Source organism: Adiantum capillus-veneris, chromosome 1 (genome assembly GCF_014529385.1).
Source record: "Adiantum capillus-veneris isolate H3 chromosome 1, ASM1452938v2, whole genome shotgun sequence".
In the NCBI taxonomy this organism is placed as follows: Eukaryota; Viridiplantae; Streptophyta; class Polypodiopsida; order Polypodiales; family Pteridaceae; genus Adiantum; species Adiantum capillus-veneris.
Window position 1 is genome coordinate 130,450,325 of NC_140931.1, and position 72,089 is coordinate 130,522,413.

Consider the following 72,089-nt stretch of genomic DNA (forward strand, 5'->3'; position numbering starts at 1 on the left):
CATAGTGTCACAAAGGGAGAGAGAGGCTCCTTGGGAGCTCGTGGCCATGGCGTCGGCGCATGGCGCTGTTGTGGTGGCAGTTTGCGGCGGTTTTGGGCGGCTCCGCCCGCGCGAGGAGGGTGATGACATGGCATCCCGCCCATGGGGGGGCCGTTTCCCACAGACTAAATTCGGTCCAAACCTTTTTTGAAGGCAATGTGAACCCCTAGGGGCAACGACGGCGCCGTCGTTGCTCCCTAGAGGGGCTTGTGTGTAAAGTGTCAAGCCTCGGGATGAGCACCAAGTTAGTCAAATTCAAGCTGAGACTCCCAAGGGGAGTGCCACATGTCGGCCTACCATGAAAAATGCCTAAAAACTCAAAAAACGAGCCCAATAAGGGGGCAAAACTTTTTGTAACTGGGGGCTTGTGAGTTTTTTGCACTGTACATGTAAGGAGGAGAGAGAGAGAAGCTCAGGGAAACATTGTAATGGGGTTTTGAAGCTGTTAATGAACAACCCTCTTGGTCAATTGTGCCGTGTTGCATCCCCCTTCCCCTTTTCTCTTCGTCGTCTCGTCTGTTGCCAGTCGCGGTGCCGGTGAAGCGTGTGTACGCCCGGATCGTTGGTGCTTTGCAAAGAGAGAGAGAGAGAGAGAGAGAGAGAGAGAGAGAGAGAGAGAGAGAGAGAGAGAGAGAGAGAGAGAGAGAGAGAGAGAGAGAGAGAGAGAGAGAGAGAGAGAGAGAGTAAGTGTATGTGCGGAGGGAGGTAGAGCAGGTGCAATGAGGTGTGGACTCATTTTGCAATCTTGGAAAGCGCATGTGCGCTTGGGAACTGTTCAAGTGAAGCGGATTATGTGCAAATTGTCGTTTTTGAAGGTGTTTTCAAGTGGATTGGGGTGTTGTGTTGACCTTGGGCTATAGAGAGGCGCTTCTGGTCGTGCCGAGTGTCGTCCCCCATTCCCCCTCTCCAGCGTCTTTAAAAGGCCAAAATGACCTATGAGACCAAACTGTTACAAAATTTAGAATCTGATACCATGTCTGAGTGCTAAAAGACTAGAACAAAAAATACTACTACTACTAGAATCCATCCTCATCTTCACTCTAGATATCGAGAGTATGACTCGAATCCTCTTCTGTACTCTTTGTCGATTCTATGTAGCGTCACTCCTCAATTGTGGGTGTCTGGACCTCCGTAGCTCCTGTGCTAGAGAGAGAGAGAGAGAGAGAGAGAGAGAGAGAGAGAGAGAGAGAGAGAGAGCGCAAAAAAAGACCAAAAAGTAAATGACAATTGACCTCATCTTAGGTAAATTATGTTAATGAAACAAAATGAAATGTTATATTAGCGTCTTTAAAAGGCCAAAATGACCTATGAGACCAAACTGTTACAAAATTGAGAATCTGATACCATGTCTGGTTGCTAAAAGACTAGATACTACTACTACTACTACTAGAATCCATCCTCATTTGCACTCTAGATATCGAGAGTATGACTCGAATCCTCTTTTGTACTCTTTGTCGATGCCATGTAGCTTCACTCCTCAATTGTGGGCATCTGGACCTTCGTAGCTCCTCTGTGTGTGTGTGTGTGTGTGTGTGTGTGTGTGTGTGAGAGAGAGAGAGAGAGAGAGAGAGAGAGAGAAGACCAAAAAGTAAATGACAATTGACCTAATCTTAGGTAAATTAGGTTAATGAAATGAAATGAAATGTTATATTAGCGTCTTTAAAAGGCCAAAATGACCTATGCGACCAAACTGTTACGAAATTGTGAATCTGATACCATGATTGGGTGCTAAAAGACTAGAACAAAAAATACTACTACTACTAGAATCCATCCTCATTTGCACTCTAGATATCAAGAGTATGACTCGAATCCTCTTTTGTACTCTCTGTCGATGCTATGTAGCCATGATACTGAACTAAGATGGGATATCTATCTTCACCCTAATAAGGCAGAGGTTTTTAGGGTCCTGTCTATGGAAGTATTGAAAGATCTATATAATGATAGGGCTCCAAATCTAGCTATGCTATTCTAGTGATAATTAACATAATCCTGTTTGTTACTGGAAGATCCCAAGGATGTAAGTGCCATGACATGTGCATTTATCTACTATTATTCATAAAGAACTTTGACGAGTTTTGAAATGTAGGCATGAAATTCAAGAGGGCATTTGAATAATCAACATCTTATTCTTAACAATAAGATAAAACACCTGATTGTTCTATACATCATGCCGTGCTTGATAATTGTGGGAGGAGATGGCAGTGGAACATGTCCCCTAAGAGACAAGGATTGGTCTGTTTTTCATATGATGCAAAGTTAGGGCATCTGTCCTGATTCAATTACATATGCATTACACTTCAAAATAAACCATAGTTTGATCACCAAAAGGTGACCACATGGATAGTCGAGCACATAAAACCAAGATAGATTTCAAAAAGGGTTAGATAGAGAGAATAACACATGTGATTGAAAGATCTAGTGCTGCTTTCGAACCCTATAAATTTTAGATACATAGTGAAAGTGAGTGAGAGAGAGAGAGAGAGAGAGAGAGAGAGAGAGAGAGAGAGAGAGAGAGAGAGAGAGAGAGAGAGAGAGATAGAGATAGAGAGAGAGAGAGGGATGGGAAACAGAGTCAGAAAACTATACTGCTTCGAGCACTTATCTAAAAAGATATACTGTAAAGGCAAGTTTTGTGGATGAAGTCCGAGAGCAACTACACTTACAGTGTCTCATACTTTTTTCTTAGGAACTTTATGGCACCTAGGGTATCTGCTGAATGTTTTGGTCATGGATTGGAAGCGATGGAGATAGTATTAGATCATATAATGATCCACTACTCTCCGGAAGACAAATCTGACTTCTTTCAAAACATTGTTCGAGGTTTCTTTCCGGGTGTTACTATAGAAGAAGCTTGGAGAACCTACGATCGCACTTCCATGACTTGAGATGGGGTACCCTTTCACCAAGGGTTTGTCAGAATCCAGAATGATCTCAGTCAATGGTTTTGCAACCTGCGTCTTTTGCAAATTTGAGTAAAGTTGGGATACTCAGATGCCCTCTACCTTCATTCTGAGTTAGGTTGTTGTTCTATATCTGAAGTTTATAGCAAAATTAATGCTTTGAAGAGCATTGTAGGACTTGATAAGATAGAGAATCATAAGGAGCCTATTTTCAAGCGTCCGAGGGCTAAACGCTCTTTTTCCATTTTCAAATGTAAATGGGGTTGATCATGTATTGAGTAAAACTTTTATCTACTGACAAAAGTGGTTTATGAGCATTTTGTTTGTTTTCACTTCTCATGCAATCCTTTGTTGTTTTTCACATCAAGATAGAGATGATGTATTTTGTTGATTCTAAAATAGCAAGCACTTAAAAAGTGAATATTCTGGGAGGGTTATTTTTTTAATTTACAAGCATTCAAACCTTTCTCTTTGGTTTCTCTTTGCAACCACTGTAGTTTTTTGTGTACAATAAAATGGAGATTAGTCGTGCCATTCCACTCGCTATTGCAACCAATGGCTTCATATCTTTTGGAATAGCTGTAAGTCCATTAGTGGGTGAAGAGGAGACACAGTAATCTCTTCTTATTTGCAATGTGTGTGAAGCAAAGAGAGTGGCTCGAAATGATGGGAGGAATAGCTCATCAGCTAATGAACGGGAGATACTTTCATCTCTTCGTACTCGCAATGTGCGTGCGACAAAGAGAGAAGCTCAAAATGTCGAGGAATTCTAAAAAGCAAATTATTGAAACCTTGCTAGAGATCAAAGCCTCCTCCAATAGAATCGAGACAATCCAAACGAATGTCTCCGATGTGGTTGAAAATTTAAGCTCTCCTTTGGAGATTGAAAGTGGGATACTATGGAAATTGCGAGAAGCGACAAAAGCATCAAACTTGCAGAGATTGGGGAGTGATGCATACATGAGAGAGAAACTTTCCAAAGTTGAGGATTCTCAAAAGATGATATTATCATCTATTGAGAATCTTCGAAAAGAGGCTTCAAGGAGTCAACGCGAATCAAAAGGACGAATTCAAGACAATACTCTACGACAAATCATGCCAGGATTGAGAAGTATCGTCAACAAGCTGGGTGCTTTGACAAAGTTTCAAGGTTCAAGACTTTCAGATATCCGAGCTACCTCAAATAAATTAAGTGCTTTGGCTAGATTAGTTCGACCAAAGCAGCGTCAAGTTTCTCAACGACCTAATCCTACTAATGGAAGAAATGTGTAATGCTATGCTGTATCTTTATCGAACTGTACTTTTTAGTTGAGTTACTGTCACCATGTCAAATGTCCCAGTTTATACTGATTTTTATTATGCATAAGAATGTCCTTTTAGTGACCGATCAAAATTATAGCAAGTATATTATATTTATATGAGATCTTTTTACACCTGATTTCATAGATGGTATCTGGACCATGTATATTATCACTTGGTCATGCATGACGTAGCCGACTGTGTGATGATTCCCGAAAGGCGAGACACCAAATAGCACGAGAGAGAACAAGGCATTCACTACAAAGTACTATTAGAACTTTGTCAGAGTGCAATGAAAGGTAGAGCATGCATGATGTACATGAAGGAAACTCTGAAGCCATTGATGTTGGGACAACAATGAACACATGTAATCAAGAGACTATAGAGCCTATTATTATCTTTGGAGAGGGAAACTATTCTAAAGTAGAAAATCATTGTTTGTCCATCCACTTTGTATATTCAACTTCTCTCCTTTTACATCACAAGTCTATGGCACCAATTCTATCCAAAAAGTATGTGTTGCACAACTTAGGAAGCTTAGATTTTGTTTGCTCCAAATGTGGGGCAAAGGCCTGGATGGAAGGACGAAGGAAAGACTATCCAAACATTTGTGGGTAAATATTGTTGCTCTAATGGAAGAGTTCGATTACTTCCTTTGAATGAGCCACCAAATGAATTGAAAGATTTGATGAGCTCAACCACAACAAGAAGTAGACAGTTCTTACAAAACATTAGGGGATATAATAATGCATTGGCATTTGTGACTCTTGGTGCCCATATCGATGAGACTATTAATTATGGTGAAAGAGGTGTATACACTTTAAGGTTCATGGCTCTGTTTATCATAGCATTGGTTCTTTAGCGCCATCCGAAGGACAAAATGAAGTTCCACGCTTTGCACAGTTATATTTTTTTGATACCGAACATGAGTTGAGAAACGGATTGCATCATGTTTCAAATTTAGATCGTAGTATTCTAGAGTGTTTACAAGTGATGATGCATAGAGTAAATCCCTATGCAAATTCTCTATGATCTGTTGCTTCTTTGTTTGAAGATGTTTTTGTACCCAATATGAGGATGGTTATTGCGGAGCATCATTGTGATGGTTGGCAATATCTTGCTCCAAGGGGTTCTGAAGTTGCTGCAATTATGCCAGGACAAGGGGATGATAGAAATATTGGCTATCGCGACATTGTACTGAATTTTTGACACGGGGGTTTGAAAAGAATCTCCAGCATGCATCGAGCTTACATGCTTATTGTATGTTTTATTATTTCCAAGTGGAGAGGATGGGTGGCATCTTTATTTATAGACTACCAATGGAAAAAAATTGAGTCAAAAGCTATATTATGTCTTTCGCTTACAAATAAGAGATGATACATTGGAGTGTCTTCTTCGAGGAGGTAGGCTATTACAACAGTATGTCGTGGATGCTTATAGTACTCTAGAGGAGTCAGAGTCTTTTGTGGATGAGAAATAACCAAAAAACACTTCTTGGTGAAGTGTACCAAGGATTGGTTGACATGGTTGAGGCTAGAGATGGCTTAGAGAGGGTTGAAGGTCAAAATGTTGGCCGTAGAATTGTTTTGCCTTCGTCTTTTGTTGGAGGTCCAAGATATATGTGCCAACTATTTCAAGATGCAATGGCAATTGTTCGTAGTAGGGGTAAACCAGATCTCTTCATCACATTCACATGTAATCCACGATGGAAGGAAATAGATGATGCATTATATACCTGGACAAAGTGTTGTTGATCATCCTGATGTGACTATACGAGTGTTTTATCAGAAGTTCCAAGATATGATGCATTTACTTATCAAGCAGGCCATATTTGGGGAGGTGATTGGACATGTTTCAATGATTGAGTTTCAGAAGAGAGTTCTTCCTCATGCACATATATTGTTGATACTTGCATCCGAATATAAACCCATAGATACATTACACTATGAAAAGTTGGTTTGTGCAGAGCTCCTTGACAAGAATGTGTTTCCAGAATTATTTGATGTAGTGAGTTGTTGTAATGTTCATGGGCCATGTGGTTCTTTGAACCCACGTTATCCATGTATGGTTGATGGTAAGTGTAGATTCAAGTTTCCACGAACATTTTCTACGTGTACAAATGTAAATGAAAGTGGATATCCTGTGTATATGAGATGAGATGATGAAAGGTTTTTTCCGTCTAAAAGTTACAATTTAGATAATCGGTGGGTTGTTCCTTACAGCCCTGTCTTATCACTAAGATACCAAGCCTATATTAATCTAGATCTGCTCAACTGTCACTGCCGTGAAATATCTTTATAAGTATGTCTACAAGGGACATGATCGAGCCACTATTGTCCTTCAAGATGGTGAAGGAGCTACTGATGAGATCAAGAGTTATCTCAATGCATGTTATGTTTCTGCATCTGAGGCTATGTGGAGAATATTTGGCTTTGACATGCATAGTCAAAGGCCCGCTATTCAACGATTGCAAGTACACCTTCCATTGCAGAATATGGTTACATTTCAAGATGGTGATGATGTATCACAGTTGATAGATAATGAGAAAAATAGAAAAACTACATTGACATAATGGTTTGTTGCAAATCAAAACTATCCTAAAGCAAATAGCTTCACATATACTGACTTTCCAAAGGGTTGGGTATGGAATAAAAGTCGAAAGGCATGGTCTCCACGACAATAGGGTGTTTCTATTGGAAGAAATGTATAATATTGTCCCTACTGCTGGTGAGGTTTATTACCTATGAATGCTCCTCAATATTTGCAAGGGATGTAAGTGTTTTGAAGACTTGCGTATGTATGATGGTCACATTTATGATACATACAAGGATGCATCTATAGCTAGAGGATTATTGCAAGATGATGAAGAATGGTCAATTTGTCTCCAAGAGGCATCTTTTTTTCAAAATGGAATGCAGTTAAGACAATTGTTTGCAATCATGTTAGTCTTTTGTGAGCCACTTCATCTGGCTGCTCTTTGGGACAGGTTTTGTACTGAATTTTGTGAGGACTATGTTTATGCCCTAAGGATGCGTATTTCACATGCAAGTGTGCAGTTTGATGCGGCAAAAAATCAAGCTTTGCTTCATATAGAATGCTTTTTGCAACAACATGGCAAGAGGCTTTGCGATTATATGTTGCCTGCAATAGACTCAACATTGGTATCCTTAAGTGAAAATGGTGCTATTAATAAGAAACAATGTTCAATGTTGATGAATAGTGTAGTATAACAGATTGTATGGAGACTCCCTTAAATGAGGATTAGCGAGATGCTTATCACCAAGTGCTACAAGTTGTTGACACACATTCAAGGAAGGTATTTTTCCTAGATGGTCCTGGTGGCTCAGGAAAAACTTACTTATATAATGCACTTCTTTCACGAGTGCGAGGAAGTTGTAGAGTTGCTCTTGCATGTGCATCCTCGGGTATTGCAGCTTTGCTTTTGAGTAATGGAAGAACTGCTCATTCTAGGTTTAAGATACCTTTGGAGCTTCACTCTGAAGCAACTTGCAATATAAAGGTAAATAGTCAACTTGCAGAACTTCTAAGGAATGCAGCTTTACTTATATGGGATGAAGCTCCCATGACACATTGTTATGCATTTGAAGCAGTGGACAGAACCATAAGAGATATTATGCAACGAGATACTTTGTTTGGTGGAAAAGTCATTTTGCTTGGAGGTGACTTTCAACAAATACTACCTGTTGTACCAAAAGGTAGTCATACTGACATTGTGAATGCTTCATTGTGTCATTCTCACATATGGAAATATACAAAGATATTGAGGCTTACCAGAAATATGCGTATACTTGATTGCGGTTCAAATTCAGTTCAACAAAATTTTTTGCGTTGGGTGCTTGATATTGGCAATGGGGATATGGTTGATGGAGGAGACTTAGACAAAGTCAAAATACCTCCACACATGATGCTTCTAGGAAATAGTTTGGTAGATCTTCTAAGCTTTATATATGGAGATTTGTGTCATGTGCAAGACCATGCAAGTTTTTTTAGAGATCGAGCAATACTTGCTCCACGAAATAAAGAGGTGGATTTAATCAATGACTATGCATTGCAAAGAATGCATGGAGTTTGCAAAGAGTATCTGAGTGCAGAGTATCTGATTGCTCCACGGAATAAAGAGGTGGATTTAATCAATGACTATGCATTGCAAAGAATGCATGGAGTTTGCAAAGAGTATCTGAGTGCAGATTCAATTTGTATATCATAGGAAAACACACATCTGTACACAATTGAATATCTGAATAGCCTTACTTTTGGTGGTGGTTTTCCACCTCATGCTTTAGTCTTGAAAGAAAATTCTCCTATCATGTTGTTGCGGAATTTGGATCCAAGACGTGGATTATGCAACGGAACCACATTGATATGCAAGAAATTTCATCATAAGGTAATTGCGGTAGAGATAGTTACAAGATCAAATATTGGAGAGAGAGTTTTTCTTCCAAGGATTGACTTTATTACTGGAAACAATCAGGGGCTTTCATTTCAAATGAAGCGTCGTCAGTTTCCAATTAGGCTTGCTTTTGGGATGACTATCAACAAAGCACAAGGGCAAACACTGGGAATTCTTGGTCTATATTTTGCATCATCGATCTTCTCTCACGGACAACTGTATGTTGCAATGTCACGTGTGCGAAGTATAGCTTCTATGAGGATTGTTGTCAATACTGAAAACTCTCAAGCGGAGTGTTAGTACACTCCAAACATTGTATTCGAGGAAGTATTACAACTAGCGAACTCATAACAATAAGTTCAAATTGACATTGTGGCTCTCACTTAAAGTCAGACACACTTGATGTTAAATTTTATTCATATCTCTTAGATCAAAGTATTGGCCACAAATGGATCCTCGGTGCAGTGCATCATATGTAGTGGCTCACATCACTGAATTCATTCGAGGTAATTATCTTCTTTTTTAAATTAGTGTATTAACTTGACCTATTATTTTCTTGAGAATATTGGCTTATACATTGACTTACTTTGTTGAAGATCCACCCCAATGGAGGGAAAGAGTTCCTGCTATGTTTTTGGTGATCTTATTTCATGCAACTCATATAATATTGTAAGATTTTTTATACGGTACATTGGTAGTTTTAAGCTTTTATTGCTCGATATAATTCATGGATACCTTTGTAGAGATCACTCCCCACAAGGATTTATCATCGTAGGTGTTTATGAAATGCTATACTTAGGTAGAGATATGTCTATGGAAGTTCTTGGATACTACCATGTTGCCTTTTCTTCGGCCTTTTCTTCGGACCACGAGCATCGCCAAATTCAAGTTAATATTTGGTTTGTGAGTGACGAAAGGCCAGTCAATGCTCAACATGTGGGTGTTGCTAGAGATCGCACTACACCATATCGATTGAGGATATTTACTCAAGTTGAAACACCACCCCATATATTGCAAAATGTATACAACATAGGCCCTTGGACTTATAGAATCCCTAATGTGGTCTCTCGAATGCTACACTTTGAATAACTGTTTTGTATTGTCTCTGCTACATTCAAAATAGTCAAATAATCTTTGTGAAGTGTGAAATTTCAAAGTGTGAATTGCTTTCATTCCTCTCTCTCTCTCTCTCTCTCTCTCTCTCTCTCTCTCTCTCTCTCTCTCTCTCTCTCTCTCGCTTACATCCTTCACTTAAACAAAAGAAAGAAGGAGATGATTCTCTATGGCTTGATCGTCAAAGTCTTCTTTATTCTATTTCATCTCTCTTCCTCTTAAACTTCTAAACTCCGTTGTTAGAGCAGATAAAGAATGGCACGATACATCATGGTTTCATAGACCTTCAATGATGTACCTACTTATATTAGAGGTATGTAAAATCTTATCTTTGATACATACTTTTACCGTGAATGAGAACTTTGTGGCCTTTATTTTGTATATTTACACGTGTTACATTTTTTCTAGATCCTCCATTGTGGAGGGGTCCTGCACATGCTGAGGATATTATTCGTATTATCGAGGATTTTGAGATCATTTGGTGCGTATAGCTTGAACTTGAATCCATATGACGCTAAATGTGTTGTTACTTTTTATGTCTAAATGGTTGGTTGTTATCGTCATTGCAGGCTTCAATATTATTGCAGACATTCTGTCTTGGCATTATATGAAGCACGATATTTTAGAAGTGTTGTAGGTTATTATCACGTAGAGTTTAATATAGATGATATGCGAATCACTGTACGAGAGTTAGGTATGAAACGGCCTCTCAATTGCAACTTTTCATACGGTCCCTATGGAGTGAATGAATGGATGTTTAGAATCTATTCTTTGGGTGACTCACTTCGACGCCTCGATCGCAGTGTTCGACCTTGGATCTTGAGAGTTCCAAGTAGAGTATGTCGTAGTCTCAACTTCTCTAGATGATCGAACACTTTGATCCGTTGTCTATGCATTCTAATTAGTACCATATTTTTTTAGTTATTGTTGGCTTATTGAAGTGGGTTTTTATCTACTACATAGGTTAATGAGAGAGAGAGAGAGAGAGAGAGAGAAAGAGAGAGAACTTTGCTAATTGCTAATGTAGGTTAACATGGGTGATGTATTGGCTATTCTCCCAATACATATAAAAATGAATATATATTTGAAAGTTAAGGAAGAGTACATTTGCCAAGGATATGGTACATGGTGTTGGTGGCATCATTGGGTGTATTCATATGTTGATGGGTGGTATGGAAATTGTGGACGCTTAAGCATTTCACTATGCAAAGTGTCACAAATATTGAGCGAAATAAAATTGATGAGAGTCCTACAAGAACTACATATGGTTGATATTTATTATGTCAATGTTTGTGGTTGTGATATTCAGTTGCGAAAGATATATCACAATCATAAATCTTATATTTCACATGAAGAGTTTGAAGTTTTGAAATTAATTGTGAAGTTTATCAATGGGGTATATTGGAGTGATCCTCATCTGTCCAATTATAGAGTAGAATATGAGTCGTTGTAAACAAAAATATTGAGGTTGTTGTACAGACTTTGACCTAATGAATCTCTTTACACTTTTTGGCATGACAATTAGTAATTCAAGTGTTCGTATTGCGTGTATACTTTTGCAAGGTGTTTAAGTGGCCATGTTGATCATCTCTCTCTCTCTCTCTCTCTCTCTCTCTCTCTCTAATTTTAAGCTTTGAGTACTAATGTTGCCTTCTTTTCTTGCAGCCAATTAAATGGCCCACGAAATTGTGAATATTTTTTCAAGTGTAAAAAATCTTATTGTTGATGTCTTTGAAGAAAATTTGTTACCTGCTAAATGGGGATGACAATGGGCATGGGAAGTGATCGAGAAAAATTACACTGTTTGGGGGTCATATGTAGATGAAGAGTTGGACACGATTTACATTAGGTTGCTTGATCCCTATTTCTTTCCCAACATTAGGCTCATGCTCTTAAAGCAAGAGCTTGGGTTGATTCATCATTACAAAATTTACTTGAACTGGGTTCAAAAAATAGATTTAAGAGAAGTTTGTAGAGCTCCAGCTCAATATCTTGATCCTATTGAAATAGCACGACTAAGAGTGCTATGCAGATATGTTCCTGAGCCTTTTTGGCAGTAATGTAAATTGTTTTTTTTGTTTGAAATATGTCTCTTTAGTCATGTGCTCTGTGTATGTGTGTGTGTGTGTGTGTGTGTGTGTGTGTGGGGGTTAAATGTACCAGGAGTAGTCTAAAGGGGCCAAAGACAGAAAGTGTTGATCGTGTGTGTGTGTGTGTCATGGAGAGATGTATAAAGATGCACACAAACACAAACACATACAGAGTGAGGTGGTAAGAGCGAGCGAGGCCCGCCGGTAGGCGGGTCGCGCGAGCTAGTATGTGCATATGGGTCTATGAAAACGAGAGAGAGAGAGAGAGAGAGAGAGAGAGAGAGAGAGAGAGAGAGAGAGAGAGAGAGAGAGAGAGAGAGAGAGAGAAGGTTTGTTTTGGATCACAAAATTCAAATTTTGAATTCAAAATTTGAACTATAAGGTAGGGGTTATTCACACACTTTGTTTGCTATATCTAAATTTTCTAGAGATTGAGGCAGTTTCTCACGATGGGAGATAACTTATAGGCTTAGAAATTGCAAAATTGTTTTAGGAAAAAAAACAAGTGGTTTTTCAAAATCATTGGCGCAAGATTTTGTCGTGTTCATATCTGAATACACTACGAGTTGAACGATACCTATGAAGTCAATTCAAGACCCGCGACCAAAACTTACATAGTAAAATGAAACACTAAAATTGTGCAATTTTTTTGCCAGTATGAATCAAGAGGCTTGAAAACCCATTATAGCAAAGTTTAGGGCAAACCTGAAAATTTTCAAAATTACATTTGCTCGTCAATTGGGTATTCAATTCTAATTATGTAGCAATCATACACATTTAAATGTGTGGCATGGACATGTACTCAAACGTGCAACATGTGTATATTTATTCAAGAAAAATATATATCTCTTCAAAAAAATTATGAACATGCACGCACATTCAATAATAATGGTGCATATATGTTCTTTAAATATGTGTACTCTTTAATTATGACACTTTGACACAGTTGCACATGTATATTTAAGCATGTGACTGTCACGTATCTCTACACGCGCCTACAGACACTTACTTGCACCTGCTACAACTTTTTAAAAATATTTTACAAATTAATTTGCAATCCAAGCATACAATGATACGTATGTTACAAACATACAATTATGGGTAATAAAAGTACACACATTTGTGCATGTTACATGAGCACATTGTCATAGGGTCATATAGTCTATACATCATTTAGGTTGTAATCGTAACTAGTATGTGACCCGCACGTTGCCGCGCGTTGCTGCGGGTTCCTTGGCCGCGCGTTGCTGCGGCCAAGGAAACAATGCCTCTATTCTCATAGGGCTATCTTCTCTTCCAAGTGGAACACTATCAATACTCTCTTCCTACACGTATAGTCTATCGCATTTATAAAAGTGATGCATGACACGACCTCTTAATAGATGCTGCAAAACATTCTTTGATACCAAGATTGGAAGCTTCTCATAACATTATTTTTCATGAGGCGTTAGCCCTTGTTCAAGAAACTTAGGAGTGCTCTAATTCTATTGGGTGGGGTGTGTGGGTATCAATGTAATAATAAAAACTTTTTTTATAAATGGGGTGAGTTCTAGAATTGGTTTCAATGATAGAACGAATGATTCAATATTTCTTCTCCACTCTCTTACTTGCTTCTATCCTTGTACGTAGTATGGATGTATGTATAACATATATATATCTATATGTACACAGATACACACACACCGCACACACACACACACACACATATATTATATATTATATATATATATATATATATATATATAATATATATATATATAAATAATTATATATATATATATATATATATATGACACACACACACACATATGATATATATAATATACTTGAAGGAAGATTTGTCACATCTGTCTTGAATTTATCACATTTGTCACAGAGAGGCATCTTGCTATTGTTCCAATACAGTAACTATGACATTCAAAGTTTCTATGCTCCCCTCATCCCCCCCCCCCCCAAACCCTCTAGTTGAAGTGATTATCCGAGGTGGACATTTAAAAAGAAGAAGCGAACTCCTTTTTCTCATATTTTTGAAAAGAAAAATATACATGGCTATGATTGCTCTCTCTCTCTCTCTCTCTCTCTCTCTCTCTCTCTCTCTCTCTCTACCATCGGATAGATATTTGAGATCTCATTGGATGTTCCTACAACATTTCAAATTCTCATTTTATCAAGATGTGTGTGTGTGTGTGTGTGTGTGTGTGTGTGTGTGTGAGTGAGTGAGTGAGAGAGAGAGAGAGAGAGAGAGAGAGAGAGAAGATGAAACAACCATGTTGTGAGATATATCTTTTGGGATTGTTCCGATGGTTTTAAAATTTTCTTCTTTTTTATCTTCTCTCTCTCTCTCTCTCTCTCTCTCTCTCTCTCTCTCTCTCCTCCTCGTCCTCCCCATAGATATTCACTTTTGTTGAAATCTTGTCTTGTAACTTTTAAAGTCACTTTAAATTGTTGCTACACGCAAGCATTTTTTTATGTCTTCCTCTCTCCTCTTGCGTCATTTGTTGGACTTTGCATTTCAACACAGTAAATACGGCACTTAACAATTGTCCTCTTCCCCCCCCCCCCCTCTCTCTCTCTCTCTCTCTCTCTCTCTCTCTCTCTCTCTCTCTCTCTTTGATTTTAGATTGGCACCCTTGCCTGCCAAAATTTAAGGAATTTATAGATTTTTAAGCATGGCCCACATGTTAACTCTTTATAATAAAAAATATTTTAAAAATCCAAGAAGTGGTAAAAGATCCATCAATGGGGAAATCTCTCTACCCATTTGGGGTGTTCCCTCTCGTTGATTTTAGATTGACACCCTTGCCTGCCAAAATTTAAGAAATTTATAGATTTTTAAGCATGGCCCACATGTTAACTCTTAAAAATAAAAAGAACAAAATATCCAAGAATTGGTAAAAGGTCCATCAATTGAAAATCTCTCTACCCATTTGAGGTGTTAATGTGAGGGTTGGTCTTTGTCGGGCATTTAATCCATTTTCTATGGGTGAAAAACTTTAGCTATCCTTTTAAAAATACACTAATGCCAAAAAATAATATCTTGAAATTTTAAAAAATGGGTGAGCTCAACAATAAAATCTTTCTTTCTCTCTCCCCCTCATAAATGTACATGTGTATGCACACATGCAATGTGATGGTCTCTCTCTCTCTCTCTCTCTCTTCTCTCTCTCTCTCTCTCTCTTTGTCAATAATATGGATAGTAATCCCTGCATTTGCATGTCATGAATGTCCTCAAAGCAAAACAACCCCAAGTAGACGTTAAATGAGCTTTTTTCTTTTTCTCAAGCTCTTTATAGATATACATACTTCCAAAATTTTATAAAACATATCAATATTGGTCTTGAAAAAAGGCCCTTGAAAAGATATATCTTCAAAAATTACATTTCCATTAAACCAAAAAAAAATCATTAAAATTTTTCTTTTTTTTATATCTTCAAAAAGTAAATTCGCATTAAGTAACAAAACCTCCACTAAAGTTATCCCCTTTTTGTTATGTGCAATCAAACTTCAGCATTTATTTTACTAGTATGGCCAGCTGCCTTTGGCGGCCTCTCTCTCTCCCCCTCTCTCCCTCTTTATTGCGTGCAAAAGGGTTTTTTTTAGTTTTGGACTTTAGCCTTCAGGTTGCAGATTGCGACATGTGTAAAGGGCTCCCCCTTCCGCCATATTATGTTAGTAGATGTGGAATAAAAAGTCTCTTGATTTTACATTTGAAAAGGCTATCACTTCTTACATTTGAAAAAGAAAAGGCTGTCATTTCTTACAATCTTACCCTTTACTTTTGTATTTTAGATGTTTTGTAAGATATTTTTTGAAATGAATCAGGGAGTGACACGTGGATTTCCTCTCCTTCCTTGAAAATTTTAAGTTGCATTATAAAGAGTATAGATGTATTCAAAGCATTGCAAATGAGTCTTCCCCTTAAAGGTAAGGCCTACAGCTAGTGGATGACGTATAAACCATACAACATTCCGAAGACATAAACGATCTTTTAAAAAGTCTTCTAAAAAGGGTTTTTTTCCAACCGATGAGAAGGATTGGAATTGGCCATATTAAGACTGGTGTTTTAAGTGATAAGGTCATTCATTGAACCGATACAATTCTCATTAGTGGGATGTCATACCAAAACTAGATAGGTTGCATGATTTTCAACAAGTTCGTGGTTTTATTAGAAAAAATAAATCTTCCATGTCAATGTAAGAAACATTAGGAAAATATCTTATAAGAATTAATGAAGATTGTTATAAGCATTTTAGCAGGAGAAAACTGAAAATTTTTCCATAAGAAACACTACAATGTCGTTTGTTTCACTCATACACGCTTGTCACTTTTTTGCCTAGGTCGAGTCTCACAAATCATTGCGTGCAACAACAAGTAGGCCCTACCAATTTTCGGTTTGGGGCTTATTAAGGTGAATCCATGGAGATCCCCGTGGGTTTCAAGGGAAAAGTACATTCAAATAGCAAGTTTTCATGTATTTGCAAAACATAATAATATTTTGTTAAGAGTGCATTGCTAATGTACAAAAAGCCTTATGCAAAAATGCAAGTAGGTTTAGACGAAACCTTTGTCCTTGGACTTGCCGTTTTCCAAACAAGTCCATATTGTTTTTCCCCCACATATATGAATGCGACACGTTGTAGGTGTTTTAGTAGATAAGTCTCAAAAATTTCCAAAAAAGACACTAAAAAAAGTCTCTATTTCACTCGCGTGCGAGAGGAGGAATGGGGGAAAACACACAACATAAGTCTTTCTATAGCTCAAGACATTTGCAGCACCTCTATCCTCTTAAAAAACACTTTCACAACTTCACTCTTCCACTTGTAGATCATCATTCGCATACACACCAACGCACATACACACTCACCATAAGCAAATCATCACTCGGTTGCACACCACACCTCACTTGCCGAGACCAGCTATCCACACGCATTTAATAGCTCATTATAGATCACACTGCTCCCGCACACAACACCTCTCTCACACTTCCATTCCGCAAACAAAATGGCCCGAGAGGCACACCCACTCACACATGCCAGTACCACGACACAAAAGCAAAAGTAAGAGAGGAGGACATGGGGAAATGACACTCGAGAACGGCTATGGAAGCTTGATCACACTCCAAAAAACTCCATACATAAGCCCACTTACAACAAACGGCGCACGCACTTGGTGGTCAAGCAAAAGCACACTCAAACTCACAGTCCTCCTCTGCACAAAGAAGCCCCACCAAAAACACACTCGCTCACCTTGGCTCCCCTACAAACGGCAGGCAACAAGCATTCAAAAATGTACAAAAATGTCTTTTATAAGGTGCCCTGTTCATCTTTGTAATGGGCCCTTTGATTGGTCCATTTGGCATCTTATTTTCGCAACCCTTGGGAGGGCGGTGCCCTCTCGCTTGATTTTTCTTCAACCACTTTCTTTTACCTTGAGAGGGGGAGCACTAACGATGTTGCTAGTGCCCCTTGGCACCTTGCAATGTTCATTTCATTCCTCTCTCTCTCTCTCTCTCTCTCTCTCTCTCTCTCTCTCTCTCTCTCTCTCTCTCTCTCTCTCCTCCTTGGGATTGACCCCTTTGACCGGCTTTAATTTTTCTTCGAATTCCCCTCTTGTAGCTCCTTGCATCGGCCCGCGCGCAGTGCTCGACAGGGCACGCCGTAGCCAAGCTTGGGAGCTCTCTCTCTCTCTCTCTCTCTCTCTCTCTCTCTCTCTCTCTCTCAACTTACACACTACCAAGGGGCCACCCCCAGCTTTGATATCCCATCCGGCTCCAACTCACACTCACATGTGGGTTTATGTTGCCACATGGCACTGCCATGATGCATTGCTCCCAAAGCCCTCATAAAATCCCAAGTGACACAAAAAAAGCCTTCTTGTCCCCACACTTCAAAGCCCTGCAATTTACTGCTCCAAGACCCATTGATCAAGCCGCCAAATCATGGTGGAAGGCCTTTATGTTGACTCTGAACTCCTCGGCTCCCTCCGCATTCCAACTTTCCTTAGCACCTCCACCTTGTCGACTTCACCTGCCTGCTCTCAAGCCCATCGCTTCATCCTCAAACAAAGAAGAGAGAATCTCGCTCCATACCGCACTATCCACATTTTCCTCCTCCATAGTCAAGGTTGATCTATTCCTTCCAACAAAGCTTCGTACCTGTTGCACTGTTGTAGCACACTCCACCGCAATCTTAATGAGTAAACCATCAGCATGCCACCTCATACCATTTTCACATGCATCTCTTCACTTGTAGGCCTGGAATTCTCCACTTGGCTGTTACCAAGCATATTGACATGCACTTCTCCTTGCTCCTTATACACATTTACCAAATCTCTATACACATGAAAGAGATCAAATTCGTCATGCCTTGACTGGGATGAATCAGTCTCCCAAGTCATATCTGCATCCATAGAGCTGTTATCACTCGTTTCTACCTCCTCTTCCATCTCGAGATCTAAAACCTTCGACCTCAATTGCCAACTTCACCTTGTGATCTCTAGCACACATCAATGAAGCTTGACCAACCATACCTAGACTTAGTCGTGCATCCTTTGCATGATTTGGAACCACCAACACTTCCTCCACAATTGGAACCTCGCTAAGTGGCATCTTGGGCATAGAAACCGTTCTATCTCTTTGCAACCACATAACCATCGGTTCCTCGTACCAACTTCGGCTTTATCTCCACTACATCAACCTGCTTTAGCACTACCTGACTCGAAAAACCCCGCCTAACTTGGTGCTTCTTCAAAATCTTCTTCATCCATCCTCTTGTTAAAGTCACCGCTTCTTCATACGACACAGACCCATCTATCTCCACGTTATCTCAAACCTCCTCATGCACACAATCCATGGATTTGCTCAACTTCAAAAAACCGACATTCTCTGCAATAGTTACCTTGATTATCCGTCCCGAAAGGGCTTCGAACTCCCATTCGAATGCTTGAAAATCACCTTCCAAGCTTTGCTTCAACTCGTCTAGCTTTCTCTTCACCTCATCCAGCTGCACATCTGCCACAAATCTGCTCCGAAAGGTCGCTTCCAAGGCCTCCCAATTTGTATTCTCTTCATCACGCAGACCATGGTACCATCTCTTCGCTTTACCACGAACTAGGAGCGGGAAAACTTGCACCGCACCTTCATCTCTTGACAAACTACTCCCCGGTAGAAACAAACCATAATCTTGGAGCCAGGTTTCCACATCTTCAACCCCAGTGAAAATTGAAAAACCAAACACATCCTCTTTAACAACACCTGCTTTTCAAAAACTGCACCTTCGGCATCGCCAAGACCATCACTTTAACTTCAAAAAGGAGCAATCAGCGTGCTTCTCCGTGGGCGCACCAAAAGATGGGGATAGGGGGAATGAGGAAACACACCCAACACATAACACAGGGCCTCTCTATAGCTCAAGGCATTCACAGGACCTCTATCTTCTCACAAAACACCTTCTCAACTTCACTCTTCCCAAGGTGGTACCATACGTAATGTACGGTCCTTATCTGTATGTATTGAACGTCGTTCCGTATGGATAATTTTTTTATGTGCGTAATACCGTCCAAGGGCACCGCCATCGGCCCACGCACAACGCTCGACAGGGCACGCCGTAGCCAAGCTTGGGAGCTCTCTCTCTCTCTCTCTCTCTCTCTCTCTCTCTCTCTCTCTCTCTCTCTCTCTCTCAACTTGCACACTACCAAGGGGCCATGCCCTAGCTTAAATACCCCATCCGGCTTCGGCTCGCACCCACATGTGGGTTTATGTGCGCCACATGGCATTGTCACGATGCATTGCTCCTAAAGCCCTCATAAAATCCCAAGTGACACATAAAAAAAACCTTCTCGTCTCCATAGCTTCAAAGCCCTGCCATTTACTGCTCCAAGACCCACTGATCGAGCCACAAAATCAAGGTGAAAGGCCTCTGCGTCGACTTAGAACTCCCTACTCCCTCTGCATTCCAACTTTCCCAAGTCCGCCAACCGAGGCCGCCAAAACAGGTAAAAATCACCTATCCACATCCAACCGCCAACTACATCCGACTTCGACTGGCATATCTCGGCCACCGCGACTTCGATTGACGAGCCGTCAAATCTTGGTGATTCCACATAGTACACACACCCTTCTAGAACATTGGCACGGCCAAAAAGACTCCAAAATGCACGTCCATTGAGGCGATCAACTTGGCACACAACTTGCCCCCGACAAATCTTCAACTGGCCATAACTTGCCCGTCCGAACTCCGATTGACAATCCATAAAGATCAGCATGCTCACCAACTCGAGCACTTCACACTTATCCGCTCACACCAGCTCTGACCATAAATTTGCACCTGCCCTGTCCATCAAGGTTCTGCAAACCATTCCATCTTTGAGACGCCATAACTTCCACACTGTAGCTCCATTTGAGGAGTCGTCTAGACCGAATCTTAGAGCATCTCAAACATCACATCCCAAGGCACAATCTCAGCACTTCAGACACCTTTCCTTGCCAACTTAATTGGCCCATTTTGGAACCTTTTTGGCCAGAGAAATCACAACGAGCATATATCTCCGCAATCATTTGCCTGCCCAGGGTCTTCATACCTGCTTTAGCCCTCTGTCATGCACATGTAGGCACCCGCACCCATAGCATTGCTTTGTCCACTTCCTAACGCATACCAACTTTGGCTACACCAACATGTTTATCTTTCGCCTCGGTCAAATGGATCTTGTTTGTCAAAAACCGTGCATGCCACACCATCCGCATTAAAAAAGTAGTGCATTTGCAAGACAACAATTCATGAGTCCATTGCTAATGTACAAAGAGCTATGTATACAAACACAAATGGATGTCAATTAAACCTTTGTCAATGATATTCTTCATAGGAAACTATGTATTTGACATATCACAGTGTCGAGTGACGATGCTTCTTGAATATTAGACTTCTAAAAATAATCTTAAAAGAACATTGTAGTGTCGATTTTCGTTACCCAACTAGTGTTAACAAAAATTTAAAGGGTAACAATAGATCGCAACTAAAACAAATGTCATCGAGTAAACCTAACCATTGCAAGTGACCTTTCTTACTCAATTTCTAATATATTCCAATGTACTCTCTCTCTATCTATCTATCTATCTAGAGTACACCTAACCATTGCAAGTGACCTTTCTTACTCAATTTCTTTCATAATGTCATTGGAATATATATATACATACATACATACATATATATATATATATATATATATATATATATATATAATATATATATAATATATATTATAGAGAGAGAGAGAGAGAGAGAGAGAGAGAAGAGTTTTTCAAGCATTTTTGTAATCATTTAAGACATTGAAAACTTGCTATAAACCATTACACCGTTTTTCCAAACACTAGCACAAGTGCATGTGCATATTTCTAATATTGTAATACACATAGAAGAATAACATTCCTGAAGATGTTTCAATTGAAACCTTCATTCACAATTGTTGAAATATTGCCGACTCCTTTGCATGCGAGCTCCAATTTGTTCCTTGAGACTATCCAAATGTTTATGTGATGAGCCTCCTTTTTGATAAGCTTTTAGAGCTAAACTCCTCAAAATTTTAGCCTTTTGTCTCATCTCTTTCCCTTCCCCACCTTGCATAATAATCCTCACCTTTTGCTCCACTTCTAACCTCCTTACTAATCCACTATCTCCTTCATCAATTTGAAAGCCAAGTCCAACACCCCATTGCTCTATTACCAATCTCCGGTTCAAATATTGATCAGCAAAAAGAGGCCATGTTAGCATTGGAATGCCCATGGTGATGCCTTCAATGGTAGAATTCCAACCACAATGTGTGAGGAAGCCACCAATTGAAGGGTGTGCAAGCACATCTCGTTGGGATGCCCATTGCACCAATAAACCTTGGTTTTTAAGCCGTTGTGAGAGCGAATGGAAGGCGTATTTCTTTGAATAGACACAAAAGTTAGCACGAAACACCCATAGGAAGGGTTGGCCACTCGCTTCTAAACCTATCACAAGCTCTTCAAGTTGTGTCTCTGACATATCCGCCACTGTTCCAAAAGCAATGTACAACACTGAATCCTTTGGATGATTTTGAAGCCATTCGACATGGTTGTCCAAGCCTGTTATTGCAATCCCTTTTGAAATGGTGAAGGTCGGGGCATTTACCAAAGGGCCCAATGCAAGAGGACGAAATCCTAAGATTTCTTCCAAAGTATCCAATGTTGTGGGCTCTAATTCTTCAAAAGTGTTGATTACAATGCATGTCAATTCATGAACACGCCTAAATGGGTACCTTCCATACTCCTCACTTGGAAATGGTGGTGGTAGATTCTCTATAATAAGACTGGTTAGCTCCGTTCGTTTGAGAGGAGGAACACCTCGAGCACATGTGAAAAGCGTTGAATCATCTGTAATTTCATAAAAATTTGCCAACATGCAAAATGTAAGCTACATTAGGTTTACAAATGACACAAACCATGTTCAATGAAGTTTTAAAGATTCATATGATCCATTAAAGTGATTGTTGTCTATAGTGTAACATAAACAAGACTTGCCAAATTGTATAGCTACGTTGGGCTCTTTTATGTTTTATTGACACATGACACTGATAAAATGGAAAAGTAGACCTTGTTCAAATTTTAGATATAGGCCATAGAAGCACCTTGCTTCTTTGATATAGTCACAAACAACCATGTACAAATCTCTATTTCGAGTAATGGTTAGATTAAACATCCGTTTCTCTTCGATGTAAATTTCTTTCACACATTGTTACAAATAACAAGTGCCTGTGACCCATCCTTCCCAGAGAGAGAGAGAGAGAGAGAGAGAGAGAGATGGCAATCGGTGAGCCCTCACCCAAAAAATGACAGCTCAACCTCGTTTAGTACTAAAGGAAAAATGGCGAGCCCAAAGCCAAAAAAATTGCGATTGTGCCAGTGTACTTGCCCCGTCCTTCAGACATAGAAAGGAGGGGGGGATAGGTGGCGATCGGTGAGCCCTCACCCAAAATATAGTTGGATAGGAACAACTCTACTTTTGTGTTTTCCTTCTTTGCATAGTGTCCATTAATATGTTCCTGGTTTGTCAAGGTCCAGGATCCATGGTAGTTATCTACACCGCCCATCTTCTCAACATTACTTTATGTAATCTACTCTTGTGATTGTTGGATCTCTGCCAAGTCAGCACAAGAAATTAATATTGTCAGTGGACATAGTCAAACACGCAATCATTGCTTTCGAGGGTGCAGTCTGAGTGTGGTCAAGGAACACTCATTGGCCCCCTTGCTTCGCCATGGCTTTAGGCTCCCCGCAGGTCGCCATGCGGCCACAGTTTTTACGAGGAAAGATCAGTAAAAGACCTTTCCCTACACCATACGTAAGGCCAATGTGCGACTCCTTCCAAGTTCCTTTGCCTTCGAAGAGCCGATTGATGCATCCATTTGCGGTTAAATTTCGAGCACTAGTGCCCTACGTGGCACTAGCAGGCGCCGTTGATCTTAAAAATGCAGAACTTTTTAATGGCAATGGCTGCAACCACATAGGCAGCATCGCTCGCAATTTATCATCGCCCGATGCATCCCACTGGCTACGTAATGTGTCACAGTTTTTACGGGGAAAGATCAATAAAAGACCTTTCCCTACACCATACGTAAGGCCAATGTGCGACTCCTTCCAAGTTCCTTTGCCTTCGAAGAGCCAATTGATGCATCCATTTGCGGTTAAATTTCGAGCGCTAGAGCCCTACGTGGCACTAGCAGGCGCCGTTGATCTTAAAAATGCAGAGCTTTTTAATGGCAATGGCTGCAACCACATAGGTAGCATCGCTCGAAATTTATCATCGCCCGATGCATCCCACTGGCTACGTAATGTGCAATAGTTCTGACCATGGTACAAGGAAGGAGTGGCACTCAAAGCGATAACCCCCAAGTCACAAAACCATGATGCAAACGAGTTCGGCATAGAAGCATATAACACAAGAACTTTTGGACAAATTCTCACAATATTTCCCATTGTGACTTACCTCAACATCATGAGCAAACCCAAAAGCAATGTCGCAAGCGCTCATCAATTTGTAAGGCGAGTTAAATCATGGCCCAAGTGCCAACAGGGAGACCCCCATGTGCCCAGCATCCACATGAATGATGAAATACGATGGCTGCAGAGTGAGATCCGGAAGGAAGCTCTGAACCTGATATCTCAGGCTGTATTGTCTTGAGGCCGCGAAAAGCTGAACAGTGAAAACCATGGAACCACGCCGCACTACAATAACATGAGTTTTATGGACTATCAAGATGTCCCCACCAGCCATCATGGATCTTCATATCCCTCTGTGAATCAAAGCATGCCAGGGGCATGCCACTCATCAAGGATCGCTACCTCAATCGTATCCATACAAATAGCAATTCTTTTGTGGACTCCAAACTCCTGACCGACAAACTCAAGGTCTATCCAAAGAAACAAGGAACAATCCCTGATGATCTCGTGGGCCTGGCCAATAATCCAACCATTTACTGACCTTGTTGCAGTATCTGAAAAGCCATCAGCGGTGATTTGAAGTCAGGAACAGCTGCAATGACATGAGCTGAATTTCGGACAATGCCCCCCAATTAGTGGTACCATATGACAGCGCTAGGGGGAAAACAGATGGGAGTGAGTAATCGATAATGAAGATGATACAGAAGAAACAACTAACATCACCAAGCAATTACAAGAGGGGACCACAAGATGACAAGCAGAGCACTGCACAAGGAGCTGTCAACTAGGATAGAGACCAATCCGATTGACGAAGGTGGCTCCTGAAATCCATAACTAGGTAGGGAACTCTAAGAAGGTAGTGAAGAAGGCTCTCGTAACAGCCAAGTGATATCCTGCTGTAGGAACCTCATAGAGAGAGCAGAGCAGCAACGCAGAAACCAAGACCAAACCAAACAGAAAACAAAAAACAACAAAGACGCAAACAACAAAGCAAAAGAAAATCAAACCAAAAAGACTGACCTTTACCTTCCTACACACACACACACACATACACACACTCAGAAGCCACTCCATGAGAACAAAAATAAAGCATACTAATCCACCCACCCAAACATACATGCACACACCAAGCAAGAAAGCATGCAAAAACAACCAACCAGACAACAAACAAGATAAATCAACAAAGCAAATACCCACAAAGCTAAAAGATATCCCAGTAGATGATTCAAACAACCAAATCATAGAGCAGCTCTTCCGATCCGTTTCAGCATCATGAGGACCAACAGAGACACCTCGGTGTAGGGCTCCTACACTTGCAAGGATCACTGCAGGCGGGAACTAGGGAGGCCTTCAAGTGGTCAAGTGGCTTCCAAGTGATCTCAACCCAAGAGGGCAAAGGGGCAGCTTGGCCGGGCTATGTGGGCAGGAAGGACATGACAGTAGCGAAACAGACTGAGAAGGAGAAAAGCGGCAGCCTAGAGGGCAGGCTGGGCAGCGCGCAAAACTCCTCCTGTAGGGCAGCCTTTGGAAACCAAGAGCAGCGACGGCTGGTGGCAGATCCTAATCCAACTTAGGCAGAGGCAGTCCTTGCCATATCCACAACCTCTAAAGCAGTGCTTCCTCTCTAGTGAAAGTACTTAGTACAGTCAATACAAGAGCACCTCTCTAAAGAGCTCACCACTCAAAAAGGCTTCATGATGATCAGTCTATGCAATGCCAAATACCACAATCCCTTGCTGCACAACAATCGGATTGCCCACCAACCCTGATGAGAAGGTAAAAAAGTCATATCTCCCAAATGTAGCCATGCCAGTTAGCAAGTTAGCAGGAATAGCCTCATCAATCTCTTTAATACAGACAGTAATCCCTTTTGCAGATCCTATAGGTAGCACCAATGACCTCTACACCAACCAAGGAAGCATAAGACATAAAGATGTTGCTGGCGGACCACCATCCCATCTAGCCCAACCATGTGTCTCATCTCGCGTAGTTGACGGATCTTTAAATCTGTCACATATGCATTCCAAAGAAGTGGCTGCCTCTCTACCTCCTCCACACAAGCAGATGGGTGCCGAATCAAAGCAAGGCACAAATTTATTCAAGTCCTCAACAAGCAGCAGATCTCCATCTCTTTGAATAGACCTACATATCTACATTGAGATCTCTCTCTCTCTCTCTCTCTCTCTCTCTCTCTCTCTCTCTCTCCATCTAGCTCTCTATTATTTCTGAGAAGATGACCATCAATAATGCAAAGTCACATTCACTAATATATGTTACAATCAGGATTTTGAATCTGTGCTTGCTTGATTCACTCTAGTCTCTCAATTCCACTACATCTGACAAGGTGCTCGATGGGTGTTCTTACACTTTGGTGGCCATCATATTGCTTGTAGACTAACTATGTTTTCAGCCTCACCGCTTGTTAGGGTAAGCCCAACTTGTGGCACCATATGGGAAAGCCCTCTGCCCACCTAGGAAGAGATAAATGATGATAGCAAGAAAATTCAACCTCTCTAGTTAATGATTGTAAAGCACTAAGCCTACTTAAGAGGCTATTTTCTGATTAATCATTGCACTTCGAGTTTTATTCATTGTGGTATGTCGTTTCTCTTTATGCTCTTGCCCTTGGCATAGCCTAACCCTAATCTCCATCTCTCTAACCCTAACCCTAACACCATGGTTAAGCTAAAGCTCCATCCTCCATAGCCTAATGCTAAGCCATTGGTGATCACGCTTCCACACTTCCCAACAAGTGGTATCAAAGCTCACGGTTTTGTACCTGGGCCTATCGCTCAACTAATCTCTATTTGCATCAGCTTTCTTAATAATCACAATGGAGATTAGAATTCTCTTCTTCGCAAAAAGTCGCTGCGGTGGTAATCTCCCTAGAGTCGAATCAGTCTTAGGTATAGCGACTGTTGTAAATTATGTTCGTGCAACAACACCCGAGTAATGGGGTTCAATGACACTTCCAAAACAAAAGGTCCTTCAATAGGCGCAATGAGGACCTACACACAGTGAGTGTTCAGTGAATATTGAAGTACATGAATTGGCAAAGGGTATCCATGGCTGAGATTAGGCGTTGGCGGTCTTCGTTGTCCAGGCCGTCAATGATACGTGAATCAGGACCATGATGCTTGATTACAGCCAGGGAGATCCCCAATCCCCCATGCCAAGTAGAGACATGGAATATGTGCTATGTCCGTGATGCTTGATTACAGCCAGGGAGATCCCCCCCCCCACCCCCCCCATGCCAAGTAGAGACCTGGAATATGTGCTGCGTTCGAGTAGAGCTCATCTTGCAGCAAACATAGCTAGAGTGGCTACAAGTCTTGCTGAGAACAACTACCACAATTGCCAACAGCAAGCTCATCCACAAGTAACATGTATATTTTAATTCTGCACTATGCTGCCAACAGGGACTACATGCCCCCTCCACTATGTCACATGGCAGCAACCTGCTGACTCATCTGCAACCTGGTAGTGTTTTACCCAGCTCCTCCCCCACCCCCTACCCCCCCTTCCTCCTCCTCCTTTAAAGACAGGAGTGTAGTAAAATACGAACAAAAACAGATCCAATAGAAGAGGCAGAAGGCCAACAATACCTTCAGGGAGCTGGAGTAAATTCTGCGAATAAAGGGTGTTGCAGGCGAAATGGGCTGCATTCTGTGTCCAGAGACCGACGGAGGGGATGCCGCTAGCAATGGCCAGGTCCAACACATACATGAGTCGAAAATCGAACACAAGCAATGACACAGGGGGCTCCTCCTCCTTTAACCGAGCCAGCAGACGTGCCACTGTAGCTCGCATTGGTGGCTTGAACATCTCCGTCAGAGTCGCAAGAGGATTCTCACGCTCAATCGGGAACTCTTCTTCCAAGGAGACGAAACGCAGAAGATCAGGTCCTGCTTCGGAGGCTGCCTTTGTAGTTGTACCGTTCTCGGTCATCCGCTGGTGATTTGTGCAAGTGTTGGCGAAGGTCACCATGAAACCTGCAGAGACCAGCTTGAGGGAGAGATCCAAGAGGGGTTGTATGTGGCCTTGGAAAGGCAAGGGCACTGCAAGTGCATGTGGCTTGCAATGCTGTGGGGCAGCCATTGAGAGAGTGCTGGTAATGGAAGCTGAGAGGATGAAGCACAGGTCCTCTCCACTGAGTCCACTCAATCAACGTTCTCAGCCTTCAGATCAGCTCTAGGATAGAACTTCCACAGTGGAATTTCAATGGAGACCTTTCCCTTGAAGTTTGAAGGATAGAACTTCCACAGTGGAATCTTGAATGGAGACCTTCCCTTGAAGTTTGAAGGATAGAACTTCCACACTGGAATCTTCAATGGAAACCTTTCCCTTGAAGCAAAACCCACATAGATATGTTCATTGTTTCCCTTGAACAACAGCGCATAATTTTTTCCGGACTCCTTGGATAAAGCTTGCGGGCTAATGCCACATGGTAAGCGGTGATCACACGAGGCTTATTTTTCAGTTATTTTCCTTGGAAACTAAGCTTGTGCTATGGTCACACGCATATAACTAAGCCGGCATAGTTCTACTACGCCTCCAATCCCCAACTATGCCAAAAAAGGCATAGTAGAAAAAGTTTACCGGGGTTGTCTTTAATGCTCTTCTTTCATGTGCTCGCGTGGCTTGTTCAAAACCACGAGCCGGGAGTCACATACTCACAGCTTTGCAAAGGGAGAATAACGGCTGTATTTTTTTCAGCGTCGCGCTATGACTCTGTGTGTGTGTGTATGTGTGTGTATGTGTGTGTGTGGCTGACTCTTGGTGATAGTTTTTTTGTCTGGCTCTCGATAACAAAAATCACACTGGCTATGAGCAATAGATTTTGCACTACCTGCATGTACAAAATTGTGCGCATGGTGAGCAGGTTTGAGCATGAGGGTTCTCTTGCCTCCTCTTGCGCCATGCTATGGCTACTGCTTCCACCATGCCTCCAATATGCAGTCATTTAACATTCTAATGCTCTCTCTCTCTCTCTCTCTCTCCTCTCTCTCTCTCTCTCTCTCATACGTACAGGAGCAGCTCTCCACCCTCCAATTATCCCTAACCATCATGGAGCATGCCTCATTTGACCTCAATAGCCTCTTGTCTGATGTGGAGGACAGCCATCAAGGGGAGGGCTTCTCATGGTCGCAACTCTCCCAAGTAATTGTGTCGCATCCATCTCTCCCGATCGCATCGTAGCCTTCTCTCCCGACTGCATCGCAACTTCCCCCCCCCCCCCCCCCGATCGCGACAACCTGCACTGCTCATTTGTCGTCACCCTTGGAGCGCTTCCTTCCATCCACTCACGAAGTCATGCGGATTGGAGCTTCACTTTTTGGCCCTCCGCTACGCTTTGCCCAATCCACCACCTTTGCCTCCTCTTGCGCCATGCTATGGCTACTGCTTCCACCATGCCTCCAATATGCAGTCATTTAACATTCTAATGCTCTCTCTCTCTCTCTCTCTCTCTCTCTCTCTCTCTCTCTCTCTCATACGTACAGGAGTAGCTCTCCACCCTCCAATTATCCCTAACCATCATGGAGCATGCCTCATTTGACCTCAATAGCCTCTTGTCTGATGTGGAGGACAGCCATCAAGGGGAGGGCTTCTCATGGTCGCAACTCTCCCAAGTAATTGTGTCGCATCCATCTCTCCCGATCGCATCGTAGCCTTCTCTCCCGACTGCATCGCAACTTCCCCCCCCCCCCCCCCCCGATCGCGACAACCTGCACTGCTCATTTGTCGTCACCCTTGGAGCGCTTCCTTCCATCCACTCACGAAGTCATGCGGATTGGAGCTTCACTTTTTGGCCCTCCGCTACGCTTGCCCAATCCACCACCTTTGCCAACTCCACCCGCTCCATTGGCAACTAACAACGTCATGCGACACCTTCAACTGACAAGGACGTTATCGTGAAGACACCATCTACCAAGCAGGACTCTGAGCCATCTCGTGGTGAGCCTGGTAAGAAAAATTCAAAGAATGCAACACGAAAGGCTCGTCGTAATAAGCTCTCTGCAAGTCACTCAACCGCCAAACTAGAGTTTGGAAGAGGTTTGACGTGTCTTGGCGTATGCAAAACTCCGTCTCCATGAATTCTTGGGCGATGCACATGTAGAGAGCGGGTCTTGTCCTTGGATGACCGGTGGCGCAAGGTAGTCGACACAAACGCTCTTGCAATGCATGGAAAAATGGGATAACATTTTCCCAAAGTTTAAAAAAATACGAGATTGGGACAGGGTTGTGCCTTTTGGAATGATTCTTGGGGCCAAATGGACCTCGAAGAGCGGGTAGCCAACAACTCCCCAAGGTATCAAAGATTCTCAAAGGACTCATTAGTTGATCCAAGTGATAACCCTATTGACAGCTCAAAGGAAAACTTTGGTAAGCTTCTCTATAAATGCAATGCCAAATGTTTTGTTTGTTTCCTATGTCTTAGTGTTATTTGTGTATAACTGAATGCATACCTATTTCCTGTTTTCTTAAGAGAATTGCAATCCACCACCCTCCCAAGGTGAGAACTCATCATCTATCCAAGGCGATGATCCTAGTTCGAGTGGCAAGAAATGAGGGCAAAAGCAAGGGAGGGTTGTTGGGGTGAAGCGCGAATTTCAGGAGATCCAAAAACTCGGTAGAGAGCATGGAGAAGACGGCTCAACATTGCTCACTAGAAAGAAAGCAACAAATTGAGGAGCTATTAGCTTTGCAAGAGCGCCAAACCAAGTCTGTAGAAGAGCGAACGGTTGTGCATCAAAACTCTATGTCCATACTCACCAATATGGTGGGTGCCTTTTTAGCTAAGCAAATCTAAATTGGTGGCAACCGAGTTTGAACTGTACTTTGGTTTATTTAGGCATGTGAGAAATCGTTGTTGTAATTTTACATTTGGACGTTCGAGGTGATTACTTTTGCACTAACTCCTTCTAAAATGTATTGTGAATTTAATGTGCTTAACTCCTCTCTCTCTCTCTCTCTCTCTCTCTCTCTCTCTATATATATATATATATATATATATATATATATATATATATATATATATGAATATGATTCCTACATTGTATCAAAGCATGGTTGAAGGTTAAGGTCTCTTAAGATTTGTTAATCCTGTATTCATAAAGATCATCATAAAATCTAGACTTCTTTACTAGCTATGGTTAGGTTTAAGTCTTCTATTTAGTATTAGCACTTAACCATAATCCTCACTAGTGACAACAAGTGGTTAATAAATGGATCACTACGAAGAGCTCTCATAATATACGATCATCAAGAGAATCACACATGCGCCTACAATAGTGGCCACTTTCAACCTATTAATAGCTAGCTAGAATATATATAGTGCCACTTACGCTTGCTCACAAGCAGTCTTTTGCATTGTTTAGCAAGGCAGCATCAACAAATGGAAATGTTGGCCATGCTGACACCTACAAATAGAGTGCTAAAACGTCCTGAAAATATGACCATGAGCGTTTTGGCTCTCATTAGTTTGGCATCCTACAAAGCTTTCAATACATGGGTCTTATACTTCCACCTTTTGATTAGGTGATACACTTAAGAAACATCTAGATACTCTAAGAAATTTGTCTTAATAACTTGCTACTCTTAAGGCTCCTCTACATGATGATGACAAAACGGTTCACTACAACACGTCGTGCAAAAATCGACGCAGATACCGATGAAATAAAGTTAGTTTTAGGATTAAAAAGTGCTGACATAAGCCTCGGGAGAGACGTTGGTTTCGCGACGTCGATATAAGTACCAGTATATCTTGCGTCGGAATAAACTATGAAATGACCGTCGAAATACACTATGAAATAACCTGTAATGGAATTAGCCTTTTAACTTGAGTTGGAGCGGAAAGTGAATAACATATTGAGCATTTCCTTGAGCATTTCTTTGTGTGTAGATGTAGATTGAGAAAGAAAGTGCTTGAATGGAGAGAGCAACACTAACACATTACTTCATTAAATGGCATGATCAATACTTGTAAAAGAGAGTGAGAGTTTAGATAAATTGACACCAATAGAGGACCGGATTAGTTGGAGCCGATCCCCCCTCCAATAGGCATTTGTATTATAGATTCTTCCATGACGGAAGACTTGTTTACAATACAACTGATTGTGTTCCTTGAGATCTTCTTGATGAGGTGAAGATGGCAAGCTTCACTCACCAAGTATTAGCATAACAACAATAAACATGATTAGCATGAACTTGGAAAATGCCTAGCCTCAATCCCAAGACCTCAAACACCATGAAAGGTGAGGAGAGCTGGCAGGGAGTGAGGAAGAAGAGAGAAGTAGAAGTAGCTCTACGAGAAAGCAATAACCCCTTGCACATATTCACTCATAGATCTTGTAGCATATCTTAGCATAGTGATAATGGAGATTAGAGAGATTGATAAGCAAGCATAGGCATTCTCTTGTGTGCATTTGCATCCATAGCCAAGAGCTTGTGGTAGTAGGGACTCAACTTCTCAAGCTTGGAGAAGGAGATGGAGTTCTTGCTTCACAAGAGTCTGCGAAGGGAAGAATGAGAGTGAGAGAGCTCGTGCGATGCTCAAATGAGAGAGAGAGAGAGAGAGAGAGAGAGAGAGAGAGAGAGAGAGAGAGAGAGAGAGAGAGAGGTTGACCCCCTTTCTTAGGCTTCCCTTGAAGCTCATTGGGCCATGTAGCCCTCTAGCCAATGAGAGCTTGGCTCCCTTTGGGGCAAGATGTGTAGTCTCTTGACAAGTGTCCTTCTTTCCCTCTTGTAAGTTTAAGCTAGCACCCCCCTTGCTTAAGCACAGCCCTTGCTTAAGCACAACCCTTGCCTGCTTGAGCAATTTGTCTCTACACTTAACATGTGGCCCCTTTCCTTTCATAAGAGTATGGGTCCTTGGTGAGGTGCATACTACTACACACATCCCTCCTTTGTAGGGCTCGCCCCCCTCTTTGTAGCAAGATATTTGATCTTGGTAAGCAGGCAGGCCCCCTGCTTAGGCACATCCCTTGCTTATGGACTTTACTTGACTAAAGTTTAAAATTTAAGAACTATATCTTAAGGCTTTCAACACTTACCTTTGGTGGCTTTAATGAAGCCAACCCTAAGGTCTTTTGCTCCATTGGTTAACCTTGCTCTTTGATAGACCATCTCTCATTTGGGCCCCTTTACCATTGGCCCCGTGTTGAAATAGCTCTATAAGAATATCTGTATCTTAACCCTTGTGCCCATTTATTCTCCCACATTAAGTGATCAGTTTAATATGAGAAAATCATTTGGGTTGGTTAGCTATTAGATTTTATGACATAACCGCCGAAAATTGTAAAGCATATTCCGACGCTTGTTCCGAGGTATATACCGGAACCTATTCCGTACTCTGTACCGACGACCAGACCTGCAAAGTTTTTTTGGACAGAGAGGGCTGGGAACTGATGCTGCATGTACTGCAGCAAAGAAAACAGCCCTCTCTGCCCAAAGGAAGAGTGCACAAGCAACCGCACTCCACCTACAAGCTGACGCTAAAGAGTGAGTGTATGGCAATTAGCAAAATTGTAAGAATAAAATAACCACAAAATTAAAAGCTTAATTATGGCATAACAGCATAAAGATTTTATAACCATAATTAAAACATGAGTCGAAAACTGCAAAACCATAAATATAACCCGTTTGCCATACCATAACCATTATCATAACTTGCTTGTCATACCATAACCATAACAGTCATACCATCATTGCACAACCATAACCATAACCATAACAGTCATACCATCATTGCACAACCATAACCATAACCATCACATGATTGCCATACCATCATAGTAAAACCATAACCTTAACTTGACTGCCAAACCTTAACCATAACATCTATGCCATACCATAAACATAACCATAAACCTTAAACGTAAGCACTACAAAACTGTACATATGCAAAAAATCACTGAGTGAAACTGTGTCAAGAAGACCATAACTACAAAAAAGACTGTACCAAGAAGACTATATAAAGATGACTGGGTAAAACTATATCAAGAAGACCCTCATGGTAATGCCTTCTAGTCGACGTCCTCTCCCTCCTCTTGCAGCTGGGTCAAAAGGGCCACAAGTCCATGCTTGTACCCGTACTTCTCCTCTCGGCGTGTCGGAGGGCGCTTCATGGTAACTTCCGGAAAAAGTATGGTTTAATCATTAGATAAATCTTCAAATAACATATATATTTTTAATAATTTAAAGCATACATATAATACTTACAAACTCATGTCGAAGCGTATCGTAGCCTCCACTCCCAAGATGTGACGCTCCAGTAGACGAGCCAAACATGCTCTGGCTGCATCTCTCTGCTGCTGAAATCTCTCAGGATTGTCTTGTGTCTCTCATGCAATCCTCGCCCACTCCTCTGCGTCCAACTATGCCGGCTTTGGACTATTGGCATTGTACCTGTCTCTCGCCTCTGACTAATGATGTGACATTGTGGACTTCACCACGCTCAAAATCTAGGGGTTTGAGACAGGATCATACCCCTTTGCCGCCCTGTACTCTCTGTGAATGGACTCGATGATTTAATGCTTTCTTTCAAGATTGAGATTATCCCAAATCTCCATAATAGAGTGACCAAACTGAATCGTATAGAGCTGCCGAATCCTCTGTCACATGGCCTTTTTGACCCTATTCGCCACAACAGCTGCATCCCTGCTCTTGTACACCTTGCTAGTATCATGCTCGTGTGATCCCCAAGGTGTACGTGGTGTGCCAATCAATGAACTATCTATTGAAGAGAGTGTTGGACGCTCTCTCGGTGGTGTGGACGCATCGATAGAACCGCTACCACAGCAACCACCGCCTCTAGAACGATGCCTACTTCGTCTTGAGGATGAACCACCCGTCAATGTAGGGGACACATGAGTCTTAGGTGTAGGGGGCATAATCGACTGAGGTGTGGGGCCGCTCGGTGTTGGGATCACACTAGTCTCGGGTGTAGGGTTGACCGTAGTAGGTCTAGAGGAACCTGCTACCCAAAGGTGTTGTGCCATCGCGATCTGCTCTGGTGTGAATTGAGACAAAAACGAGCCCATCTGCTCGGGTGACATGCTGGCTGGAGTGACAAGAAAACTAAAACTAGGAGAGTATGGATCATCATCATCGGCCATGGCTAATCATACACAAATAACACCCCAAAATACATTAGTTTACAGAAGAAACGCTTAATCAATACAAAATAACAAATCAACGAAGCTGCAACACACATGAATGAATCTAAAGTGTATTGTAGACAGGTGAGATTCTTTACTCCCGCATCTCCCTGCCTCTGCACATCTGCTCGCGACCCCGCAAGGCTCTTTCTCACACGTCTACATTAATTCTCTCTCTCTCTCTCTCTCTCTCTCTCTCTCTCTCTCTCTCTCTCTCTCTCTCTCTCTCTCTCTCTCTCTCTCTCTCTCTCTCTCTCTCTCTCTCTCTCTCTCTCTCTTTATCTACATTAAAATAGGTTTGGATTTTCTTGCAAACTGTGAAAAAACCGACGAGGTAAGGTTCTTTACTTCCGCATCTCACTCTCCTCTATGTATCTATTGGCAGTCCCAAAAAGCTCTTTCTCCCACGTCTACATTAACTCTCTCTCTCTCTCTCTCTCTCTCTCTCTCTCTCTCTCTCTCTCTCTCTCTCTCTCTCTCTCTCTCTGTCTTTGATTGCAGGTGAAGATCTATTATAGCAGTGGTTTTCAGATTTGAATTTTGAATTTCAAATTTGAAAGGCTTATCCAGGTGCACCTCTCTCTCTCTCTCATGTGTGTGTGTGAGATATCTTTTTCTAATCTTTTTGTGTAATTACCCTCAACTCCTCTTAATCACTCCCTGATCTCTTCTAATCTTTCTGTGTAATCTCTCTTGCCTCCTCTTAATCACTCCCTCCCTTCCTCTTAATCTCTCCTAAACCTGCACTAATCAAAAATTCATTCTACTAACCATTGTAACTTGTCTTCTGAGATTACATTCACAAGTTCTAAACTTCTACTCTCCTCTAGAATAATGTTTGAGATATTGTTCTCAGATACTATCCTTTTCCTCTCCTCTAATCTATTGTGCTTTTTCGATTTTGAATGCATCTCAAAATTCACTCTTCAATCGCATTCTATTAGTTTCTAATCTCTATTTAATCCTCTCCATTAATGACTATATACACTCATAATTATTTGCTACCGCCTCCTTGATACACCTTTAAACTCTTTCACTAAGTTAATCAAACTACAGCTACGTCTAAAATCACGCTCTATAAATTGAAAGTAAGTGACTCTTCTCTAGTTAGAGTACTTAATCAATAAGTACTCTAGTTAACTTTTTTTAAAGCTCTAATTAAGTACTTAATCAATAACCACTTAAAGAAAAAGATAGATAACAACACTTACTTGGTTGGGTACTGAGTGTGACATTGCCACTTGACGTAGAGTCTTTGCTTTTGATATTTAGCTCGTTTTTGGTGCCTTGTTTCCTTGTTGAGAAACTAGAACAATGAATTGATGTAGCTTAAACCTCACCTTCTAATGCTATCAAAGCACTAGCATATTCCACTCTACTATGGCCTCATGAGCTTATTGAGCATGATAGCGTTGCCTCATGCAAGTGCTTGAGACTTAACCAAGGCCAGAGAATAATAGCTCTAGGATCGAACTTAAGTTTGATCCTCAACTGCATGTGCCAGTGTGGCACGAGGGTTCTAAGGTAGCCTCATCCTTGGCTACCAATGGCAAGAGGCTCAAACTTAAGTTTGAGCCATTCATGTCTATGCTAGTGTAGCGCTATTGTGCAATGCTACCCGCATGACATCGTTGAGACTACTACCAAGGGCATGGAATAACACATTTAAGTTCGAGCCTTAGCTTTATATGATAGTATAGCAAAGCACTATTGTACAAGCCTATCCTCCTGACGTCCTTGTAGCTACCATGGTAAGAGCCTTGCTTGCAATGTAGCCCTACTATGCAAGGGCACAGCCTCATGACATCCTTGTGGCTATCAAGGACAAGGAGAAATATCTTTAGGCTCAAACTGAAGTTTGAGTATTTGGTACTATATCACTAGGGTGAAAGATAGCCTTGTGAAATCCTTGTAGCTACCAAGGGCATAGAATAAAATCCTTGTGGAAAAAAATGGGAAGAGGCTTGAACAGACCTTGCCTACATATGTCAGTATAGCACTACGATGCAAGTCTAGCTTTATGAAATCCTTGTGGATACTAAAGGAAAAGAAAAACACTTTGAGGCTTGAACTTAAGTTTGAGCTTCAACTGTATAAGATATTGTAGCACTAGGGATTAAGTCTAGCCTCATCCTTTAGAGATACTAGTTCCAAGAGGCTCGAACTTAAGTTCGATCTTCACTTGCATAGGCTAGTGTAGCACTAGAATGCAAGGCTAGCCTGATGACATCCTTGTGGCTACCATGGGTATTAAATAGAACCTTAGGCTTGAGCCTAAGTTCAAGCCTCATTTTCATATGCTAGTGTAGCACTGGGATGCAAGGCTTGCCTCATGACATCCTTGTGTCTACTAAGAGCAAGAGGCTTGAACTTAAGTCTGAGCATTGCCTACATATGCTAGTATAGCACTAGCATGAAATTCTAGCTTCATGACATCCTTGTGGATACCAAGGGAATAGAACAACACCTTTAGGTTCAAACTAAAGTTTGAGCCTCAATTGCATATGATATTTTAGCACTAGTGTGTAAGGCTAGCCAAGCGACATCCTTGTGGCTACTTAGGCCCAAAGAGGCTCGAACTTAAGTTTGAACCTCGCCTACATAGTATAGTATAGTAAGTCTAGCTTAATGGCATCCTTGTGGCTACTTAGGGAAAGAGGCTCAAATTTAAGTTCAAACCTCGCCTACATATGCTATTGTCAAAAGTCTAGCTTAATGACATCCTTGTGGCTACTTAGGGAAAGAGGCTCGAAGCTTAAGTTTGAACCTTGCCTACATATGCTAATATAGAAAGTCTGGCTTGAACTTAAGTTTGAGCCTCAACTGCATATGTTATTTTAGCACTAGTGTGTAAGGCTAGCCTCATGACATTTGTGTGGCTACCAATGCCAAGAGGCTCAAACTTAAGTTCGATCTTCACTTGCATATACTAGAGTAGCACCAGCATGCAAGGCTTGTTGCTACCAAGGGCATAGAAGAACACCTTTAGGCTCGATCTTAAGTTCAAGACTCAACTGCATATTCTTTAGCACTAGGATGCAAGGCTTGCCTCATGAAATCCTCTGGCTAGCCTTATTTGCATATGTTATTATAGCACTAGGGTGTAAGGCTAGACTCATGACATCCTTGTGGCTACTAGAGGCAAGAGGATCGAGCTTAAGTTTGAGCCTCAACTCCTAGATATGTTAGTATAGCACTATCATGCAAATCTAGATTCATGACGTCCTTCTAGGATTCATGCAAGAATAGAAAAACACTTAGTATTGAACTTAAATCTAGCCTCATGACATACTTCTAGTTACCAATGCCAAGAGGCTCAAACTTAGGTTCGATCCCCACTTGCATATTCGAGTGTAGAACTAGCATGCAAGGCTAGCTTGATGACATATTTGTGGCTACCAAGGGTGTTGGGGGTCCCATCGTTGCATAGATCCAATGACCAACAAAATTATCAATCCGGAGGGATGAGCTACCCGGCTAGGGCATGGAAACACTCACGCGATTAGTGAGCTAATCATGGAAACACGATTGGTGACTCTACGAGGTGAGATTCTCGACCTATGGAGGAGCTAAGCCAGAATGATGGGAAATCTCCAAATCCACTTCTCTTCACCTCCAATCAACCCAATCACACACATTAACAATTTCAAGACTCACACAACACTAATCCTATCATGCAACACACTAATCGCAAGCACACACACATAGATCTATCAAAAACCACACTCCAATCAAACCTACATGCACACACAAGCAAGAGAGGGTAATCACACATGATTAGAGAGGGATTAACTACTAATTAGTTATGATCTAGCTAATCTAAGCATCATAGGCAATCATAAGAAGCATGAGAGAGGCATATTGAAAGAGAATTAAGCATTGATTAATGTTAACCAAGTTTCATGAGCAAGGAGAAGCTCAAGGATTCCATAGCCACACACCTCAAGAGCTCTCACCAAAGAGTGCTCTCAACAAATGAGCTTGAGAACCCAAATTTGTTTTAACACTACCTTATATACCTAGGGTAAAAATATGCAATGTCCGGGTGCCTAAGGCCTTTAGGGCTCCACCACTTACTGAATCTGCAACTTAGGCACACTAACTACCTGTTCTTTACAGCTTGGAACTCCCATTGAGCCCGTAACACATTAAAATATTACAATGGCTTGAAATAAATCAAGAATTTACAATACGTGACCATTTTGGGAAAATTTGGAAAATGTGTAACTCCAATATTTACTGCTTCTTCCTTTTGATCTTCGATGTGCATTCGTAAGACTTTGGTCTTTAGCAGCTCTTGTTAACTGACGTTGACTCAGTTAACATTCTCCCCTTTTGATTTTAGTGACCGTCCTCGGGCACTGTTGAAAAGTGTTTGTGGAGGCCGTGGAAGGTTTTGATTGGTTGTTGATGGGCTGATCGTCTTCATTGTCATTGAATTTGTTGATGAGGTTCAATTTGCAGCAGCATCTTGATTGGTCCAAATATGTATGATGTGAGAGATGATCTTGCATTTGTCCGTTGTAATAGCATAATGATGAGGCTACTGTTTATTTTTGAAAAGTATATACAAGGGAAGTAGAATGATGTTGTTCTACATTAGGGTCTAATAACTGGATGACCACAAAAATGCATGGAAAACAATATGCTATGCAAGAAATGTTTTGAGGGGTTCTTCAGAAAGATGGTGTAGCTATAAAAGCATATGACATGGCTTTACAATATGGCACCCCTTTAAGAATGGTTTTAATTGACAAGGATATGTGCTCTCATCTTACTGTGCACTATGCATGAGTGTTGGACTCTATGACACTCCACCAATTGTAAGTTAATAGACTTTGACTCTTATGCTCATCTCATCCAGCATGAGTGACATGACTTAGATATGCTCAACTCTTCCAGCTTGAGAATAAGCCTAATAAATATGACTCTTAACTTGAAGCTTTGGGACTAATGCTTTGCTCATTTTATGGCTCAGCAACCCGAATCTGACTATGCCAAAGAGTGTTTTTTGTACCCTGGCAACTTGACTTTTTACATTCTTGTGCTTATTACAAACATTTCTTCAGGTAAAAGTAAGCTTGAATCCTCAAAAAGCGGATTAGTGAAGGACCAAGTTTGCATTGAAGGTTTCTTTTGCCATACTTGTTTTATCTTCTTCAAATCTACATTCGCATTGGTTGGGTCGTCCTTCTTTGACTGTGAAGACTCCATTATCTTTTTGATTCTCCAATAAGGGAAGTAACATCAAGACCCTCCCAAGAAAGAAGGCCCACAAGGTATCAACCTCGACAATATTCCAGGATACCTAAGAAGTAGGTATACAACAGAACAACATCAAAAGATGCTGAAGTATACCCCAACTCACAAGAGGATACAAAAAAAAGACGGCTCTCAAAGGATCTTCCTCTTAGACAAGGATTTTACACAGGGTATACAAAGATTTGGCTACCAGCCAACCACAAGCCAAATGCAACTACACCAGACCTGCATGAAGATCTCAAGAACTCAACAAGACCTAGAGAAAGGCAAAGTCAACAATGGAGATACAAAGGTCATCAAGAGATTTGGATTCCTAAGTCTTTCAATGCTTCTAGTCAAAAACCAAATGCCGATAGCCAACAGAGGCCTACAACAACATCAAAGACTTCTTACAACAATTCTCTAACCTACGGTTTTGGTACCCATATCTGTCTGTTACCTCTATAGTACTCCTGTTCCTTCAAGCTCCATTGTGATGCTATCCATCCCATGTGTTTGTCTTTCTGTGTTGATTTCATGTCTTTAATCCAAATCGGATCATTGACTTTGACTAAATTGCTCGGAATAAACACTTGCTTGACTTTCCTTTGATTTCTTGAGTACTTTGACTAAAATATCTTTGCTTTTCTAGGTGGCTCCTTAGAGGTTTTAGTTGGGTTAGCAATTGCCTTGAAATTTTGAAAGCCTGACTTGCTTGAAGAAGTTGATCCATGATGGTTCTTTGATGTAGAGGCATATATTGTCACACCTTCTTTGCTAATCAGTGGAGGGTCCACTTTGGCTTTACCTTTGTCTGCACGATTTGTCTTTGATTATTGTGACTTCTGAAAATTTGAATCTAGCATTAAAGGTACCTGCAAATGTTGCTGGCTATCTCTTGGAGAAGAGAGTATTAGCATTTTATCTTGTTTGTAGGCCTTGTGTTGATCTAACCACTGATGTCCAAGGATGACATCTGCAAGCATTTCCTTTGAAGGCTTCACCTGAAACTTTACCTGCTCTTCATGATGTTGGATGCTAAGGGTAGCAACCATTTCTTCTTGACTTGTAGCCTTACCCATGATTTCTCTATTACCCGGCTTGTTCTGAGTAATCTCTAGAATGCTGTGAGTATTTTCTACAACCATATTGCACTTTGCGTCTTTATCTAGTAGAGCATTGCATATGACACTTGCTCCTTTTGTATTGCTAAGAACTATAGCTATTATCATTGTTGGCTCTATTGAAGATCTTTGTCCATCTTTTACCATGGTCTCATCTTGATCTAATTGTGTCTCTATGGACAGTGACTTGAGACTCTGTTTTCCAATCTGACTTTCATCTGCTGATTCGACTAGCACTGTCTGATTGATCTTTGGACTTCCTATTTGTTCCTGGTTGCCTGCAACCCCGTTCTTCTTAACTTTTGGCTTTGGTGGCAATCTGTGCTCAATAGCTTTCATGGTTGCTCTTTGCTCTATTTGATCTGCACTTGCTATTCCTTGATTTGCTTTAAGCTCTTCTGAAGTTCTAATTGATGAAGATGAATCATCTTCAATAAGATCTGCTTTGATATAAGTCTCCATTTTAACTGTGCTTCAGGACCTTGTGCTATCGTCCGCGGGTGACCAGCCTTGGTCTTCATTCTTTGTTGTCTTTGAAGACTGCATCTTCTTTGAATTCTATATCTCTAACATCTTCTGGGCCATTGGAATTCCCATTATGAAGTTGTCTGGCATATCCTTTGCTTTGATCACATGGAATTGAGCTATGATGATCTGTGAACTTACTTCAATGGTGGTGAAGATGATTCCCCAGCATTCTGCTCGTTTGTTTACTGATATGCTCACAAATTCAGCTTTCTGGACTTTAGCTTTCATTGATGTTGACTTTTCTATCACATGTTCTGGCATCTTGAGGCTTTGCATCATCTTCAAATAGTCTTTGACTTCAGTATTACTATCTGTAGGGATTTGTACAAGGTCTTGATCTTGCTGATATTCGTTACCATGTGCACCTTGATATGCATGTGAGCTTGATCACATGTAATTGTTTGAACACTATTGGATTTGTTGGCTTTTGACTTAGAGTTGTGGAGATCATCTGAAACTTTTGTCCTTGATGATCTTCATAGAATCATTTATCTGTACTTTCAATGGTTTTTGCTTTGAAGGGGTCTATTGGTTAAAGGCTCTAGGGCTTCTAACTAGTGTAGCATTTCCTGGTACATAAGCTGAGCTTGATGGATTTACAGCTCCACCCTTCCTAGGGTGATCACTATAGCCTGCTTCATTGTAAGAGTTCAAAATTGTTTGGCTCTAGTTTAGTCTCACCTTTTGGGACTGTGAAGGAACTCTTCGGGTAGCACTGTGGACATTTGGCATCTATAAACCTTCTACATAGTTTCCCATGTATCTCTTTGAAACATGACAAATTATTCCCCAGGTCAAGCTGTAGATAGCATTATCTTTGCCCTGATATTGTTTATCCCATGGGTCTCCTATGATTTGAGCTTCCTTGGTTTCAGGACCCAAGGCATTATAGATGATAGACTCTCGTCTATATCTACGATTGTTTTGGTCAAAGTATATGCTCCTTTGGTCACAACATCGAAGCTTGATTTTTGATGGAGGAGAGTTTGGCTCTAAACAGATTTTTGGGTTCACTCTGTTAATATCCTTCAGCTCTGGAGAGGATGGGCTATAATAGATTCTTTCCTCTGAAATGAACCATCCTTTCTGCTCTATCATTGGACGCACTTCTATGAGCTGCTATGTGGGCCGTTCAAACACTGGTTGATCCTTTTTGTATAGTTTCTCTTTTTGGTCTACATAGTATGCATATGAATTATGTGTACCATACAAACCTAACATCATTCTGTCTGATATGTCCTTTAGACTCGTGAATGATTGCACACTTGTGGTAATGGATGCAAAATCACTTGCAAACCTAACAGTCTTTTCAACATTCGGTGGTATATGGACACCTTGATCAAATTCATGCAGGAATTTGTTGTTTAGAGAATCAGTTTTAAGCTTTTCATGTGGCTGATTTTGAACTTGCACTGCTTCTAATGGTAATGCAGAATCATCTGATTGCATTAAAAGTGACAAGTTAAATGCACTTACATCGAGATTCGCATTTTCAATTTTCTCTGTACCTTGATTGTTGGCAGTTGATGTGTCTCTGTTGTCTGGATTTCTTGGACAATCTTCATAAAAATGTTCATCTTTTTGTCCACAATCTGAGCAATATGCCATGACTGGTGGTATTTCAATTGGCTCTGTCATGTCAAGCTCTAGCTGAGAAGTTTTAGCTTCTGTGTTAGCCAAGTTGTCGGCATCTTCTTTTAAAATACTGATTATCAAGTTGTAGAATGCTCCATCTTGACCTTTGTACCGTTTTTGGATTGGTTCCCCAGTTAGACTTGCTTCTATTGACTGATCTGTTGGATCTTGCATTTTTGGTTCTCGACTATAGATTTGACCACTGTAATCCATGTACAATGACCCTGATTGCATATGCACCAACTGTATGTTTTGTTGATTTGTGCAGATTTCTAGATAAACATTTGGATCGACTTTCTGAACTTCTATCTACATTTCCTTTTTGAGCTTGCAATACCTGGCTCCACTGAAATCTGTAAACATCTGGGAGTTCTCTGAATCTGGATTTACTCTGATCAATAGGATCTTGGCTCCTGTGCTGCTTTTACTGCTCATAAGATACCTATGACCTTCTGTATCTGTGTACAAAAATTTATCCCTATTGTAGCCATATAACTGTAAAATCTGCTCTGTTGCACTTGTACCTGTGTTGCCACTACTACTGGTTTGCTCTACTATACTTGAATCCTCGGCTCGACTTGAGTCCATGTCGACTTGTTCTGTAAAAACTATTTCCTAGAAGATTTTGGTATTGATTATCAGAATTTATGCTCCTTAGTTTTGATTAAACTGCTTTAGCCAAGGCACTTTTGCAGTTGACTGCTCTTCAGACTCGCAAGAGTTGATTAACTCTAGCTCGACAGTGCCAGAATTGATTGCAGCCCTTGAAATGATGGAAACCTGGGCCTTGAACAACCTAATGTGCAATCCACCGTGATTTGTGCTCCCTCTCCGCCCGATTGGAAGCTAATTTTCTGTGCAATCACTTGCACTTGCCAATTTCTAGCATGCAAAAGTTTGAAATTTATCTGCCCCTCAAACGGCTTTGAGTTGGTCGTTTTGCTCGCTTTTTTCGGTGGTTTTTTTGCTTCACTTTGCGGGGTGTAATTTTCTCGGCTTTGTTTTTCTTGACTTGTTCCCTTTTGCGTGGTTTTTTCGGTTTGTGGCTCTTCTAGCTTTTTCGCGGTTTGTTCGCTGTGATTCTTCGGCTTTGTTTTTTTTTTTTTTTTTTTTTGCTTTTCTAGGTCTTTCTAGCTCTTTCGATGACTTCCTTTTTATTTTTATTAATTTTTTATGAAATTTTAATTTTCTAAAATTTTTAGTATTTTTATGATTTTTTTCAATTTTTTTTTTGGTGAATATCAAATTTTTTATAGTTTTTTGAATTTTAAATGATTTATTGTGTTTTTTGCGGTCGATTTTTGATTTTTTGTTGAATTTTTTGAGCTTTTATGAATATTCTACAATTTTTAGGGATTTATCTGTGTAATTTTTGGTTTTTTGTAACCTTTTTTATTTTTTAGTAAATTTTTGATGAGTTTTTTGATTTTTTGTAATTTTTTTTTTCTTTTTTTAGAATTGTTTTTGTGATATTTAAAGGTTTTTTGTTGTGTTTCTTTTAAAACTAATATACAAATAAATGAAATGAAAAGAAAATGAAATTGACTTGAAATGAAATGAAATTTAAAGGGAATAAAAACGAAACGAAATGAAATTAAAATGAAATTGAAAAGAAACAAAATGAAATGAATAAAAAAGTCAACGACGCAAAAGTCAACGACAAAAAAAAGGAAAAAGACAAGAAGCTCCGGTAGGCAGCTGCTCATAAAAGAGAGAAAGAAGACAAAATAAAAAGAGAGGTCCCCTTTTTTTTGTGCCTTTTTGTAGATTAATGAATTGTGTGTGTAGGGGTGCATTCACGCATGTGTGTGTGTGGTGGTTGATGGCATTCACGCGTACAAAGGAGGGAGACGAGAGAGAGAGATGGTACATCCACGCAGTTAGAGAGAGAGTTATTTTATTGCGATTCGAGAGAGAGAAAGAGGGAGTTAGAGAGAGAGGGAGGGGGTGGGAGTGTGTGTGGGTTGTATTCACGCGGAGCGAGACAAAGAGAGAATTTGTCGACCAGTGGGAGAGAAAAGAAGAAGAATAGTATTTTAATGTCGAAGGGAACTATCCCAAAGGCTGTAAAGATCTATCCGACATGAAGAGTTCATGCGCCGAAAGGCACGCTCGGGAACCAAAAAAAGCCAAATTTAGTCTGAAAATTAGCCGCAACGCTATAAATCACCCGAGAATCCAAAAAATCGTCAGAAAAATCCAAAAAAATTCTCCGAAAATTCTAGAAATCTTAGAAAATCATTGACAATCACAATTGAACATTTTTGACATGCATAAGCACACCAAAAATAGTAGTTTTTACCAAAAACGTGATTTACGACAAAATCGTCAACCCGATCTTCGGAAATAGCAAAACGCTCAAAACTCGACCAAGGAGGACACGAATGCGCTCAAAATCGTGCCGTAAACACACATTCAAAACAGCTTGTAAAGATCGTAAGATATCAATTTTTATGGAATTAAGCAAAAATTAGCAAAAAATTATAAAAAATTTATAAAAATTAACCAAAAAATATCATTAAATAAAACAAATCTCCACACATAGGGGATTAATGCAGCCAAATGAAAACACAAAAAGCACATCAATTCAATTGCCAATTTATTTGATCAATAAAATCCAACTAGGCAATTAAATTGGTAAAATTAGCGATAAAATTAGGTAAAAAATTGACGCATTTGGAGTGTGTAAATCCCTGTTTTGAGCTTAAAAACACAGCAATTAACCATTACACACATCAAATATGCAATCAAAAATTAAATTAATCATGCACATTAAGCACTTTTTAAGCACACACACACTAATAATTGACAGTTTTTACCAATCTTTAGGTGCGCACACAAAAGGGTTAATCTTGTCAAAATTGCAATGTGATTTCACAAATCTTTACTTGGGCATGACCACAACACAAATCAATCATCACAATTGAAAAATCATTAAGCACACATTGATTTTTAGGTGCACAAACAAGGGAAAAATAGTGCACACACACCTAAAATTAGGCATACACACACTCAATTAGAATGCACACACTTGATTTTAGTGCACACACACTTGCAATTGACCATTCAACCATGCATTAACTCAATTAGGCACCCAATTAGCAATTGAAACTTGTCAAATTCATACGCCACCAAATCTGGAAAATTCGGCATTACGACGGCATGAAAACGAACAAACCAAAAGTTTCATAGCATCATAGCATCAACATTGCATTGCAATAACATAGCATCAACATTATATTGCATCATGGTGGAGTCTCTACACGATTCTACACATCTTTAGATTCTAAGGAGGTTGAGAATGCCACCTTGATTACCTTTCCAATGAAGATCAATTGAACGGTTGAAAGTTCCAATCCTTGATAGAAAATTAGTGTGTAAGTTAGCAAAATTAGTGAAATTAACAAGGGATTAGTGTGAAATTAGAGTGTATAAACACACAATTGGCAAAATACGGTAACAAATTAGGGAATAATGAACACATTGCTTCATGAACACACATTCAAAATCCACAAAACCATAAACACACAAATAAAATTAGTAGGGAAATTAGTGAGGAAACACATTTGATTATGCCACAATTACACTAGGGTAGGCCATCTTCCCCGGCAACATCGCCAAATGTTGGGGGTCCCATCGTTGCATAGCTCCAATGACCAACAAAATTATCAATCCGGAGGGATGAGCTACCCTGCTAGGGCATGGAAACACTCACACGATTAGTGAGCGAATCATGGCAACACGAATGGTGACTCTAAGAGGTGAGCTTCTTGGACTATGGAGGAGCTAAACCACAATGATGAGCAATCTCCACATCCACTTCTCTTCTCCTCCAATCAACCCAATCACACACACTAATGATTGCAAGACGCACACAACACTAATCATAGCATGCAACACACTAATCACAAGCATTCACACATAGATCTATCGAGCACCACACTCCAATCAAACCTACATGCACACACAAGAAAAAGAGGGCAATCACACAAGATTAGAGAGGGATTAACTACTAATTACTTATGATCTAGCTAATCTAAGTATCATAGGCAATCATAAGAAGCATGAGAGAGGCATAGAGAAAGAGAATTAAACATTGATTAGTGTTAACTAAGTCTCATGAGCAAGGAGAAGCTCAAGGACTCCATAGCCACACACCTCAAGAGCTCTCACCAAAGAGTGCTCTCAACAAATGAGCTTGCGAACCCTAATTTCTTTTACACACTGTCTTATATACCTAAGATAAAAATATGCAATGTCCGGGCGCCCAAGGCCTTTAGGGCTCCGCCACTTACTAAATCTGCAACCTAGGCACACTAATTGACATGTTCTTTACAGCTTGGAACTCCCATTGAGCCCGCAACACATTAAAATATTCCAATGGCTTGAAATAAATCGAGAATTTACAACACGTGACCATTTTGGAAAAATGTGGAAAATGTGTAACTCCAATCTTTACTGCTTCTTCCTGTTGATCTTCGATGTGCATTCATAAGTCTTCGGTCTTTATCAGCTCTTGTTAACTGACGTTGACTCAGTTAACAAAGGGCATAGAATAGCACCTTTAGGCTCAAGCTTAAGTTCGAGCCTCAAGTGCATAAGGGAATAAAAAATCACTTTTAAGCTCAAACTTAAGTTTGAGCTTCCTCTCAATATGCTAATGTAGCACTAGGGTGCACGCCTAGCCTCATGACATCCTTTTGGCTAGAAAAACCATAGAGCTTCACTTTTACACTCAAATTTAATGTAGCTCTAACTTATAAGACTACTCTCATGACATCCTTGTGGCTAGCAAGGGTACATAACAACATCTTTTGGCTCAAACTTAAGTTCGAGCCTCGCTTACACATGCTAGTGTATTTCTTTAAATGTACTATTTAACTTAAACATGTGCTCCTTGTTTAGGTTTTAAAATTGTTCTTTGTCGTTGTTTCAAGCATGGAGGCTTCCAATGTACCAAGTATAACAGAGCAAGGTGCACAAGTCTTCACATTCGATGTTCTTGGAATGTCCACTCAAGCCAAAACTAATGCTCCAAGAATAAAGGTTGACAAGACCTTTAAATTAACAAAAGAAGGAGTGAAGTGGTTTGTGGATACCTACGATACAGATGCAAACTACAAAGATGACATCCATCTATATTTTGTCACAAGGTGATATGAAATATGGAGACATGCGGATTGTTGTGGGTGTCAAAGATGATGTGGATGCAATAGCAATTCCATGTTTTGCATGTAATGTGCTACCTATTGGAGAGACCACAAAGGCAAACAAGTTTTGCTTATCATTGGGCACTTTTCATGTAGCAGACATGAATGGTAGCAAACTAAGAAAAGAAAATTCTAATGTAAAATTAGGATTGAAGATCTCCAGATTCACTAATCAAGAAGACTTAGGTGAGGATTGTGTGGAAGACCTAGTGAAGGTAGTGAAACATGCAAAGCGAATCTTGAGCTTACCAAAAAAGATTGTACCTACAAAGAAACCAATAGGGGTACTATCTAAGAAAGTTGTGGAGAAGACAGGGAAAGCCGTAGTTAGGAGTGCACTTGCAGCATCAAGAGGTGCACATGCAAGCGCTTCAAACATGCAGAGAAGATCATTGCCACCATTAATTTAGACGAGCAAGAAGCTTCACAAGATCAAGATGCACAAGGACTCAGAAGAAAAATAAAGGCAAAGGATGATTCTACTCTTGACCAAGATCGATAAAAACTAGCAAAGAGGAAGATGAAAATAGTGCAAAAGAAAAAGAGGTTTTTGAAGAGGAGTTGATGGAGATGGAAACTCCATCCAAAGATAACAAGGCACTAGAACTCCTTAGAAATCAAGAAGGGATTCTATCCTTTTGGGACTAATGAAGTCTTCAGCATTGACGTGAGAAGGTGTTTTCCTGCTCCATCAAACTATGTGTACAGAAGATTGAATCTAGATTGGGTCAGGATTTGACTTTAGACTCCATTCAAGAACCAAAGAAAGAGGAGATATTGGAAATTTTTATGCCTTGTGATCCTTCCAAAAAAATCCTCTTGAAAAAATTGCCAAAGAGGATGTTCATAATGTTGATTACTGGATCATCTCTGAACATCACTCCATTAGTGCTGCAAAATGTTTGCAGGGTGCAAAATTTGCAAAGGTTACCCCTCAATTGTTGCTTCAAAAATTTAAATATAGACGATCAAAGATTATTCTCAATTGCCCACCGAAGATCTCTCACAAAATCTCCAAAGATGCAAATCTATGTGTTGCAATGTTAATGCAAAAGAAGCCATTTCTTGACCAACTTATGCAAACATAAGCACAATGGAACGCAAATGGTTGTCCTTCTAAGACACCAATTAGTGTCAACCAAACCAAGAAGGACTTTGAGTCTTGGAAGGTACTTGTTTGATTCTTTGAAAACATGAAGGATGGTAAGATTCGACAAGCACCTGGCATAGCAAACGCTAGCATCTACATTGTTCAGGTGCATTTTAGGCCTCGAGAGTAGAGAAGTTCTTGAACTGCAAAATGAAATCCTGGACAAAACCATCTTCCTAAAGAAGGGCAAGCATACCCCTCATAGAATGGACATGGATGAGATGGCTTGGAAGTTAAAAACAGATCGAGTGTTGAAAGAATCAATAATATCATTCTTCTTGATTTGACAAGGGAAAATTTATCTTGGGAGCAAGTTTGTGAGAAGTACAAGCTACGAGAGCATGAGTACAATCAAATGAGGAGCTATAGCAAGTACTATGTCAAGGACTCCTTCAATAGAGAAAACAACACTGCACCCTCGCTTCCAAAAAGTGTAGTAACTCTCCTCAATCATCTTTATAGAGCTAATATGGGCATAATTTCTCAAGATGAGTCTATTCCTTGGAGAATCAAGGGGGTGGGCTTTGATATGGGGAAGATCAAAGACTTTTGCAATACAAAGCATGTACCATTTCAATTGGTCGTCTTAGATCTTCACGGTACTAAAGAAAATCTCTACAGATTTTTTTGCAAATTTGGCACTCAATCTAAACACATTGAATGCACAATACGAATATGTGCTAATGTGTTTCATTGATTTCATCAATATTGGAATGCTTGTTGAAGGGGTTTCTAGCCAGTCAACTAAGGTCCATATTGAATATGGAAATATCCAAGCAACAAGAGATGACTCATGGATAGATGGAACTGTGGACACTGCAATGGTTGCTCTTTTTGTTAGCAAGGTTGATGGGTTTGAGGCTATTGGCAAGGATCATACAAAAAGAGTCTTTTTCTCATGCTCTTGTGGCAAGGATCATGAATTTATTGATAGAAACTTCATTGATGGCCTTATCAAAGGGTTTTTGTCCTGAGTAGAGCTATGTTTTAGAATTTTTTTGCGGTGGAGTTGTGTTGGAGCAAAGCTTGTCCAAGAAGAGAAGGGTAATTTCTCTATGTAAAGATGATTTTGAAGCAATGGAGTTAGAATCTCAATGATCTACTCTTTTGGAGAGCGATCTGCCCTTGCAGGAGTGGTGTGGTGCAAGTCAAGCATCACTTGCAAGACAAACAATGGAGCTGGAGGATACAGAAAAAGAATACCTTAACAATCTTGACATCGATGAGAAACAAAGCACTGGAGAGGATGTTGATGGAAACGAAGACAATGATAATGTAGACAACACGGATAATATAGCGAAGTTCAAGAAGCTATGGATTTTGACTATCAAGGGGGGGGAGACAATTTTGGAGAAATGAGTCCAGTTGTGGATGTCGACTGTGCAAAAGAAAATTCTAAACATAATGAGGATCATGATGCAGGCATGAGGATGCACAAGAGGATGATAGAGCCCCTCAAGACATTGTAGCTGATGAAAAAGGCGAGAATTCTTCTTAGATTATTTTTGATACTAGGCTTAATGATGCATGCCATTATCATGTACCAACAGACTCCTAAAGTGTAAAAATGCAGATAGTGTATTGAATTGATCAATTGTGAAACTTTAGGTCCTTTAAACACTATTTTCTTAATACTATCTTGTGTCTTTCTCTAAATGTATGTCATTTTAATTAGATTTAATCGTTGTTGATTGAGTGGTATCTATGTACATCTACCATTAAAAAATCATGGGGGGATCAAACTTGAGTTTGAGCCATCACAAAGCACATGTTTTCTATTTAAAGTGCCAATTCACAGATCATAGCTAACATACATATGTGTATTAAGAGTAAGCAATTTTGGTTTTGGTGAGAAAATAATAGCATTACCAAACACTAATGAGGCTCAAACTTAATCTCAAGCCTAACAAGGAGAGCTAGTGAAGCACTGGTGTATGAACTTCAATCACAAAAGTCCTAGCTAAGTTGTTCTAAGTAAGACTTAAAATTCCATATCCTAGTGTAGCACTTGCATATGTTACGTGAAACTCATAATGTTTGTGTACCTAACAAGGCATTGAAATTTAGTTTGTAGGCTCGAACTTAAGTTTGAGCCTTACCTCCACATGTTAGTGTAGCACTACCATGTGAGGCCAAGCTCATGAGCACTACTATGTTAGCACTAGAATGGTAACAGGACACTTTTATGTCCTTGGACACTTTTGTGTCCTGTTAAGTGACCATTTTGCTTAAATTATTTGAAGAGTATGAAAATTAATTTCTAGGTGCTATATATCCACAAAGTTGCCTTATGAGCTGAAAAAAACTTAGCATTTTTTTTTGAGTATCAATCTCACCATTAACCTTACTCTTGCACAACATTTTTGAACCTAAACTGTGTGAAAAAACGGGTCCTGTTTTTGGTTTTTTTCAATTTTTGGCAACCATACCACTCTAAACTTCATGTTTGTGAGGTTTAGATGGCTAGAGGTTAGGCCTTCATAGTTCTCAACATGTTTTGATGCTTGTAGGGAGAGCTAAGTGTTAAAATTGAAAGTTATGACCAATTTACAAGAACTGCATAATCCTATTTTTTGGCCAAAATTAGCACTTTTATGATTTTTTGGTGGCTTTCTTGATATCCAAATTCAATTTTGATTGTGTAAGTGTAATGTATAACATAAATCTAATCTTCCTTGAGTTTTGAGGGACCTAATATGCTATATAGCATAGTATATGGTGATGGTTGAGTTTTTTGATTGCTGAAGAATACGATACATTTTAGAGTAGCAAGTATAACTTTCTCAATATTGCTAGTTTCTTAGGCCAATTGTGTGTATTTTGTAGGTAGTGACCATATCTAATCATAGACTACAAACTTGGCTAGATATTGCGTAGTTTCTATGGGTTTCTAGAGGTCATAATGCTAAACCCAGTTTTTTCATGTTTGCTGTATTTAGCACTTTATCATTGCCCCCAAGGTTCCAATTGTAAGAGATCCATTATCCTTTTGACATTCTCCATGGATCCTTTTGAATCCAGAGGCCCAAAGGGAACGAAGAAAACATGTATATAGTATCTGTATTGAGCGTGACTATAGAAACTTTGATGATAGGTCCGTAGAATGGCAAAAATGCAACTTTTTTGTACCTATTGTTTTTGGCCAAAAAAACTTTAGTGAGGTAAAAGCAACCATATGTTTTGGTCACCAACCCATTGAAGTTAACGGGGCATTTTATCTCATGTCCTACAAAAATCTCCACTCTTATTTATATGCAATCAACTGTAAGAAATTGCTGTTTTGGGCAAAATGCAATGGTCCATCAACTTTGGAGGCTTGTAGTGACCAAGGGATGAGAAAAATTACAAGTTTCTTATTTTTTCCATATGTAGTAGTTATTGAACTATAAGCTCATGAAAGGATTTTTCAAAATGAGTGGATCTACTATGGTTTTGGAATTTTTTTCCAAAACCCTGAAAGGACACTTTTATGTCCTGTTAGGTTACCATTCTAGTGCTAATTAGGTCAATCTCAAGAGCATTGTAGAAATATAATCTTCCAAATAACAAAAATACTTATGGATTATGAAGTAAAAGGGATCATACTTTGAAGAATTCATAGTTAAAAGGTTTTTTAAATAGGCTCTAGATTTGCAAAATATAATAATTTTATACATAGTGAATAAGTTGAGACTAGAAAGGGCTTGAAACTTAAGCCTTACACTTGAAATATAAGCCTAAGGTTAAGACTTCAGCCTTAGGCATAAACTTAAGTTTGAGTCTCACCTCCAAATGTGAAATAGGTAGCATGCTAGGTGAGCATCACATTATTGTGTGTATGAGTTTCAACGACAAAAGTCCTTGTCATAGAATCCTACCTCAGTAGTTCCAAGTGAAGCTCAAAATTTCATATCCTATTGTAGCAATTACATATGTTAAGAAAGAGTCATAATCTCTAACAAGAAATTGAAATTTATTTTGTAGGATCGAACTTAAGTTTGAGCCTTGCCTTGATATGTTAGTATAGCACTACCATGTGAGTCCAGCTTCATGAGCATTGTAGCAAAATAATGTTACAAATAACAAAATACTTATAGATTATGAAGAAAAATGGATCATACCTTGAAAAATTCATAGATAAGGGGTTTTATAAATAGGTCTTGAGCGCACATAATATAAAAGGTTTTCACATAGTGAATGCTAAAGATTAAAGGGGACATTTTAAACTTGAAACATAAGCCTAAACTTTGAGACTTAAGTTTTGGCCTTGAAATAAAAGCCGAAACTTTGAGACTTAAGCCTTAGGTTGGAGCTTAAGATTGAGCCTCACTTTCAAATGTGCTTTAGGTATCATGCTAGGTGATCATTTTTTTGTCAATGTGTTCAATGGAGCCTTTCTAGCATAAAACGTCTGGGTTAGATGGAAATGAAATGGATTTTATGGTTATTGAAAATCCACTAGACTATTTTCTAAATAGGTAACAATGGCTTTTTTCATCTTTCAGATGAAGACAACAAAATAGAAGACGAAGAAAACATAACTCAAGAAGCACAAGTGTTACCCACCATTGTTGGAGAGACCCAGTTTCATAAAGGTGATGATATATCTACTCAAGATATTGTAAAGCACAAAAGTGATCTTGTAGAAAAGCCTCTCAAAAACCTACAAATGACATGACTTTTCTCTCTCTGTCTCACTTGTTGAAGGATCTGAACTCTAGTCAAATCATAAATTCCTCTCATCAATGGCTTAAATGATTGAGTTCCTTTTCAAGGAAGAAGAGGTCCCCTTTTATAGGTGAAGAAAACCCCCAAGGGTTTACACAAGAAGAGAGGAGCCAGTGTGAATAGAAACTGAAAAAGTTGGAAATGAGTTGTAAAGCACAAAAGTGATCCCTCATAAATTCCTCTCATCAATGGCTTAAATGATTGAGTTCCTTTTCAAGGAAGAAGAGGTCCCCTTTTATAGGTGAAGAAAACCCCCAAGGGTTTACACAAGAAGAGAGGAGCCAGTGTGAATAGAAACTGAAAAAGTTGGAAATGAGTTGTCCCTGCATGATGTGGGCAGACTGGGGTCCAGTATTTTGATCATATCTCCTTAACCATGGCTCCAAATAAAAAAGTAAAAATATGGGCAAAAACTTTAGCTCATTAGCTACGATTTGCATTTTAAAATCATTTTCCAATTCGGATTGGAACCTTGTGTAAAAAATTCATCAAAATAGGGTCCATTTCTGACAGCAAAAGTCTTCCTGTGGTCCCCTTAGCCTAGACTTTCATTTGATTCCAAATTCACATATACACAAGCTCACTCCAAAACACAAGACTAGGTGGCGATTCCGCACACCTCACATGGGCAAAACATTGCAAGAAAAACATACTCACAAAACCTCAAGCTTTATTTAGAGAATTAGGCGATGAAATGGGGAGCATAGGGTAGGGGAATGAGAAGGGAGAGAGTGGTAGAGCACATGGCGGATAGGTGGGAGTTGATGGCGAAGACTCGCATGAGGATTATGGCCATCATCCTTCATTTAGTTGCCCTTCATCTTCCATAGCCAAGGGTGTAGAGGTCATGCTCAAGACAAGCATGGTGATTGCGGTGATGGTGATGGTGTGGGTGTGTGTGTGTGCACTAGGCACACACAGTGCATAGTGTGTTCTTTGGTGATGTTGTGTGTGTGTCTTCTCTCCCCCAAGTGAGCTCTCATGGCCTCCTTATATAGGGAAGGAGGGAAGGATTTAACAATATTTCTATTTGAGGTGAGTGTCCCACTTTGGTGACTAGGAAAATGGGGTGCATGTGACTGTGGCTCCCATCTTGTCTCCTCATTATTTAAAATACCAAAGTCAATAGAGAGAGAAGAAGAGAGAATGTGGGTAGGATGTAGAGGATAGGAAATATTTACAATAGTCTAGCTTTGCATAGACATAAGCTTATTAGGGAGAGAAGAGAGAGGTAAGAAAATTATAAGAGAGGTTGTCGAAGGTGGATATTTGTTGATGAGGATGGATCCTCCAAAAATGGTGATAGAATTTCTCTAGACTAGCCAAGACCTCATTAAAAGAGCCTTGTCTCTTGTAATCATGCTTGAAGACTTGTAGAACCATAGCCATTCTAGAAGGAAGAAAAGTGGGGATGGCCTGTGTCACCATTACACGAGAAAACTGGGGTCCACTACAAAAATCATATCTCCGTGTTCATAACTCCAAAAATTCTGAAAAAAAATTGAGCTAAAAGTTGAGATCACGAGCTACATCTTTCATGTTGAACGCTCCTTCAGATTCGGGGTTCTTCTTTACTTAAAAAATTCAGCCAAATAATGTATTATTTGTGGCTGCAAAAGTCTTTTGGTGGTCCCCTTTGAGTGGACTTCTCTCTTGCCTTCAAGTGTAAGCTCCTTCATGTGTATGAAAACATGACCTAGAGTGTTGAAAATATTGGCAATCATCTAGATGGAGGTATTATTGAAATTTGAAAGTGGGGTTGAGGTTTGAAAATGAAAACTAGTGAATAAAATATTTGGTAGGGTGGAATAATATACATACATGAAAAATATATATTAGAAAATACTAAAAAATATATATATTTAATATTTAAGGTCAAAAGAGAGATCAATAAAGAAAGCTTACTTATTATGTTACATCGTGATTGATTAGCATAAGTATTATTTATTTAATAAAGGCTAAAACGTTTGTGAAAAAGGGAAGAAAAAATCAAAAGTAACTTATATAATAGGAAATATTTTTGGTAAAAGAGAAAAAAATATGGGGGGGTTCCCATGCATGGAAAAGCATGCCTCAGCATCCTCGAAAAAGTACTCGGAGAGATGAGAGCACCACTCACCCCTCGCTTGAGGAGGTACCTCATTGGTCTATGCTCAGTGATGGTGCACGGACGTGCAAGGCCGAACGACAGAGACAAGAGCTATTGGGATGAAATGGGTGCACCACATGGTGATCAACCCACTAGCTCTACTTCAAGAGCTCCTCCTCTGGTGTCTCAGTCGCACTTTGAGGTAGAGCATGTGTGATGAGATACTGTCTCATGAATGTGACGTGCGCGAGGAGGATTTCCAGCCATGCACTTGATGAGCAGCAACAACAAAGGACAGATTGCTGGCGAGTGCCCAAACACCTCTTTATGACGGTGCACAGTACTCAGTGCTCCGGGCATCGTTAGAAGTTCTCAACTTGCAAGAGAAATTCGGTTGGAGCAATGCAAGTGTCGATGCACTCCTTGAGTAAGTTTGAAATATGACTTTTTATATCTCTCTCACTTTATGGTGCCTCCTTGTGATTGTATTAATTCACCTGTTTGTTGTAGTTTGATGGGTAAAATGTTGCCAAAAGATCAGCACATGCCTCCAGATTGTCGACGAGCTAGATCATATGTCACTGCATTTGGCATGGAGTATCAGCACATCCACGCATGTGTCAATGATTTCATGCTATACCGCAATGAGCACGCACATTCTACCTCATGTCCCATGTATGGGATAGGGAAGCACAATACAAGACCGGAATGAGCAGGGCGCACCTACCCCGCAAGGTATTGAGACATTTTCCATTAATCCCTCGCATTCAACACATTTTAAAATCAGGTCTATTGTGGAGCTTCTTGTGTGGTACGCCAACCACTACTCAAAAGATGAAATGATGCGTGTACCTACCAATTCACCTGCATGGAGGCACATCAAAAGTCAATGACTAGAGTTTGGGTTGGAGCCTCGACTGTTGAGGCTTGGGTTAGTAAGTGATGGTGTCAACCCCTTCAACACTAAGTCTACTTCATGGATCACTTGGCCTATGGTGATCGTCACAACTACAATATTCCACCATGGGAGACAACCAAGAAGGGCATTATACTTCTTTCCTTGCTTGTGCGAGGGAAGTACAAAGTGTCAAATATTGATGTCTACCTCGAGCCCCTCATTGAGGAGTTGGAGGAATTATGGAGAGGCATTCCTGTTGTAGATGTCTTGCTTGCAAAGGGGGGAGAGAAGCCATTGTGAGGGGAATCCTTATGTGGACTATGCATGACTATCTTGGGCTTGGAGAGATTTTTGGTATCTCCCTTCTCCTTCTCTCTCTATTCTCTCTCCCTTTAGATTGAAGCTTCTCTCTAAAAATATGATATGTATGCAAGATTGTCCACATCAGGTTACAATGCATGTCCTACTTGCGGGCCATCATTGGTGACAAAGAGGCCGGATGCCTTACACAAGGTAATATATCCAAACAACCATCGTTTCTTACCCAAGGTCATAGCAAGCACAAGGCTCCAATAAATGGGAAGACGACTCTAAAGCTCACAATCTCAAATTGGGCAACCATTTGGGAAGAGCACTACAACAAAAATTTGGCTCCAAGTCCTCCACCAAAAGGTATGTCAAGGTATTCCATATTTTTAAGGCTTCCATATTGGAATGATTTAAAAATACAACACCTCTTGGATCCCATGCACATATTCAAGAATGTAGTCCAAACCCTATGGGACCACATTATTGGCAAAAAGAATTCATTGGGTGCGAGGGAGGATTTGAGGGTCTTGAAACGGCTCCCCACCTGTGCTACTCCATGCCATGCACCCAATGGGAAGATTGTACTTCCTAAAGCACCATGGATGCTAGACAAAGAAGAATTAGACAAAGTCAAGGGTACCATTGCATCTATTCGCACACCAATAGGATACATGAGGTCGCCAAAGGGATCTTTTACAAAAGTGAAGAAGGGTGGAAGTGTTCAATTGTATGGTTTGAAGTCCCATGATTGGCACAAGATGCTTCAGGTAATGTCCCTTTCCCTATTCTATATATTGTTTGTGCGTATGACTTTCTCTCACTTTCCCTTCCCCTTTATTTACGTTTTAGTTCATTCTGCCGATGAGTATGTGTATATGTCAAGACAAGAAAGTCAAGGATGCTATTTTCAAACTTGGAGAGCTAGTAAGGTACACCACAAGACTCTACTCAACTACTCTTTTTTTATGTACACAATAATCTCAACAAGCACTTAGTGTATCCTTCTTGATTTATGAGCTCCAAGGCAATTGAAATAGATGCTATCCCTGTTGCTCAAACACTTGCAACAGAAAATGTGTGTGCCATTGAGGATGCATTTCCTTGATCTCGGTCCTTCTTAGTCAAATCCACCTCTTCGTTCACGTTGTGGAGGAGATCGCTATACGTGGAGTAGTGCACACACGATGGATGTTATTTTTAGAGAGGTTTTTAAGAACTCTCAAAGATTTTGTGCGGCTACAGTCTGAACCAGAGGCATGTATGACCGAAGGGTGGATTGTGCAAGAGGCATATGTTTACATCTCAGAGTATTTGGCACAAGTTGATCATTCAATGCCTTGCGTGTGGTCAAACGAGGAAGATGCAAGGATGACTTCACACTTGCCAAGTGGAAAGGGAAAACTATCTAACATGGATATGAATCTATCCCGAGTAGTCAATAACTTTTGTATTCTCAATGCAAAGGTTATGACCAAGTGGATGGACTTGTGGACAATGGCAAAGGCAAGGCGTTTGTAAGAGAGAGAAACATGGAAACAAGTATATGGAGGAAGGAGGGCACCCCCAATGCCTAGACACCTTAAATGTTTCCCAAATCTCGTTAGTGCGGAGTGAATCATGAGAGAATGACCGAAGAAAAAGCGCATGGAGAAGATATCACGGACAAAGAATGGGAGTATGCATGAGGCTGCGTACCAAAGGTAGAGTAGTCATATACCTAAACCATATTGTACATTTTTTTCTTGATTTTATCTTTTTAATTGATAAAATATATTTTCCTATTTTGTAGTGCCTTTCCTTTAAGTCTATGTGTTCAAAGGGTCGTCACTTTTGTACGTGCCACATTGACGAGCGTAGAACCACCACGGACTATGGCATCATGGGCAACTTTGACACAGATGGTGATGCAGGCACGTATTGTGGAACTATTGAAAGGATACTAAAGGTTAATTTTATAACCTTTCATACCTTCATCTTCGAGTGCAAGTGGTTTGCAAATGTGAATAGATGACATGAGAATGGCCTCTACATGGTGGATTCTAGTGTGGATCACATAGGGAGGTATGACAATTTAGTTTTGCCATGCCATTGTGAGTAGTTGAGTGACTACCTTTTTTGCTATTATTTTCTTGTAACATTAACTATACCAATGTTACTCACTTTCAGATGGGAGAGAGAGAGAGAGAGAGAGAGAGAGAGAGAGAGAGAGAGAGAGAAGATGGAGAGAGAAAGAGAGAGGTACAAACCTTGCGGGGCATAACTCTACTAAGCAAGAGAGTACAAGGTTCTCAAACACTACACTACATCATGCTAGAATGGGGGTGCCCCTTTCCCTGCTCCCTAAACCAGGTCCAAACAAAAATGCCCCATCCACATCCTCAAACCCACGACCCATAAAGAGAGCAACGAAAGCTTAGGAATGAATCCGTCGATTCAAGATAAAAAATGATGAATTTTGTTTTGAAATTTGAATGATGATGCATGAGGAATGATGAAAGATGAAATAAGATTCTAATACATCAGGATTCCCATATGAATGAGATGATTGGATATTATGGTGAGTGCATCAAGATTTCTTGCAGGATGAGATGGATACACAAGGTTCTTGGTGCATCAAGAATTCTGTACGGATGAGAGGACTAGACTGAATGCTTGAAACACTGTGTTCAATATGAACTAAGTGTGTGGATGAAGAACTTTGAAATATGAATTTTTGAAGATGATTTTGATTTATGTTTGAAATTAATGTTTTTGGATGAACTTGATATTTGTGACCAGATAACAAGTGAAATCAAGAATGTGATGATGACGAATTCAAAGCAATGATAGATCCAGCATGAACCCGATCCCGATCATGATGAATGATTGAATGAAATTGTGGTGAGCCCATCAGGAGTTTCCAAGGATCAGATGGCCACACAACGACTAGAACTGAATGATTGAAACACTTTGCTCAGTATGAACTCAATGTCTGATTGATGAACTCAAATTCCCAAAAATGATTACTCACATATGTGATCGTGTTTGAGTGCAAGATTGAAAGATGGAATGATTGACAAAATAACTGCAACATTTTGATCTTTAGAAATATATAGACATGATCGCAATAAGGATTAGTTAATCCAACATCAGTGAGGTCCAGTGTGGATCTAGATGCTATTGCTACATACGTGGCAAGGAATCGTGGTCCTAGATCAGAATGGATTTTATGGATATGATATGAATGTGATGTGAATGTTGTCTTTATACAAGTGCTGGATTTGTGTCATCTAGTGTACCGATACTTAGACTCAGTGTCTACTGAACTCGTTTATGGCTTATGCCTGATTTTGCAGGCATAATAGGGCAATTATAATTCTTTCAAGAGGGGGGTAAAATGATGATGTGGAAGTTGTACAGACATGCCCAAAAAGTGCTGGCATGCTGACGTGGACTGCTATACAGATTTTTGTAAAAATTGTTGACACATGCTGATGTTGGGAAGGGGGTACACACCCGAAACACAAACAGTCTACCTCTCTACAGCTCAGGGTAAACACAACACCCAATCCACTAGGATTCACCTTCAAAATCCTCTTTCTTGCTAGCAAACCACTGCTTGCACACCTCTTGACTCGACCAAACTTTATCAAATCACAATCCAACATGCACGCACCGCATGACACATTTCACAGCTTCCCACACACACCAAGAGCCTATTTCTCTCTCTTTGCCACAAGACACGGCCGGTTCAATGGGGGCACACTTGCCTACACACACTCTCGTCACTGAGGACACAAGCACAAGAGCATTAGAACAAAGGGGGGAAAGGGAATGACACCAAAAATGCGGGCAATGATTGCTTTTCTTTATTTAAGACCAGCCGAGTACAACCGACTCAGTCAGTACAACCTCAACGGGCATAGGAATCTGACCTCGACAACCCTCATTGGCATTGTCGTTGTGATAAAGCCTCATCATGCCTTTGTTGTAGAGACACACACACACACAAACTCCCTCTTTCTTTGAACCTCCGTCACCCGAAAGAAAAGAAACCCCTGTTTTGGGTCACCTTTCTTTGACAGGACCAAAAGAAGAAGCGGAAGAAGAAATTTCCACCTTCACTCCTCGCTCGAAAGAAAACCTCTGCCTGCTTTTTTTTTCCCCTTTTCCTTTCTCCTCCTCTTTTTGCCCTTTCTTCCTTTCTTCTCTTCTCTTTTCTTCCTTTCTTCTCTTCTCTTTTCTTTCCTTGTTTCACTTCTCCTCTTTCTCTATGACAACGCCCTCCCTTCTTCTTTTTCTTTCTTTCTCCTCTCGTTCTCTTCCTTTCTTATCTTCTTTCTTTGAGCCTTCGACCACGCCCTCCCTTTTACTTTTTCTTTTCTCTTCTTGGAAACCTTTGAACCCTTGGTGCCGTCCTTGCTCCCTTTGAGCCTCTTTTTTTCTAGAAAAGGTTAGGGGAGGGACCCAGGTTCCCTTGTTTGAATGCACCCGTGCAATCTCTTGCCATGTCATCACTTTGCCTGCCTTAGTGGCACCACCCAAAACCGACCTATGGCTGCCCGTTTTTGTCACACACACTACCTCGCAATGCACTTACCATTGCCCACGAGCTTGTAAAGCTTCAAACCCCACACTTTGTGTTGCTTGAGGAAGGGACTCGCCCCTGACAGTATAGGATTTGATTTTTTGTCTTGTCCTCATCTACGGCACTATTAGATGCCACGTGGCGCTCTCAAGGGCCTTGCCCTCTTCGCTTTCCCAAAACTCCCTTCTCATGTTCTAAAAACCCTTTCCCTTGCACCCCATTTGAACTGCCACCATTTCCTGTGAAGTGACCCGATTCTCGAACCGCAAGGTGCTACCAAAAGCCGTCAACCCAGGCTCTAATCCCAATCATTCTCACCGCATCTCAAGATTTTCAAGACCGTGAACCCCTCCTAACACAACTCACGGCCTGGGATTTCAATTGACAACATGTCACTTTTCACCAGTTACTCCACATGCAGTGTACTATCCTTGGGAACCCTAGCAAGGCTCCAAAACTCCCAAATGGCATGCTCCCTACTACGACTACGTAGGCACACAACTGGCCCCTCACAAATTTTTGAATGGCCATAACTTCCCCACTCGAGCTTTGATTTACGATCCAAGAAGACCGGCATGCTCTACAATTTGAGCTTTACACACCTACCTCCTTGTTCCAGCTCGGGCTACATGCCCATACCTGCCCTGTCCGTCGGGGATCTGTAAGACCTTCTAACTTTAAACTGGCATATCTTGCACACCATGTCTCCGTTTGACAAGTCATTTGGATGGGGTTACTAGAGTATCTTGGAGACCACATTCTAACGTACCAACTTAGCATCTCAGGAACTTTATTGTCATTCCAATTAGCTCGTCTTGGAGGTCTCCCCGACCAAAAAACCTCTTTAAGCATACCTTTCTGCTAGCCCTTGCTTGCCCAAGACTTTCATACCTGATTTAGCATTGGCCCACACATGTAGGCATCCATAGCCTCACATACATCACTTATTGTCTCAAACCAAGTTTGGGTGCACCAACATGGCAATAGTGCGGATTTCCACAAATTGCACTGACTGCTTTTTAGGTAGTTTTTTGGACATATGCTTTTGGGATAAATTTCTATTGAACTAAGTGCTTTTGGGGATCTGCTTTTGGGGCATCCCTTGTAAGAATAGATAGGACCCTTGGGGACTCACTTTGTAGAGCATCTGGATGTAGAGTCTAGGATTAGAGGGTGTTGTACTTTTTTCAAGCATTAATATAAAAATAAATACCGAAAGGGGCACTACATTTTGGGGCAATACCTCTGGGAACAGAACTACGTTGGGCCGCGTTGACTCAATTTTAAAAGTGTGATATAATTGTGAAGTATTTTTCAGTGATTCTCTCCTGTGTCATCCCAGATTTCTGACTGGGATGCCCAAGTCTGTAACACAAGTCACAATGTCATTGCAATACCTCCCAACCAATACCATCAATTCAGTTGTTCCATTTAAGCATAAGTAACACGATGATCCTTCTAGAGTCTAGACAAGAATCTAGGACCACCATCAACGGGACATACAGAAAACGGGGAGAAGAAGACAAGCTCCTCTACAATCCACATTACATTGAGGACCGGATTTTCATGGAGCCGGTCCCCCCTCCAAAAGGCTTTGTATTATGGTTTCTCCCATCAAGAGAGACATTGTACAATACAATTCTTTTTGTTCCTTCAAGACTAGCTAGTCCAATGAAGATGAAAGCTTCATGCACTAAGCAAAACACTTAGCAAACACAACTTTAATTATCCCCGTTCTCAGACCCAAGACCTCACACACCTTCGAAGATGGTGAGAGCTAGCAGGGTATGAGAGTAGATTGAGAGAAAGAAGGAGTATCTTACGAGAAAGATGTACATCTCCTCACATAATCACTCATATTAGCATAGCTTTATCTTAGTAATTAGCTTGGTAGAGGAGATGAGCATGCATTGAAGCTTGGCTCTTGGTTGGATTTGCATCCACATGCCAAGAGAGTGTTGATGTAGGCTTCTATCTCACAAGCTTGGAGTAGGTGATGAGTTCTCCATTAAAGCTTGGGAAGAGATAGTCTTATCTTTCTTCACACATGAGATTGTGTGTGTGTGTGTGTGTGTGTGATAATGCCTTGCAAAAATCAGCCCCCTCTCTCTCTTGGGCGAGCCCCCTTCCTATTTACTCTTGCAGGCTCCCTATTGGACAATGCCAAGCTCAGCCAATGGCTATTAAGCAGCATAAGTGATAGCATTCTGACACGTTTCCCCCTTTCCCCTTTTGTGAGAGCTTAATCAATTAAACTTAATTGATTTAAATGAATTAAATACCCATTGGACCTTTCCCCATTCTGACCAATAGGAATTAAGTAGCCCATTGGGCTGCTCAATTCCTATTGGACCCCTTCACAGGCTGTCCAATAATCATCCAGGAGACTTAATTTTCATTGTTTATTTTTATTAAGTGTTTTAAAATTAATTAGGCTAAATTTACTCTAGCCTAATTCTCATTGGTCCACTTCAAGGGTTATCCAATAGAAATTGGGCATACCTTGTGGGCATCTGGCCTAGGGAGTTGACATGTGTCCCTCATTCCCTTTGTGTAAAGGGGGCTTGTGTGTGTCTGTGTGGCTTTCTCTCTCATCCCCTAGAAGAAGGGCTCGCCCCCTCCCATGTAGGGATATGTGTTGACTTTGGAGAGCACACAAAGCATCTTATTCCCCCTAAGCTTTAACCCTTTGGACGCAACCTTTGAATTTTGGAACCTTAGCATTTTGGAAGTCTTAATGGGCTGAACCTTAGGGTCTTTTTAGCCCATTGTTGCACATGGATCTTTTGCAGATGGCCCCCCCTTTGGATCCCTATTTTCCCTCCTTTGGATCCCTACTGTGGCCGGTCTGCTAGCTTTACCAATATTCTAGATTTTTCTCCCCTGGCACTTCCCCACATTAAATGATCAGTTTAATATGAGAAAATCATTTAGGAGAATTAGATATTGATTATTATGACAAAAGATATGTTAATTTTTGTCCTGTTGAAGAACTGCCACCTCAGTCCAGACTTATGTTGATATTCATCCAAGGACTAAGGAATGAAGATCTCCTGAAAGACTTACATATGAAGAGCAGCACGATGTTGAATGAGTTGACCAAGGAGGCTCTGTACCTTTTGGAAAATTGTGCGGTCTACAAAGAAGGGGAGTTCAAGGACCTTGATGATGATTCATCTTCACATCAAAGTGGGAGCAAATCTTCGAAGACAGCACTGAAATGCAAAATAGCGGTAAACGAGGAGCAAATCGTAGATGAAGTGCTAAAAAAGATCAACTTGTACACCAAACCCGAGGCTAAACAGCCCAAGTGGTGTGCTATTGAACAAAAATGGACAAACCATGGGACCGAGGAATGTTATTATAACAAGGGATATGTGAGGGAGAGACCTTACGCTCCCCAAGCTCCAGTAGCTTCCCCTCAAGTTCCACCGATGCCTAGATATCAAGTAGGCAACTTACCAGGACCTGTAGGTGTAGAAAGACCACAACCGGTGTTGGGGCAGCAACCACCGCTACCAGGTTTACGACCAGTTGGTATAAGATACACACCAACGGTAACTGAATCAAAAGAAAAGGCTTTGGTGCCTATGCATGCATATTATGAAGATCCCAATGGATATGCGGCAAACCCTGTCTATTATCCACCGGAAGAACACTCGACACCAGAACCATGGAGCATGATAGGGAATCAAGGACCATCAACTGTTGCACAGGCTGCAGGAGAAGGAAGATATAGCTTAGATGAACGAACATTGTTGCTCATAGCCAATGGAGGCATGGGCAGACAGAGACAGGCTGACCAGCAAAGAGGGGCTCAAGGAGCACCTCAACAACCCAAGGGACCCTGTTACAAGTGTGGTGGAGACCATTGGCTGAGATACTGTCCTCATGATGAAATCATTAGAGTCAATGCGTATTGCCCAGAATGTGGAATTACTCATTTGATTCCCGATTGCCCTAAAAACCCGAGCAAAGGAGCAAAAACCACCTTGAACATGTTAGAAAAAGTACCTTCTAGTGGAGGATCGAAAAATGAAACAATCATACCTATTCATGCGGTAACACGAGCCCAAGCCCAAAGAAGGACGAACGAACCCATAGTAGAAGAACCAAAAACCGATGCCCAAAGTTCAGAAAGGAAAAATCAGAGAAGCACTTGGAAAGCTAGAAAGGCGCGTAGGAAAGCCAGGAAAGAACGAGAGCAAACAACCCTATCCGATGAGTTGAAACATACAAAGAACAGATTGGAGCGGTTAGAGGATCTAGCTAGCTTAAGCTCACACACCACAACAGCCATAGCACCCAAGGAAATAGCAGAGCCCAAAAGTGCAGGATCAGGAGGATCTGTACTGGCAGACAAGATAAACGAGCAGCTGGATGCGCTTCTAAAAGCTTATGAAGCTCGACTTAAAAAGAACCAAACCCAGGAGCAAAGGTGGATGACTTATCCATATGCAGAAATAGAAAAACAGAGGTTGGATATGTGTAAAAAGATGATCGAGACGGCTCAATCATTGATGGAAGACCCGTTGGGTAAACTGGCAAATTGTCATGACGCACCAGCTCCAACCCCTATCCAACCAGCATTAGAGAAACATGAAGAAACAAAGGAAAGACTCACTAATGATTATGAGTCCAGAGGAGAGCCTATCATAGTGCCAAATACCACCGATGGGGCAAGTGACGGGGTCCATCCTAAAATATTGGCAGAAATGGGAAAGGACGGTAACGGTCTAGATGATCTGTGGAAGCAAATCTGAGAGGCCAACGAGGCTAATAGGATGAGTAACCACATGAATATCACAAGAAAAGAAAAGAACGTGACCTTACCTCCTATTGAAGAATTTGAGGCAAGATCACAAATTAACTTTCAGATACATTCACAAGGGGGAGACCAAGGATCTATGAGTTTGGGGCACAGCCAACCACACTTTTTGAGAACTTTACCCTCTTACCTAGGAGAATATGAAGCTAAGTCGGAAGTGAGAGCAATCCCATCTCAAAGACTTTCTAATAACAAGGTGATGGATTCACAAGGAGTGATTGAGTTGTTATCCACCCCGGTGGCATGCACAATCACGTTAGCAGAACTCCTAAGGTTAAGGCCAAACATGTGGACCACATTAGGAAAATGCCTAGAAAAATTTGGAGTGAAAGACCCCACCTTGAAGCTCCAAGAAGGAATCAGGGAGTTAGACAGACCTAACCTAAACACTAGACCAGTACCATTGAATAAGGTTGGAGAATATTGCGAGGGAGAAGACGGAAATACGACGCTGTCAGTAGAATTCCAAGGAGTAGTTTCCAAAGATATTCTTGACAGTGGAGCGGGAGTTGCTATCGCCACCAAGGAAATGTGGAAAAATTAGGGAAAACCAGCTCTGAGGGCTACCAGAATGAAACTGTAGTTGGCAGATGGGTTCATGGAGAAGCCTCTAGGACTCTTAGAAAAAGTAATTGTCACTTCGTGCGGAATCGAGTATGAGCATACATTTGTAATAGTCGATTTCGACAAAAAGAACAATTATGAGATAATCTTGGGACGACCATTCATGCGACAACTGAAGATGGTCCAAGATTGGGGTTATGACCACATATACCTTAGACATGGCGAGACGACAACTAAAATACACCTGAAAGACCATAGTTACAAAGATGTAAACCAAACACCAATGGAAGAGTTTGATTCGGCTACGGTAGCAGGATCGGAACTACCAGCATGGTTAGGGCAACCAAAAGAGCTATGGATGTGCGGAGCTTCACATTGTGGAAGCTTAAGAAAAGAGGAATGCATCTTAGAAAGAGCAATTGAGGACAAGGAGTATATTCCGGAACCTTTCCCTGAAGATGCCTTGGAACCTCTAGAATGGGAACACATACTGGCAACATTGGATGTCTGTACCATTACGGACAGTCCAACAACAAAATTTTGCGATAAGGATGGCTACGATGTGCTACCCTATTACATGGTAAGGAGTTGATGTGTTCACTTGGTCCTATAAAGACCTCTAAGGAGTTGATCCATTGATATGCCAACATACAATTCCTTTGAAATCGGATGCAAAACCTAGCAAACAACTTCCTTATACATATGATGACACATTTGCTAAACGAATCAAGGAAGAGATTGATAAACTGATGGAAGTGGAATTCATCTATGAGATTGAACATACAGATTGGGTGTCACCCATTGTGGTAGTTCCCAAAAAGAATGGAAAACTGCGGGTGTGTGTAAACCTCAAGAAGGTGAATGCAGCAACCATAAGGGATAATTATCCCTTGCCAATCACAGAACATGTACTGGAGCGAGTGGCCGGGAAATGGGCTTATTGCTTTTTGGATGGGTTTTCAGGATACAACCAACTGGCAATAGCAAGGGAGGATCAACACAAAACAGCATTTTCCACAGAATGGGGGATTTATGCATATCGAGTTATGCCATTTGGCTTAACAAATGCACCAGCCACTTTTCAGAGGTTAATGACTCACGCTTTTAAGGAATACCTAAGAATATTCTTAGAAATTTACATGGATGACCTGTGTGTACACTCTCTTCTGCGAGAGGAACATATTGACCATTTGCAAAAGGTCTTTGAAAAGTGCAGAACATATCGAATCTGTCTAAACCCGTAAAAGTGTGTATTTATGGTTAAGCAAGGACGAATCTTAGGACACATTGTCTCAAGAAATGGCATAACCACAGACCTAGACAAAGTCAAAGTCATTGTAGACCTGCCCAGGCCTACTAATGCGAAACAAGTGCAATCCTTCATGGGGCACTACAGATATTATCGAAGATTCATATACATGTATGCGGTTATCGCACAACCTCTATATCGTTTGCTAGTCAATTTCGAATGGACCAAGAAGTGTGAGACCTCATTCCAAAGCTGAAGGAAAACCTTATATCAACAACTGTACTAAAGGCACCAGATTGGGAAAAGATATTCCATGTGCACATTGATGCATCAGCATATGCAATTGGAAGTATTCTAGCTCAACCTGGAGACGGAACAATGGATTTTCCGGTTTGTTATGCGAGCCAACAGTTAAACAGTGCAGAAAAGAACTACACAACCACTGAGAGGGAAGGGTTAGGAATGATTTATGCTGTAAAGAAATTTCGGCATTATTTGCTTGCAAACAAATTTGTGTTCTTCACGGATCATCAAGCTCTTTTGTACCTAGTAAATAAACCTTGCAATACAGGGAGAATCGTACACTGGTTTATTATATTGCTAGAATTTGACTTCACAGTGGTGGTCAAAAAGGGTAAAACCCATCTGCGAGCAGATCATCTTTCAAGAATACACAACGGGGAAGCTCCTAAAGGAGTAGATGATGAAATACCAGATGCTTATCTTTTCAACATTGAAATGATACCCAAATGGTCTCAGGAAATAGTTAGCATTCTCTCCTTCGGAAGTGAGTTTGATAATACGGGATGCAGATCCAAACAGCAAACAATTCGACAAACAAAAAACTTCCAGTTGTAGCAGGACGGCTGTATCATCTTGAATCTGACCTAATCCTTTGATTATGTATAAATCCGGAAGAATTCGAGTGCTACCTTGAAGAGGCACATGTCCAGGATTGTGCATTTCATTGTTCAACAGTGAAAACACACCAGAGGCTGAAATAGTTAGGGGTTTATTGGCCAACTATGTATGCGGATACACATTCTTATGTTACCAATTGTACAGTATGTAGTGCCAAATGACCAGTGGATCACGCAACTTTGTTTCAGGTGAACATAGCACCTACATGGAGTCAATATATAATTGACTTCTTAACCACTAGGACGTTCCCTGAGAACATTACAAGAGCACGGGAAAAAGCTATAGAGCTAGAAGCTCGTAAATTTCAGTTAATTGGGAATCAACTCTATAAGAGGGGCAAGGACAATCAACTTAGAATCTGTGCAAGTGAAAGCGAATACCTGCTAATTCTAGAACATGCACATAGTGGAATAAGTGGAGGCCATTTTTCGGGCAATAAGACGGCAAAAATTGTCTTAACCGTAGGAATTTGGTGGCCTACATTGCACATGGATGCCGATGAGTTTGTAAAGCGTTGTGATGCGTGTCAACGCACCAAGATACCAATAAAAAGAGATGAGATGCCATTAAGGCCAATGATGGGGGCAAGGGCATTTGCAAAATGGGGCATTGATTTTGTGGTACCTATATCACCACCTGCATATCGCACCCATACCCAATATATCATTGTGGCTACAGACTATCTCACAAAATGGGTCGAAGCCAAAGCAACACAAAAATCTGATGCACGCACCACGGCACAATTTTTGTATGAGAATGTTTTTGTACGTTATGGGTTACCAATAGAAATTGTTAGTGACCGTGGAACACACTTTCTCAATGAAGTCATTGAATATCTACTAGAGGATTTCATGGTCATACATAGGAAATCAGCACCATACCATCCACAGGCCAATGGGCAAGCTGAGGCCACAAATAAAACACTATGCACGGTTCTCACTAAAATAGTGTCAGAATCAAGAATAGATTGGGATCAGCAACTACACTCAACACTATGGGCATACAGGGTAGCTTACAAAACATCAATAGGAACAACACCATACAACATGGTGTTTGGCCTAAATGCTATACTACCCATAGAGTTTTTAATCCCAACTCTACGAGTAGCAACAAGCTTGGAATGGACAAGGCATGGACTCTCTTCAAGGATTGATGATCTTGAAAAGCTAGATGAACTCCGCTTGCGAGCTGTCGCTTCAATCTATGCTAAAAAGAGAAGACAAAAGGAATTTTTTGACAAACATGTGCGTACCAAAGAGTTCAAAACAGGTGATTACGTACTTGTTTATACCTTGAAGCAACATGCCAAGAAACTTAAAAAGCGAGGGATGGGACCATTTGTGATTAGTGATCTATCACAAAGTGGAGCTGTCAAGCTTGCTACATTAGCAGGTCAAGAAATGCCAAACTGGATTAGTGGGTGTCGACTAAGGAGATATCATCTACCACTCACACAGGAGATGCTCCAACAAATTCATCAAGGAAAGCAAAGAATGAAGGAAAAAGAGAGAGTACGGGAGGAAGCTCAAGCCGAAGCACAAGAACGCATTGCAAAAAGACGGCTTTTGCGACAACAACAACAAAGTGGACCACCATTGAGAATCAATGCCATTCGACTGACGAAGTTGGAGGAGGAAACAGTGGAGCCAATAATTACAGTCAAAGTGGGCAACAATCAAGTTGAATCAACAGCTTTTCTTGATTCGGGTACTCAAGCAAATTTGATCTCTTACGGATTATACCAACAGCTCAAAGTCACAGATCAACTTCATCCTACTCCCCAAGTGCTGGAAAGTAGCACATCACACCCATTGAAAACATTAGGATGGACTATATTGCATGTACAACTACATCAATATATTTACCCACACAAATTCTATGTGGTGACAGATGAAAGCACACAACACCCAATGATGCTAGGGCAACCTTGGCAAAAAGCATACAATGTCCAGATAGATTGGAAAGCAAAGGCAGTCAAAATTCAACATGAACATGAACAACAGGTGATAGCTTTTTCTCAGCAATACCATCATGATCAAGTGCAAGCCCTGAAATCACTAGCAATAAATACAAAAGCACACATGCCATCAAAGAACAACATG

General features: G+C 40.6%; 1 protein-coding gene across 1 annotated transcript; it reads right to left on the bottom strand.

Annotated features, from left to right (window-relative positions):
- Positions 1-21,142: 21,142 nt before the first annotated feature.
- LOC147465561 (UDP-glycosyltransferase 85A1-like) lies at positions 21,143-28,184 on the bottom strand. The gene is made up of 2 exons (XM_086520587.1): positions 27,414-28,184; positions 21,143-22,242 (listed from the first exon to the last, which is right to left on the bottom strand). Exons 1-2 carry the CDS (start codon positions 27,904-27,906, stop codon positions 21,299-21,301), a joined length of 1,437 nt encoding a protein of 478 aa, XP_086376713.1. The 5' UTR covers positions 27,907-28,184; the 3' UTR covers positions 21,143-21,298.
- Positions 28,185-72,089: the final 43,905 nt, after the last annotated feature.

Coding starts and splice junctions, on each gene's coding strand:
- LOC147465561 (XM_086520587.1), bottom strand. CDS start 27,906: ATGGCTGCCCCACAGCATTGCAAGCCACATGCACTTGCAGTGCCCTTG. Junction 22,243..27,413: donor TTTACTCCAGCTCCCTGAAG/GTATTGTTGGCC, acceptor ATGAAATTACAG/ATGATTCAACGCTTTTCACA.